The 60948-nt window shown below is 44.4% G+C and overlaps 1 protein-coding gene across 2 annotated transcripts; it reads left to right on the forward strand.

Moving 5' to 3' along the window:
* Positions 1 to 25049: 25049 nt before the first annotated feature.
* On the forward strand, positions 25050 to 54339 carry SLC25A30 (solute carrier family 25 member 30). 2 transcript variants are annotated; one of them, XM_088442813.1, is made up of 11 exons: positions 25050 to 25131; positions 32395 to 32483; positions 33120 to 33209; positions 37427 to 37574; positions 41720 to 41814; positions 42723 to 42808; positions 46738 to 46833; positions 46917 to 47041; positions 48996 to 49128; positions 49478 to 49558; positions 51768 to 54339. In XM_088442813.1, the coding sequence occupies exons 3-11, from the start codon at positions 33146 to 33148 to the stop codon at positions 51807 to 51809; spliced, it is 870 nt and encodes a 289-aa protein (XP_088298939.1). In that variant the 5' UTR covers positions 25050 to 25131; positions 32395 to 32483; positions 33120 to 33145; the 3' UTR covers positions 51810 to 54339. The 2 variants fall into 2 exon arrangements, with proteins under 2 accessions (XP_088298939.1, XP_088298930.1); XM_088442804.1 differs by lacking the exon at positions 32395 to 32483 and having other exon boundaries at positions 25053 to 25131.
* Positions 54340 to 60948: the final 6609 nt, after the last annotated feature.

Genomic DNA, 60948 nt, shown 5'->3' on the forward strand with positions numbered 1-60948 from the left:
GTTTGAGGAGCTCCACTCTCCCAACAAAGCTCCTCTCCCATCAGAGCTCCCCTCTCCCATCACAACTCCCCTCTCCGAACACAGCAGCCTTTTCCCATCACAGCTCCTCTCTTCCAACACATTAGCCTTTCCCCGAACACAGCTTCTCTTATCACAGCTCATCTCCTCTCCCTTAACAGCTCCTCACTCCCATCACAGCTCCCCTCTCCTAACACAGCAGCCTTTTCCCATCACAGCTCCCATCTCCCATCACAGCTCCTCACTCCCATCACAGACGCCTTTTCCATCACAGCTCCCCTCTCCCATCACAGCTCCCCTCTCCCATCACGACTTTCCTCTCCCAACACAGCTCCCTCCCCATCACAGTTCCTCTCTCCCAACACAGTAGCCTTTTCCCATCAGAGCTCCCCTCTCCCATCACAGTTCCCCTCTCCCATCACAGCTCCCCTTTCCCATCACAGCTCCTCTCTCCCAACACAGACGCCTTTTCCATCACAGCTCCTTTCTCCCATCACAGCTCCCCTCTCCCATCACAACTCTCCTCTCCCAACACAGCTCCCTCCACATCACAGTTCCTCTCTCCCAACACAGTAGCCTTTTCCCATCAGAGCTCCCCTCTCCCATCACAGTTCCCCTCTCCCATCACAGCTCCCCTTTCCCATCACAGCTCCTCTCTCCCAACACAGTAGCCTTTTTCCCATCAGAGCTCCCCTCTCCCATCAGAGCTCCCCTCTCCCATCACAGCTCCTCTTTCCCAATACAGCTCCCCTCTCCCATCACAGCAGCCTTTTTCCATCACAGCTCCTTTCATCCTTCACAGCTTCTCTGTCACATCACAGCTCCCCTCTCCCATCACAGCTCCTCTCACCAAACACAACAGCCTTTTCGCATCACAGCTCCTTTCTACCATCACAGCTCCTCACTCCCATCACAGCTCCTCTCCCAATACAGCAGCCTTTTCCCATCACAGCTTATTTCGATCATCACAGCTCCCCTCTCCCATCACAGCTCCCCTCTCCCAACACAGCTCCCCTCCCCCATCACAGTTCCTCTCTCCCAACACAGATCCCCTCTCCCATCATAGCTCACCTCTCCCATAACAGCTCCCCTCTCCCATCACAGCTCCTCTCTCCCAACACAGTAGCCTTTTCCCATCAGAGCTCCCCTCCCCATCACAGCTCCCCTCTCTCCCAATACAGCTCCTCTCCCAATACAGCTCCTCTCTCTGATCACAGCTCCCTTTTCCCATCACAGCTTATTTCTCTCATAACAGCTCTCTGCCATCACAGCTTTTCTCTCCCATCACAGCTCCCCTCTCCCAACACAGCTCCCCTCCCCATCACAGTTCCTCCCAACACAGATCCCCTCTCCCATCATAGCTCCCCTCTCCCATCACATCTCCCCTTTCCCATCACAGCTCCTCTCTCCCAACACAGTTCCCCTCTCCCATCATAGCTCCCCTCTCCCATCACAGCTCCCCTCTCCCAACACAGCTCCTCTCCCCATCACAATTCCTCTTTCCCAACACAGCTCCTCTCCCCATTACAATTCCCCTCTCCCATCATAGCTCCCCTCTCCCATCACAGCTCCCCTCTCCCATCACAGCTCCTCTCTCCCAACACAGCTTCTCTCTCCTATCACATCTTCTCTCTCCCATCACAGCTCCCCTCTTCCATCACAGCTCCTCTCTCCCAACACAGCAGTCTTTTCCCATCACAGCTCCCCTCTCCCATCACAGCTCCTCTCTCCCATCACAGCTCCTCTCACCAAACACAACAGCCTTTTCTATCACAGCTCCTTTCTCCCATCACAGCAGTCTTTTCCCATTACAGCAGCCTTTTCCCATCACAGCTCCCCTCTCCCATCACAGCTCCTCTATCCAAACACAGCAACTTTTTCCCATCACAGCTCCTCTCCTCTCCCAACAGAGCTCCACTCCTCCCCATCACAGCTCCTCTCCTCTCCCAACAGAGCTCCTCTCTCCCATCACAGTTCCTCTCTCCCAACATAGCAGCCTTTTCCCATCACAGCTTCTTTCTCCCATCACAGCTACCCTCTCCCAACACATCCCCTCCCCATCACAGTTCCTCTCTCCCAACACAGCTCCCCTCTCCCAACACAACTTCTCTCCTATCACAGCTCCCCTCTCCCATCACAACTCCCCTCTCCAAACACAGCAGCCTTTTCCCATCAGAGCTCCCCTCTCCCATCACAGCTCCTCTCTTCCAACACAGCAGCCTTTCTCTCATCACAGCTCCTCTCCTCTCCAATCACAGCTTCTGACTCCCATCACAGCTCCCCTCTCCTAACACAGCAGCCATTTCCCGTCACAGCTTTCCTTTCCCATCACAGCTCCTTACTACCATTACAGCTCCTCTCTTCCAATACAGCAGCCTTTTCCATCATAGCTCCCCTCTCCCATCACAGCTCCCCTCTCCCATCACAGCTCCTCTCCCAACACAGCTTCTCTCTCCTATCACAGCTTCTCTCTCCCATCACAGCTCCCCTCTTCCATCACAGCTCTTCTCTCCAAACACAGCAGTCTTTCCCCATCAGAGCTCACCTCTCCCATCACAGCTCCCCTCTCCCATCACAGCTCCTTTCTCCCATCACAGCAGTCTTTTCCCAACACAGCTCACCTCTCCCATCACAACTCCTCTCACCCAACACAGCTCCTCTATCCAAACACAGCAACTTTTTCCCATCACAGCTCCCCTCTCCCATCACAGCTCCTCTCCTCTCCCAACAGAGCTCCACTCCTCCCCATCACAGCTCCTCTCCTCTCCCAACAGAGCTCCACTCCTCCCCATCACAGCTCCTCTCCCAACAGAGCTCCACTCCTCCCTATCACAGCTCCTCCTCTCTCCCAACACAGCAGCCTTTTCCTATCAGAGCTCCCCTCTCCCGTCACAGCAGTCTTTTCCCAACACAGCTCACCTCTCCCATCACAACTCCTCTCACCCAACACAGCTCCTCTATCCAAACACAGCAACTTTTTCCCATCACAGCTCCCCTCTCCCATCACAGCTCCTCTCCCAACAGAGCTCCACTCCTCCCCATCACAGCTCCTCTCCTCTCCCATCACAGCTCCTCTCTCCCAACACAGCAGCCTTTTCCCATCACAGCTTCTTTCTCCCATCACAGCTCCCCTCTCCCAACACAGATCCCCTCCCCATCACAGTTCCTCTCTCCCAACACAGCTCCCCTCTCCCAACACAACTCTCCCATCACAGCTCCCCTCTCCCATCACAACTCCCCTCTCCGAACACAGCAGCCTTTTCCCATCAGAGCTCCCCTCTCCCATCACAGCTCCTCTCTTCCAACACAGCAGCCTTTCTCTCATCACAGCTCCTCTCATCTCCAGCTTCTGACTCCCATCACAGCTCCCCTCTCCTAACACAGCAGCCTTTTCCCATCACAGCTTTCCTCTCCCATCACAGCTCCTCTCTTCCAATACAGCAGCCTTTTCCATCACAGCTCCTTTCTCCCATCACAGCTCCCCTCTCCCATCACAGCTCCCCTCTCCCATCTTAGCACTGGTCCCCTCGCCCCACCTCACAAGCACTTACTTTACTATGAGAGATTGGGAGCCTGGCCTCCCGAAGTTGGCCGCCCGCCGCAGCTAGCAGATGCATGCAGGTGCAGCAATCTCCTTCGAGGACTCCTCACAAATTGCCTGCCGCAGTGTACTGCCAGTGCGACGTAAGCAAAGAAGCTGCAGCCAACCCCTAACATAATGGTGTGGTGCAGGCAGCTGTGTCACAGTGACACAGTCTGCCACCCACCGGCCCAAGCTAATTGTATGTCATTGGCCACAGCCAGGGCGGGCTCCTCTATGTGGCGGCCTACTCGGCCGCGTAACTAGTGTATCTATTGAGTCAACCTGAGACATTGCAGCTGTCTACAACTGCGTACACATACACAGCATCAGGCAAACATCGACTCCTTGAGCATATCTATGGTCACACAGAATGGCGACTGTAACTGAGACGCCGGAGCCATGTTTACTGAGTATGGGATCACAGATGAAGGATGTGACATGCCCTCGAAAAGGTCGACGCTCCTGCTTTTATTGCTGACACTCCCCGTTGCCACTCCCAAACGCTCCCTGCCTGTCAATCACACTGCGATTAAAGATTTGCAGTGTACGACTGCGGTAAAGTACCTTGATGCATGCGCAGTGTGACTCAGACACATATACGCAATGGCAAAAAAAATGCTCTATTTGCAAAAACATCGGTATAGCGTACAATGAATCAAGCCCAATATTATTTTAATCCCCTCTGTATTGTATTATTCTGCTAATGAGATTTTGGTATTAATCATAATAATTCATAACCTAATCTGTTTTTGTAATTCGCTAAAGTGTATTGAAAATATTTTGTGTGCAGTAGGGTGGGTTGAAAAGTGGGTCAAAAAGGAAAAAAATTCTACATCGATTGCGAGGGTCAAAAAAAGTTGTGGGACCACTCGAGAAGTTTATTGCCGTTTAGTTTTTCAAAATCGGATAAAATTTTAGTCGGCCAACCGGCACCTAAAGATTTCGTATTTACACCCTATAGGCATGCCCGCAGAACACCACCGCAAAGCGCTCTGGCAGCGCTTTTTTTCATACTGTTTGTTGCTAAGTAGCAGAATACCACAGTTTTGACTCGTAATACACGCCCTGTTCACCGTATAGTGTCATATAGTAAGTGCGCTCAACATAGCCGTACCATCTAAATTGCAGTAGTAGGGTAACTGCTGCCCTCTGCCTGCAGCTCTCAGCTTGTTGCGTACAAATACATGCAACAACTCAGGACTCACCACTATGGAAAGTAGGGCCTCTCTTATTTTTAGGAGTATCGAGCAATGTGCTCCATTCAGACCCGCTCGCTAGATGCATTCGCACGCACCCAGCGTATGCAAATTCAGCAAAGGCAGGCGATTGCACGGCATGACATTAGCATGCCCCACTATGTCTATGTGTATGCAGACGCCCACTAGCCTGCCTTAAGACGCTCACTAATACACGTCATCTCCAGAAAGTGTATGCAGCCATCGGTAACATCGAGTACCATCGGATGCGATCGCAAAGCTTGTGGTTGACCATACCCTGCCGTAAGCGCTACGAGTGCTTCAGTGTGAAATACAACCAAGTGATGTGTACTATGACCCTCTGTAACGGCGTTAAGATACTCAGACATGCCTGCGTTCGTACCACCACTCCCCCATTTCAATCGACCAACCCCTGTTACCACCCACAAACGGCTTTTCCTGTCGCTCAGTCTAGCGAGCATTCTATGAGCAGCGAGCGAACACTTCCCGATTGCTTGGACTAGTTCGCGCACGCGCATTGCGATGCGTATGCATGTTCAGATTGCAAACCATTGGCAGCTACAAGCGAACGCAGCCTAGCGAGCGGGTCTGAATCGGGCCCAAATCTCGATATTTCTTGTACTACGTCTGAACACTTTCGTCTATGGTTTGCAGGGTGACAGTAGGTAATGATGCTTTAGTCCATACAGCTATAATTGTTAGCAATAGCCCTAGTAACCTCTGCAGTTGACGGGTTACGACGTGTATCTCACAGAATGTCATGTCGAATGACATGGAATTGAAGTACTACTTTTTCGTAAGTCGGTAGAACAGTACCATCAAACTCCTGAGGGGTCCCGGATATAGGACAGTTAGAAGCTGCACTGGCCCTGGCTCCTTCCTGGCTGCTGTGAGTTTGCATCAGGGGCATCTTGTACTCGTTGGAGGCTGTCTCTGGAAATCAGTCAGAGAAAATGTCACAGTAGAGCAGTGGTTCTCAAACTCGGTCCTCAGAACCACACATAGGGGGTCATTCAGACCCGCTCGCGAGCAAAGGACGCTCGCAAGCGGGTCGGTGTGAATGCGCACGACGGAGGGAGCTCGCACCAAAGGGGGCGTGCTGTTGATGGTGAGTGACAGCATGCCCCCTTTGGTGGGCGTGCCGGGGGCGTGGCTGCCAGACGGAGGCGTTCCCATGGGAACGCCTACCGTCTCAAACCGGCCCAACTGACATCAGTAATGATGTCAGTGGGAGTGATTTTGGCTCTGATAGAGCCAAAATCACTCCTGGGCTTGCGGCAGAGAGACCCTACCGCAGGGTCTCGTCGCAAGCCCGATGGTCGTGATGGTCTTCACCATCGCGACCATCTTTTTGGCCGCTCGCATATGCTGTGGGTGGTCACCGACAGCTATGCGAGCGGCCAGGAGGCCGCTCCATTTTCAGGTAGGAGGGCACTGATTGGCTCTGAATCAGGCCCATAGTTCATGTTTTCCAGGTCACCTAGCAGGTGCACAGGCGTAGTCATTATTCACTGACACATTTTGAAAGATCCACAGGTGCAGCTAATTATTTCACTTGCGATTCTGGGAGGAGACCTGGAAAATATGCACTGTTGGGGGTTCTGAGGACCGAGTTTGAGAACCTGTGCTGTAAAGAGATCTCATATTTCTCCAGCGGTGCTCCTGATTACACAAGTATAGGGAAAGCGATTCAGATGAGAGCTACATAATTTACATCTTTGGATGGCGTAATGCAACTTTGGAGAAGAGCAGTGGAAGACTGGTGTCTTCCTGCCTCCTCTCCATCCCCTTCAGTGACTGCGGGCAGAGGCGGATTATAGGCAAGGCGATATCTAAGCCCCACCCACCAGGTGGGAATGGCACAACATTAGGCCCTGCCCCCTATCCATACACCCACGAATCGCGGGATTATCAGCACGGGGTGCGGGGCTTAGATATCGTCAATCATTGCCCAGCCACCCAGTGTAGTGTGTGTGCTCACGGTCTCCATCCCTCCCTCTGTCTCTCTCCTCTCTTTGTCTCCCTCCTTTGTCTTCCTCCTCTCTCTGTCCCCCTCTCTCTCTCCCTCTCTTTCAATCTCTTCACCTTCCTGTCTCTATCTTCCTTTCACCTTTCTCCCTACCTATCACTTTTGACATCTGTCGCTCTCTCTCCCGCTGTCTCTCTCCCTTTCTTTGTCTCCCTCTCTCCCCCACACTCCATCTCCCTCCCCCTCTTTCTTTTCCCTCCCCCCCCCTCTCTCTCTCTCTATTCCTCTCTCTCCTTAGGTAAAGGGCATAGTAGTGGCTGTGGGGGCTGCAGAAATTTTATTGGTAAGGGCTCCCACAACTTAATTGCCATGGGGCCCCCGCAAGCTTTATTCCGGCTCTGTCTACGGGCCAAACAGAGGTGCCGCATAGGATGATATCGTCCACTGACCTCCTGTGTCAGGCCGGCCGGATTCCCATGTTGACAGCCCGCAGTAGACACATCCTGCAGTCTCTTCCCTCTACCCCTGTCAACCTCATAGTGGTAAGTGAAATTTGAGCACCGAGCTGGAGCATTTTAGTTCTATTCCCAAATTCCATTTACCTCTATGGGGCTGAATGAAGAGAGGGCAGAGGCGGCAGGATGTGTCTGTTGTGGTCTGTCAGCATATGATGGGCAGCCAACGGGCTAGTCCAGGAGGTCAGTAGATGGCGTGGACAATCACTGTGTCGGGGCTTTGTCTCTGACCTCTAGGAATTCTACTGCTCTGCACAATTGCGATTATGGATCGCAAATGATTCATTCGCAGGGATCGGCAGATTGCTGGGAACAGCTTGACCACTCTGGATTGCTGGAGGCATTATGGGCCTGATTCAGACTCGGACGCAAGTGGCCGTTCGCTCGTCCGCCGTACGAGCGAAAAAATTTACATTTAAGTGCTCGCTTGTATGTTCGCTCGTAGCTAACCTTCCGACCCATATTCTCCCAACCCCTCCTCTAGCTTGCGACCATTCAAAATAGCGACCATTCGTCTCCTCTTTGGTTGCTTTGGACGCTCGCACAAGTCAATTCCGGAAGTGGGCCTGTCAGATTTCGATTACCTGCTCTTTCTTTCTGCAAACATAGCTGAATCGTTTCATGCCAATCAATATATTAATTAGCTTAATTGCTCTTCACGTTTTCAATCTTTTTGTTTTTTTCAATTTCAATAAACTTTATTCTTGTCAGTGTGTGTCATTTTTCCCGCAGAATATGTACGGTTTCACCAATGGTTTACTTTATCAAAATGACTTATTTTTACGATGGATACTATTGTTTTCCTGTGTTTGTGATAGGCATATTTTATTGTTTTAATTTGTTTATTTAAATTAGCTTACGCATGTCACTGCATGAAGCCTATCATAACTCACATTATATTTTTGAGCCTGTAGGACACATGACTCATACAATAACCAATAGAATGGTTCCTGTTAATTTACAAAGTACATTAGCCAATCAAATTTTTTCTATGGCCTTTATTAAAACTGTTTTGTGTAAAAAAAATCATTGCCATCATGAGAGCCTCCGCATTTACTAGGCGGGAGCTATTGGTCCTCACCGAGGTGATGGACCGGCGGGTTACAAGCCAGCCTCCCCCCATCAACAACCGCCTGAAGCGTATGGCCTACGCAGAGGTTCGCCACTGCCTGCGCTCCTTCGGCTGTTGCCGAAATATCTGGCAGTTAGAGCGGTGGTCGGATCTGCACTGCCGCACGCCACACCTGCTGGCATGTTTGCGGATGCAGATAGAAGCAAGTGTGTTTTTTTTTAATTTTGTGGTCTTTTTTTGCGTCCCTACCTGCGTGTGCATGTTTCCAGTTCTACTGTTTTTACATTTTTGGTGTGGTACATTTGTTCCCAAACCCCCCCCCCAAAAAAACTAAACATTTTTCATCCATCATTTAGGGGCTGAGCGCAGACTCCGGCATAGACTTCGAAGGAGACGACGGGCTCGTCCCCTATCACCCTCTCCCAGCCAAAACACCTCTCCCCAACCTTCCTCCAACTCCCCCTCCACCCCAGACCGGCCAGTACCTGAAGCCCCTCCCTCTCCCAAATTTCCAAATCCGCAAAATTCAACCTCCCCCCCTCTCTTTTCTTCACCCTCCCCTCCCCCCCCCTCTCTTTTTTCACCCTCCTCCATGAGCCAAAGCTCCCCTCCTTCTTTGGACCAGCACTGGCCCACTTCAGAGGAGGAGGATGTGGGGGCTCCAAGAGCCGGAATACAGATGACCGGTATGTTTCCCTTTTAAACTATGGTTGTTTTGGCTTTTTTGGGTGATGTTGTCCTTTTGCCTGTGCATTTCTAAATGTTTCATTATTTCAAATTTTGGGACAAAATTTTTTTTCTAGACAATGTCTTGGATGTTTACCACTGACACATATCAAAACACTCATACTTGTGTATTTCTTGTTTACCATACCAACAAATGTATTTCTACTTCAGGGTCCATAGGGGGTCCACAGGGTTGACCTTGGGGTATAGCTGGATCTGGATCCACGGGCACCACGCAGTTAAAGCTTTGCTGCTCCCAGGATGCACTTGGGTCCGTCCTCCTCTATACCCCGCCCCCGGTCACAGGCACCTCAGTTTTAGTTGGTGCCCGGCCGGAGTCGGGTCACCCTGCGCAGTGGGGCTGCATAAGCAGCTCCTAAGCTTTATTTTTTATTTTTAAAAAGAAGATTTTATTATTTTATTTTTACTGTCTTCAGAGCGGCAGCATCAGACTGTCCATCTGGACGACTACGCTGCCGCTCCAACAGCCCCACTGGCGCTGCGACGCCGGTACTGATCCGAGTCGCAGCGGGACCCCGGAGTCAGTACTAGCGTGGCTCCGGGACCTCCCAAGGACTGCTGCCGGACTGAAGGGGCCAGGTAAGCCGCGTGCAGCGCTGCACGCGGGATAATGCAGTCTTCATGCCGCCGGTCTCTGGGGACAGACCGGCGGCGCTAGTAGCGGCGGTGGGCTCCCCCACGATGTGGAATACCCCGCGTGTCTGCTGACCTCCAGGGTGTAAGACCGGCGGGGAACCGGCTTCCCTGGGGGTTTCATGCTAGCAGGGGAGGCAGCCTTCCCTGCTTCAGTGCTCCTCCTCAGCCCAGTGCGCCTTCTCCCAAGCGTGCTGGCGTCGCTGGGCTGTTATCTCCTGGCCACTCCTCCTCTGTGCTCTCCGGTGGCCATCTTCAGGCAGCATCGCAGAGCTCCCAGGCAGGCTTACAGTGGACCAGTCCCCCTGCGTACCTCTCCCCTGATCAGGACGGTGTTCGCAGTGCTATAGCCCTCCCAGACACTGAATCTGGGAGGTTGATTGTAGCGGAAGGTGCAGTGAGTAATACTTCTCTGCATGGTATGTGACTTTTGCTAGTGCTGCTGTCTGTGCTTATTTTCTACTTACTGTCAGCTATTTACCTATCCCTTTGCTTCTCCTACGGCCCGCAGGTGCGTGGGGGACGGGTGTTCTTTCCGTGTACCTCACTTATATAAATCTACGTATTTGCGAGGTCCATCACATACTGCGGTGTGCTCCTCAGTACCATATTGTGGGCTGTTTGGGTTGCATACTTGGGAGTGCGTGGGTGTTATACGCCTTACCTCGTTTCGGTGAGACACTTTTATTGCAAAAAAGTTTGTGTCATGTCCGATGAGGGGAATGAGCGCTCCGAGGCTCCTGTGGTGTTTTCCTGCCGACGCTGTTTGGCAGGGGTTGACGGGGCAGATTTGTCTCAGGACGGTCTGTGCGGGTGGTGCCAGTTGGTACCTGGACCCTCTAAACCCCCGGTGGCGCAGGATCCTCCATGGGCGATGTTTACGCAAGTGCTGGCGTCAATCGCGGACCGACTTGCGGTCCCGACTGCGGCCCCTTCTAGGGCATTGCCCCAGCCTACCATCCCCCGTTCCCCGGGTGTGACTCATCTGGTACAGTCTCCTCCCGGGTCTCAGACTGTGGGTCCTTATGCGAGTTTGCCGGTATACGTGCAATCCCCCATGGTGCCGCAGCAGTCGATGGTACCTTTTCAGGGGTATCCTCAGGCAGTACCCCCGCCTTGGGTGGACGTCCTCTCCAGCTCTGTTCAGAGTCTGGCGGCTTTGTCATCGGCTTTTCAAAATATGTTGCACAGTGATTTGCCCCCACGGGCGTCCGGCTTCACTGGCAGCTCAGTTCACGGACACGGACGTGTCTTCGGATGACGGGGAGATCCATGAAGACTCTGGCTCGGATGCCGGGGCCCAGGAGATGGAGGCTAAGTCTTCCATTAATGTGCCGGCATTGGTTAGGGTGGTGCGGGCCATCCTTCACATTGAGGAGGATGTGCCTGCCCCCAGGTCAAAATACCCAAATTTTAAAAAGGCCAAGGTAGCTTCGATGGTTTTTCCCCTGTCCGATCAATTGACGGATCATATGGCAGGGGCCTGGCAGTTGCCCAGCAAGAGGTTCCAACCGCAGAAGCGGTTGGCTTCGAACTATCCGTTTCCGGAGGCTCATTGCAGGAAGTGGGAAACTCCTCCAGCGGTGGATTCCCACGTTACCCGCTTAATTAAAAGCGCTACGCTGCCTTTGCCGTCGATCTCCCTGAAAGATCCCACGGACAGGAAGGTGGAGACTTGTTTGAAGTCTATCTACTCTCTCTCGGGGGCGGTGGCCCGTCCGTCCATGGCCATCTCTTGGGTGGCTAAGGCCATCGAGAGCTGGGCCAATGCTTTGGAGGATACCTTTCCGGAAGATGCTCCGGAGATCCAGAGAGCGTTGATCGGTCAAATGAGGGATGCGGCTTCCTACATTGGGGAAGCATCGTTAGATGCAAGCCTGCTAACCTCTCGGGAGTCGGCTGCAGCTGTGTCGGCGCGTCAGTCCTTCTGGCTGAGGTCTTGGAGAGCTGACGCTGACTCCAAAAAGGGGCTGGAGGCCTTACCTTTTAATGGGGAGTTGCTTTTTGGTCCAGACTTGGACAAAATTGTGGACACTCTGGCTAAGTCTAAATCAGCCTTCCTCCCATCGGCTTCTGCTCCTACCAAGGTACGGAGCTCTGCTTTTCGGTCCTTTCGGGTTCAGGGCAAGGCCAAATGTCAGTCCTTCCCGAGGCAGTCGACGACCAAGGCCGCTTCTAAGCCCAAGAAGCAGGCCTAGAGGGCCAGGCGCCCTTCTTCCAAGCAGGAAGATAAACCTGCCTGAAGGGACGGGCCTCCCTCTGGGGAACCCCAGAGTGGGAGGCCGACTTCTTCTATTTGCCCAGTGCTGGCACAATACCACCACGGATGCCTGGGTTCGAGAAGTGGTCTCCCAGGGGTACGCCCTATCTTTTCGGCACAGACCGCCCCACCAGTTTTTCTGCACGAGTCCTTCTCAGGATACGACCAAGTCTTTACAGATTCAGGAAGCTATAGAGTCCTTGCTGACAGCAGGGGTCATTGTTCCCGTTCCTCAATTACAACGAGGGACGGGGTACTATTCTTCTCTGTTTCTGGTGCGGAAACCCAATGGTTCTCATCGCCCTATCCTCAACTTGAAGTCTCTGAACAAATTCCTCAGAGTTCCCAAGTTCAGGATGGAAACGTTACGTTCCATCATTCTGGCGATGGAACCCGGGGATTACATGGTGTCCCTGGATATCCAGGACGCCTACCTCCATGTTCCGATAGCACTTTCGCACCAGCGGTATCTGAGGTTTCGCTATCCTTCAACACCATTACCAGTTCCGGGCGCTACCCTTTGGTCTCTCCACGGCACCGAGGGTGTTCACGAAGATTATGGCAGTCATGGCCGCACATCTTCGGAACCAGAATGTGCGGCTACTACCGTATCTGGACGACCTCCTGTTGCTGGCGAGTTCCCCGGAGGTACTGCTTCAACATCTCCACTTGACGGTCGCTTGCCTGCAAGCGCACGGGTGGCTGATAAATTGGAAAAAGTCCTCCCTGATTCCATCTCAGCGGATGGTTCATTTGGGAGCCCTGCTGGATTCTCATCAGCAAAGGATCTTCCTGACCCCGGAGAAGGTCTCCTCCCTGCAGCTGAGGATACACAGTTGCCTGAGCAGTTGCCGCCTGTCGGTCCATTCGGCTATGAGGGTTTTGGGCTCCATGGTGTCAACATTCCACATGGTGGAATTTGCCCAGTTCCATTCCCGGCCCCTGCAGGGGCTGATTCTATCGGAATGGAACGGGTTACCTCACCAGATCCGCTCTCACTTGCTGGTGTTGTCCCCGGAGGTTCGGCAGGCTTGGTGGCTTCAGACAGCTTATCTGGTCGAGGGGCGCCCCTTTTGGATCCCGGACTGGGTCCTGCTCACAACGGATTCCAGTCTTCGGGGTTGGGGGGCAGTGACCGGCTCGTTGTCACTTCAGGGTCGTTGGTCTGCGGAAGAAGCTCTTCTTCCCATCAACATTCTGGAACTGCGGGCAGTTTATCGGGCCCTGCAGTCGTCCGGTCCCGCTCTTCACGGAAGGGCGGTTCAAGTGCAGTCCGACAACGCCACCACGGTGGCATATATCAACCACCAAGGAGGAACTCGCAGTCGGGCAGCGATGTCGGAGGTGTCTCGCATCCTTGCTTGGGCGGAGTGTCACATTCCAGCGATCTCGGCAGTCTTCATTCCCAGAGTCCTCAACTGGGAGGCGGACTTCCTCAGCCGTCACGACGTGCATCCAGGGGAATGGTCGCTTCACCCAGAGGTGTTTCAGCTACTCGTGGACAGGTGGGGGCTGCCGGAGCTGGACTTGATGGCCTCCCGTCACAATCACAAGTTGCCCGTTTACGGGTTAAGGACAAGAGACGCAGGCGCCAGTCTGGTAGACGCGCTGTCGGTGAAATGGACATTTCACCTGGCGTATCTGTTTCCTCCGATATCCTTACTTCCTCGGGTTCTGCGGAAATTCAAGCAGGACGGCGGCACGCTCATGCTGGTTGCTCCAGTGTGGCCCAGACGTCCTTGGTACTCCGATCTGAGGTGTCTCTCCATCGATGCTCCGTACCTTCTTCCTCAGCATCGGGACCTGTTGTCTCAAGGGCCCTGCCTTTACCCGGATCTGGGTCGGCTGTCTTTGACGGCGTGGCTCTTGAGACAGCCATCTTGAGGTCTAGGGGTTTCTCCAGTTCGGTCATTGGTACCATGCTTAGGGCACGCAAGCCTGCCTCCACACGGATTTACCACAGGGTGTGGTGCACTTACTTTCAGTGGTGTGAATCCAGAAACTATGATCCTCAGGTGTTCCGGGTTTCCAGAATCTTGGAGTTCCTTCAATCAGGTTTGGACCTCGGCTTACGCCTGGCCTCTCTGAAGGTTCATGTGTCTGCTTTGTCCGTGTGGTTTCAGCGACGGATTGCTACACTACCGGATGTTCACACCTTTTTCCAGGGTGTTCTCAGGATACAGCCTCCCTTCGTGCCTCCTGTGGCTCCTTGGGACTTGGCGGTGGTGCTACGGGTCTTGCAGGTTCCTCCTTTTGAGCCTCTTGAGATGGTGGACCTCAAGTGGCTGACGTTCAAGACCGTTTTTCTCCTAGCAATTGCTTCTGCCAGGAGGGTGTCAGAGTTGGGGGCGCTTTCCTGTCGCCCCCCTTTTCTGATTATTCATCAGGACAGAGCGGTGCTCCGCACTCGTCCTGAGTTTTTGCCCAAAGTGGTCTCAAAGTTCCACATTAATCAGGAACTTGTTGTGCCAGCTTTTCAGTCACCTGATCTTTCAGCTGGTGAGGCTTCCTTAGATGTAGTCCGGGCACTTAGAATCTATGTGGACCGGACTGCTTCGGTTAGGAAGTCGGATTCTTTGTTTGTCCTCTTCGGTTTTCACAAGAGGGGTTGGCCTGCCAACAAGCAAACGTTAGCCCGTTGGCTTTGTTCCGTTATTTGTGAGGCTTATGCACAGGAGGGTTTACCTGTGCCAGCCTCTGTTAAGGCTCATTCCACTTGTTCTGTGGGTCCCTCTTGGGCTGCTAGACGTGGCGCCTCCGCTGTTCAGCTGTGTAAGGCGGCCACTTGGTCTTCAATTCAAACGTTTTTGAGGTTCTATGCGTTTGACACCTTCGCCTCTCAGGATGCATCCTTTGGGCGCCGGGTACTCCTTTCAGCACAGGAGCGTCCCCGCCCTTAGTTGAACTGCTTTGGGACATCCCCAAGGTCAACCCTGTGGACCCCCTATGGACCCTGAAGTAGAAAACAAGAGATATGGTAAGAACTTACCTTTGTTATCTCTGTTTCTACGAAGTCCATAGGGTCCACAGGGCGCCCGCCCTGACGCACCTGGCTTCAAATGGGCTGTGTGGCTGGTCACCGGTTTTCTGTCTCCCATTTCTGTGAGTATGGTTTCTTGAGTGTTCCAGTCTTCCTTCTCTCTGTTTAGTCTCCTCCTCCGGCCTTGGCTGCTTACCAACTGAGGTGCCTGTGGCCGAGGGCGGGGTATAGAGGAGGACGGACCCAAGTGCATCCTGGGAGCAGCAAAGCTTTAACTGCGTGGTGCCCGTGGATCCAGATCCAGCTATACCCCAAGGTCAACCCTGTGGACCCTATGGACTTCATAGAAACAGAGATAACAAAGGTAAGTTCTTACCATATCTCTTGTTTTTTTTGGCGTACTTCGCCCTTTTTTGGGTTGGCTTTTTCTGTGTAAATTTTTAAGTTTGTATTTCTCCCATCTTTGCATTTGCCAGTACTTTGTTTTTGTCAAATAAACTGTATCTTTGTTTAAACTATAGTCTTATTTTTTTTTTTTTTTTTTTTAAACATCTAATATAAGGTGTCATTTTATTAATCCACACATTTTTTATTTCCCACAGAGGACCAGAGGCAGCTGCAATCAATGCAGGCAGGATTGCAAGCCTTGCGGGCTCATCTAATTGCTATGCTTGTGGTCCTTGACCACATGTCGGCGGACCTTCGTCGTTAATTGTTTTTTTTGTTTTCACCCACAAATAATGTGTGTTCAATTAAAATTGCGTTGTATTTTAACGTCTCATTCCTTGTCTGTAAATATTACATTGTTTAACCTTCCCTAAGTCGACTATTTGAGCATGTTTTTTAAAGTAAGGTAAATTAGATTTGACAAAGCGCTAGTAAGTATGAAAGCTGGCACATTAAACACCTAACAATACCAATAGGTTTGTAGAAATACCAGCATTTTTTTTGCTACCTTTGGGTGGGTAATGTAAATATAAATTCAAACCTGCTTAGGCCTAGTTTAGAAGACATACTGTTTCACCATAATACCTTTGGTGTTTGTTTTTAGCCACAAAGCCTGTTAAAATACTTAACAATTTAAACCATTACAGGATTAGCCATTACGAAAAATTTGTTTGTTTTGGCCCAAGTTACACGTGCTTGTAATTTACCAAGGAAAAGTCTTTTTAACGTCAAGCAAAAATTTATTACACACAAATAATACACCAAAAGTGAATTGTGACAACCAATTCACACAGTGAAAACACACTACCAAAAAAACCTACACCCAAAAAAAAAAACAACAATCAAGAACTGGTGGAAGAAGTAGCAGGCCAACATGAATCCACAAATGAGGCGAGGAATTAATTGTTCCCGAAGTTATATCCAATGTGGCCACATGAAGACAATTTTGTGGATCAGGTAGTAGGCATCGTTTTTCCGTGGAATTTAAGGGAATACAAGAAAAAACAATGAAAAAAAAATTACAATTGCACATTACAATCTTACATGTCTACATTGTGTCAATTAACTAAATTTTGAACAATAATTACCTAAAATATCTGACCACCACATCATCGCATATGGCCCCCCCACATACTGACCTCCGACCAACCTCGGGGGGGCCCTCCTCAGGCAAGGCCTCCTCTGGCTGCATTGGGACACCACTCCTTATGGCGATGTTGTGAAATATCCCACACAGGACCACAATTTTAGAAACCATAGCCGGCAAATACATGAGTTCGCCACCAGAGCGGTGGAGGCATCTGAATCGGCCTTTTAAAAGGCCGATACAGCGCTCCACTACCTGCCTGGTGCCTGTAAGTGCAGAATTAAACTCACTTTGTGGCCCTGGTGTGGGAGCCAAATAAGGAGTGAGCAGCCAGGGCGTGCAAGGGTAACCACTATCTCCTGTGAAAAGACAAATACAACAATCAGGACCATTGTGTAACAAGCTTTGCATTGGTTTCAACTGAAGGTGTCAACTTACCCAGAAGCCACGCTTCACCAGCTTGTAGGTTGTCTAATTTGGGCCAAATCCCTGATTGCCGGATGACAAAGGAATCATGTGCACTCCCGGGGAATTTGGCATTCAGGGACAGGATCTGGAGGGAGGCATCACATACCACCATTACATTCAGGGAATGAAAGTGTTTTCGGTTCCTATAAATAGCCTCCAGCCTTGCTGGAGGCTGAAGTGGTATGTGAGTGCCATCCACAACCCCTATGATGTGTGGGAAGCCAGCTATTTGGTAAAAATTGGCCTTCGCCACACTAAGGGAACCCATATCCAATGGCATATTAATAAAATGATGGAGGTGTTTGAAAATGGCCTCCATCACTGCCCTCAGGATCCTTGAAAAGGAGGATTGGGAGATTCCGGAAACTATTCCCACTGTGGTTTGAAAGGATCCTGAGGCACAGAAATGTAACACCGACATTAATTGCGTAAGTGGTGGTATTGCTGTAGGACTGTTAATTTGCCGTTCAAGATCACTCTCTATTAATGAGAGAGTGTCTAGGATAATTTGTGGAGGAAGACGGTATCGTCGTAAAACCTCATCATCAGGCATTCCAAAAAGGGTGACACGTGTTCTATATATCTGGGGCCTTGCACGCCTACGAGGCCTACGCCCGGGACGAAGTTGAGGTTGGTCAGGTTCTGGAACCATGGCCAAGATAATATGACCAACATCAACCTGAAATGGTAAGCCAGGTAGTTATTTTCCAAAAATTTGAAAAGAAAAATATACTTATCTTTTTTAAGAAATCCAAAGATGCTTACAGGCCGGGGTCTTGTCATGAGTAGAACAACCTACATTTCAAAAGTTGAAAATATATTTAGTTATTATTGGGCAAACTTGGATTGTGATCACATTTTTTAGGCCTAAAAAAAAGAGAAGGGAGCACACATTAGTTTGGGAAAACACACGCTACATTTAGTGGTCAAACATGATTTTACACTCAAATAATAAAAACACATTAGTGCGCAAAATAGTACGCATTTTTTACAGTTAAAACAAGACACATGAGTTCGTTAAATATTACGCTACTTTTACAGTTCAATAAGGAGACATTAGTGCGCTAAATAGTATGCATTTTTTACAGTTAAAACAAGACACAAGAGTTCGTTAAATATTACGCTACTTTTACAGTTCAATAAGGAGACATTAGTGCGCTAAATAGTATGCATTTTTTACAGTTAAAACAAGACAAGAGTTCGTTAAATATTACGCTACTTTTACAGTTCAATAAGGAGACATTAGTGCGCTAAATAGTACGCATTTTTTACAGTTAAAACAAGACACATGAGTTCGTTAAATATTACGCTACTTTTACAGTTCAATAAGGAGACATTAGTGCGCTAAATAGTACGTTCAGTTAAAAATAAAAACAACTCAAACAATATTTCGCAAAAGAGTACGCTATATTTAGTGGGAAGACATGATTGGTCCTCCAACCCAAAAAAAAAAACTTAGTGAAACATAGGCGATGACCAACACATTGAAATTGTAACTTCATGAAACTAAAAACACTTACCAAAAACAGACAAATAACCCAAAGTCCAAAAACGTCAAGGGGGCAAGGCCAAACTAACTGTAAAAAAAAACATAAGGACTAACATTTTTTAAATATTTACTATTATTGTTTACGGTGGTTTTGAAAAAGACTTATTCAAAAACTCCAAAATAAAAAGGTAAACAATAAAAAAAAAGCGACCGTAAAAAAAATAAGTAAGAAAAATAAAAAAAAAATCACAATCGAAAACTCCAAACTCCGCACTACAAAAACCACACACAAACACCTCCTCCGTCAAACCTCCAACATTCCTCACCCGCCACCTCGACTCGAGTCACACCAAGCCATAGTCTATTTTCCCGCTCAAATTACGGATGGACAATAGGAGCGCACAATCAATGATGCGTCACTGAAAATCCCAATCGGTCTGCTGTAGTGAGACCTGAAACTCCAAAATGGCTACAGAGCAGCAAAGCACTGGCCAACAGGTAAGTATTTGTATTTTTGGCCCTAAAGGATTTTGTAGAACCAACATTTTAGGCACATTTTACAGTAAAAATTTTATTTCCAAAAACCAAAAAGGTTTTGAGGATGTAATGGAAGAGGCTGCTGGCCCTAGCAGGCCAAGAAAAGCCACAAAAAAAAAACCGCCAGCCACAATTCACAAGAACGGAGATGGAGGTTTTGGTCCAAATGTGCGTTGACACTCTGCCCCAGGCAGCAAGGAATATGGGTGCAAGCCAGAAATGGAAAATGTGGGATGACATAGCCAGTGCTGTCAATAGGGTTGGTGAGTTTGAAAGAGCAACCCAGTTAGTCAAACGCCGGTACGTACAAACTACATTTTAATAAAAAGTGTTTACAGGTCCAAATACTGCAGGAATAATGCCAACTTTTTAACCCACAGATGGAGCGATTTCAAATATCGGCTGAAGCAAAAACTGGCTGATAGGGCTAGGCATGCAGGAGGGACAGGTGGGGGTCCCACCTCTGTGGCACTGGAACTCACTGGTTTGGAGGAGATGGCACAGGGGTGTGTGCAGGATGAGGAGGTGTTTGGCGTGTCGAACATGGATACCGACATGCCCGACTTTGCGGCTCCTCATGTTGCCTCAGGTAAATGTAGTAATGTTAATAACTCCAAAATGTGTTTTGGACAATATCTAGATTATAATGTTATTGTTTTCTCTTTTTTTTCACAGAGACACAGGTGGATGAGTCTGCTCCAGAGGGGAGCTTTGGCCGCAGAACTTCTGCTGGCTCTGCAGGGGAGGAACCAGTAGATCTGGCTGGGGACCCTGTGGAAGACAGTCCAGGGCAATCCCCCTCGCAGACAGTGGCCCTCCTATTAAAACGGATCTGCACACTGAGATTCTGGTGAAGCTGGATGCCAGTCTGCTACGGGTGGCGCAGGCCCTGGAGCAAAGTGCTGCGGCCAACGTGACCATTGCTCAGGCCCTGGAGGCAAATACTGGGGCCAGCATCCGGATTGCAAATGCCCTGGAGCAGGTCGTTCGCCAGCAGATGTTGGAGCCGGCCTCCCTTCCTGCCGGAACATCAGGATCCTCCACCTCTGGCACAACAACAGCCATCCCTCCAAATGTGCCTATCCCTATGCCTAGTCCAGAGGCCCCAACATCTGCCTCTGGCAGGCCAGCCGAAGGACCTCCCGGACCCGTTCAGGCTCCCTCCCTACCCCGGCCAAACGGGCCAAAAGGCCATGACAGCACTGGCTAAATTTCCCACATTCCTTCTGTGTTTGCCCCATATTCCTTAATGGCCAAAACCTCCCTCTCCCATCTTGTGAATTGTTTTTAAATTTTGTTTGTTTGTGGTTTGAAAATGCCTCTTTTTTTGTTTGTGCATTTCTCTAATTTTTTTTTTTTTTAGAGTTATCCATATTTTATTTTTGAAATAAAACACTTAAAAAAAATTGTGTATCAAAATAAAAATAATTTGAAAAACTGAAATTCATTCAAAAACTGGTTAAAAGGTAATCCCACTAACAAAATTACAAACAATACAACGGAAATGTAAACATTATTTAAAAAAAAAAAAAAAAAACGGGTTAAAAACCATGTAGGAGTTTTAATTAACACTTATCTAAAAAAAAAAGGAAGATTGTTTTCTTGGCCCCTAAAAAAAGAAGAAAAACAACAAACCTGCATACAATATTGTTGCCCAAAAAAAAAAAAAAAAAAGTTGGCAAAAACACGCAAAGGTAAACTAAATTTGTAAGCTAATTGACTGTCTAACCCAGAAATTAGTTTCACCTGCGTATGGTTTTTTGCTAGTAACAAAAGGCTATTTGCTAAACACCTTACAAGCATTTTTGCAATTCTAAACTGATTGTTTTTGAGGCCTCAATTGATCAATCGGGAAACCATCGATGAGCCGCGGGAGGAACGAAGAGACTATCGTCATTGTGGTAGAGAATACCAGACCACAAGCTAAGCGAGCAGTTTGAATGAAAAGTTGATCAGACAGTGACGTAACACTTTTTCCATTCACATTGGCCGTTCGCATCAGATAATGTATGCACGCCCAAAAAACGCCTCACCACGCCTGCGAGTTCCCATCTCCACCTCCGTCACCGCCCCAAAACGGACAGTTCTGTCAATCACATTTGACATGTCACTTCCTGTTCGCTATTCGACGAACGACTGAAAAAATTATCGCAATCAGCCGTACGCACATGCGCACTGTTACACCGACGCATGCGTGGTTTGACAACATCGGACCGCTACGAGCGTACGAATGAGGTCCTATATACCTAGAGCATCACGAACAGTGGCGAGCTCTGTGAAAAGATTTCACGTCATTATGTGAAATCTTTATAAATAGAGCTCTTACTATAACAGGGCTAATAGTATAGTGTTTAACAACATATTATTATTTTATGACAATTTCATGTCTTTGATTGTACTCAGGGCCTGATTCAGAGTTGGGAATAGAGTGGGTCATTCAGACGCGCTCGCGAGCGCAGGACGCTCGCAAGCAGGTCGATGTTCCCCCACTGCGCATGCACACGACGGAGGGAGCTCCGTCGTGCGCATGCGCGAGAGCCGGTGAGCGACAGGCTCTCCATCGCTCCGGGTCTCGCACCAAAGGGGGCGTGCTGTCAATGTTGATTGACAGCACGCCCCCTTTGGTGGGCGTGCCTGCGAGACCGAGGCGTTCCCAGGGGAACGCCTACCATCTGAAGCCGGCCCCACTGACATCACTAGTGATGTCAGTGGGAGTGATTTTGGCTCCGATAGAGCCAAAATCACTCCAGGGCTTGCGGCAGCTAGACCCTACCGCAGGGTCTCCGTTGCAAGCCCGATGGTCGCGATGGTCAAGACCATCATCATGGACGCTCGCATATGCTGTGGGTGGTCACCCACAGCTATGCGAGCGGCCAGGAGGCCGCTCCATTTTCATGGAGGAGGGCACTGATTCAGAGCGAGCGCTCTGGTCAGAGCGTTCGGCTCTGAATCAGGCCCAGAGAGCGATATCTCTCTCAACTGATCATCTTGGTAACACCATGCTGCACTGCAGGTGGGGCAGATTTAAAATGTGCAGAGAGATTTAGATTTTGGAGGGCCGTGTCCAAACTGACATCTAAAGTGCAGTGTAATAATAAAGCTGTGCAGTATTTGTGAGCTACATGCAAAAGCAGCCAGTATTTACACTACATGCAAAAATAATTATGTATTTACACCGCTTGCATTGCAACATGGTTTGTCCAGGTATACAGTTACTTGCTATCTCTCTCTCTGGGCCTGATTCAGAGCCGGACGATCTGACAGAGCGCTCGCTCTGAATCAAGGTGTTTTTTTTTAATGGAGCGGCCTCCTGGTCTCTCGCATTGCTGTGGATTGCCACCCATAGCTAATGCGAGCGGCCAGGATGATGGTCGCGATGGTAATCAGACTTGCGACGAGACCCTTGTGGTAGGGTCTCGTGACCGCAAGCCCCAGAGAGCTTTCGGCTAAAACAGAGCCGAAAGCTCTCCCACTGACATCACAAGTGATGTCAGTGGGGCCGCCCCAAACGGTAGGCGTTCTCATGGGAACGCCTCCGTCTGGGCAGCCACCCCCCCTGGCCCACCCACCAAAGGGGGCGTGCTATCACTCAACATCGACAGCACGCCCCCTTTGGTGTGAGACCCAGAGCGACGGATTGCCCGTCGCTATCCGGGTCTCACGCATGCGCACGATGGAGCCGGCTCCATCGTGCGCATGCGCTCTGAGCCACCATCGACCCGGTTGCGAGTGCTCATCGCTTGCAACCGGGTCTGAATCAGGCCCTCTATTCCCAACTCTGAAACAGGCCCTCAGTGTTTAACTACAGAATGACTCTTTATTGAAATTGAACTATTTTTGTGTTCATTAATTAGTTATTTTAATTTACATATTTTTACACTACTTATGCTAGGTTACATAGTTTCATTTATGTAACCAATTATTAACCTGTAATCACCCATCACAGAGCACTGGCCTCGAACACTATGGGCCTGATTCACTACCGATCGCAACTGCGAATGCAATAGCGATTACGCATGCAGTTTCACTGCGATAGTATGCTAATCCATTGTGATCGCTATGCCATCGCAGCACTTCAAAAGGATGTCCACTTTACCTTACACACATCCGTAATGTTTAGCAAGACTGCAAAACCATCGGTACAATCGAGTACCATCGCAGCCTCTTGCACAAGGTCTGACTTTACTCAGAAATTGCTAACTTCAGCGCATGCTATGAGTCCTCAAGCTACGTATGGCATCGCAGTGTCTAATTTATGCACGCCCCTGCAATGGCATTCAAACGTACTGGGACGACTGCGTTTCTCCAACCACCCCCCCGCCGCCACCGTCAAAAAAATGGCACTTCTTATCAATCACTCTGTGATGGGTCTGCATAGTCACTGCAATTGCAGTCCCGATTGCAGTGGCCGACTCGCGCACTGCGATACATAAGCATGCGCTGAACGCAACAATCAGCCGATTACGTGCGTAATCGCAGTTGCGATCGGTAGTGAAGCAGGCCCTTTGTTTTAAATCTTATTTCTTATTGATCATAATGTGCGTCCTACTTATTTATTCAAAAAATATGCAAATGTCACCGGGATTTGTATTGAGACGCTCACAGGCAGCTTGTTAAATCCAAGTGATAACGTACAAAGACGCAGCATCAGTTACAGATCAGTCATTTGACAAACTTTTGAGTAACCCTATAGTTTCACAGAGTTGTTGCAGGAACTGAGATGACGGAGGCATTTTTACCACATACAGGATTGCAGTTGCAGGCTGATACAAGCCTCGAAAACGGTTGCGACACGTCTGTGTTGAGTCGCCTTCCCCCGCTGCTGCCCATATCCGGTCCGACCATCAGTTTGCGAATAAATCCACACTGTGAGCGACAACAGTAACCACCGATAATCGCTCAACAGCCTAAACATTGCCATTACATCCATCTCTGAATCAGGCTGTGCGTTGGGGATAACATGCTGCTGTCTTCCAGCTTTTCTCCCTAAATACAGGCCTGATATAAGAATTTTTCTCCCACGTTATATGTAAAATCATTTCACTTTGTAAGTGTAGTTCTTCATCTGTAGGACAATCATTTGCTCTCCATGGTAAGGTTGGCATTCTGGGATTTGTAGCTTCCCAAAAGAGACACACCGGTTACTTATCCTTGTATTGGGGCAAAGTTGGAAAACAGCACAGGCTCAGCACTGCAGGACAGCCTGTTGCTAGGTTTGGCAGCTCTGTCCTCCAGGCCCAGGGTATGAACAAGCATGGAATGGACACATGAGAAATGTGACCAAATGTGTCAAACAATAGGTACAAACTGATTAGTTGCTTCTCCAATGTTTAAGATTTGATACATCTACCCCACAATTACTGAGACCTGGAATGCCTTATGCCAGGAGTAGCCAACCCTGGTCCTCGAGAGCTACCAACAGTGCATGTTTTCCAGGTTTCCTTACAGAATCACAAGTGAAATAATTTGCTCCACCTGTGGATCTTTTCAAATGTTTCAGTGAGTAATAACTACACCTGTGCACCTGCGCTCGAGAACTGAGGTTGGCTACCCCTGCCTTATGCTGTGTATAATAAGACGAGGGAGCTGGTACGTAGGCCTGCAGTATACATTCCTGTTAGTGGTAGTTACAGCGCGGTCTCTCTGCTGCTCTGTCATTGACACGATAATGACAGCCAGTGACTGGGAATTTGGCTCCTGAGTGTATAGAGAGATAGCACACACACGACACGAGTCACAGATGAAATACTGCTGTGTGTCTATGTGCCAGAGACAGACAGCGTGACAGTGATTGTTCTGCCCCATAATCTCCGCCCACAAATATACATGGCTCCACCTCTAACATTGATCACTCTGCCTTCACGTGCGCTTCCCAGCCGTTCCCCGGTTTCTCATCCAATCAGATCACATTGTGTGGGCGGGGCGAGACAATGAGCCTAGTATCTGGTTCCCGTTAGGGGTAGGCGTGGCGATGAAGACAGTGGGCGGAGGCATGTTCTCAGTCTCCTCCACTACAGTACAGACCAAGAAAGAAACGTCTTTTTTTTATCCCAGCAGCAGTCGGGCAGCGGCTCGATCAGGCCCTGGGTCAGGATTGCCAACGTTAGAGGTATGTGCCATGTACCAGAGGGCGGCGCCGGGTCACTCCGAGAGCCAGACAGCTTATTACGCAGATCTTTTGCTTGTGGGTCGGGTATTCTGGCGGGCGGGCACGAGGCTGGACCCTGGCGTCCCTGTGCGTCACGTGGCGGTGCCGGGGACCTGCTCTGAGGGGCATGGCAGCAGCAGCCGCCGGGTGACTGTCTGTGATCAGCAGATGGGCAGCTCCGTAGTGGCATCCTGTCCCCCGTCCGTGCCTGGTATGATGGTCATGGTGCAGTTAGGTCTAGGTGGAATTCTCTCTAAAGACCGATTTACACCTTACCCACTATTTAGCCTTGTATGTATTGATGCGGTTATATAAATGCATTTGTTTATAAAGCACTTTATGGAGTGATAGTGGCTGCGGGTAACTATGCTCGGTCCCGGTAAGCATGGCCCCTTGCTAGGTCCTGGCAAACTGACGTCTTATTATGTATCTGTCACCATCTGCCAGACACTGCTGTGCGTGTAGTAAATGAGGCGAACCTGTAAATATAATTAATGCATTGGATTTACGAACGAGTACATCATGTTCCAAGTTCCTATATAAAAGTGATGCATTAACATGCCTTATTATTGTGATACTGACGACTTATAGTAAGGGAGTAGTAGCATCATCTACTTTTTAAACCTCCAACCTATTCTTTAGTGTTGTACAGTAACTTCACATGTTCTGTACAAATACAGACTCACATGAACAACAGAGGTCTGTACTTATACATTTGCTGCCCTTATTACATGTACAATAATAAATAAGTAGAATGCTGGTACTTCATGGAATGTATATGTCAGAGCTAGATGTGTACTGTAGGTGAAGGTCAGTCTCCAATGGAGTTCAGCACTACCTCAGAAAGTTAAGGAAGGTGGAAGAGGAGATTAAAAGCAGAGTGGGTTCATCATGCTAGATTTAAGCTGGTCACACACTAGACCAACTTACATCCAACCAGCCAACTTGTTGATTGGTTGGAATGAAAATCTGGTAAGGAATGAAAGCAAATGACAATCAGCAATTTGCTCCCAAATGCCGGAAAATGAACAAAAACTGTTTGAACAAATTGTTTAGATCAAACATTTAACAAACTTGTCTGACGACCATTTTCATCTGTTTTCTGGCATTTAGGAGCAAATTGCTGATCATCATTTACTCCCATTCCTTACCAGATTTTCATTCCAACCAATCAACAAGTTGGCTGGTTGGATGTAAGTTGGTCTAGTGTGTGGCCAGCTTTACTCTACTGCCAGGATTATCCTAGATCTAAACCCATATAGATTTATAATAAATTACATTCATGTTCTTCATTCTAGAAAACCACTTTCATTTGTTTAATTCTAATATCAACTTTTGTAAAGGGATCAATCCGTGTAACATGGTTGGCTTCTAGAGGCATTATTCTGTCAGTTTCCAGTATAGTATTGAAGTGTGAAATATACATTTTGTTTGGGGAATGTAAGTCTATATAGCCACAAGTCATCCCTTACAGCTGTAGCTGGAAATCTACTTTTTCAGTTTGAGAATCTGCTATTAAGGACTTTGCAGGCAATATGTTATCTTACATACTGTATAGGGGAACATTGGGGATTATTAGGTTTCCTTGATCTTCAGGAATATCCCCTCTCCCATCATTATAACTGGTTAGACTACAATGGCCAGATCATGAGAACAAATAAGACATTAAGCAGAATCCTGGCTGCATTACTGACCTTGCTGAAGGACAGTGACATTCCACTCTAGTGCCTGTGTCAGCTCATGCCCAGCAGGTTATACTATCTTGGAATAATATCAACCAAATCTCCCTCAAACTGCTGTTTTTTAATAAGTAAAGTCACATTTTTCTAAACACAACTTTTTGTGTTTTAAAAAAAAAAAAAAAAAACAGTTGTAAATGTTTCCTCTTTTATGGGTTAGATCAGTGGTTGCCGATCTTAATTGAGGTGTGAGCTACTTTAGTAAAATTAAACCTCCTGAAGAGCTACTATAATTGTAGAAAAAAATCTGGCTAATAACCGAACAATTGAAGATCATTTAAGGAAAAATAAAAAAAATGCTTCATAGAAAACAACAATGCGTTTAATTATTACAGTGATATTTTTGTAGTTTGTAAGTAAAATGTAAGCACAGTCACCTTTCATTGTTAATTACCGGCTCCAGGCATGTACATGCAGTAGAAGAGCAAAAGATGGTGTACCGGTAGGGCTGCTGTGTGATTTTCCGGCAGGGCTGGGCAGGAGTCACTCGCTTTGCCGTAGCATAGACGCCGTTAGCAGAAGCACAGCTGCGGCAATCTCCTGACATGCTTCCCTGTGGCTCCACCCAAGGCGTAGAAATCATGGGGGAACACGTCAGAGGTCACTTCCTCCTGGTTTACTTGGCAGTAGTGCATCTAGGCGAGCTACCAAAATCAAGACAGCGAGCTATCAGTAGCCCCCGAGCTACAGGTTGGAGACCACTGGGTTAGATGAAAAGGATTTATGTTCCTATTATAGCTGAGCAAATAATAAATATATATCTATATCTATATCTATCTATCTATCTATCTCACTTATAGTTGTGGAGCAGTCGTACTGCAATAATTATTTAACAAATGTATTCTTTGTGGGTTGATTGACCTGTACATATGGTTAATGTTTTGGTGACTTCTATTATCCCTATATTTTGTAGTAAAGGGTACATTATTCCCATGTACCCATAGGCTTGTACCTATCCTACCTAAGTTGTTGCATTTGTCTTCTGTTCTGAATTGTCAATTTAACTTTGTTCCACTCAAGGTGAGATTTATCAAATATTGGAGACTCTTTTCTAGCACAGCCTATAAAATGTCAGTTGGCAGCTGATTGGTTGATGCTTTAACTCTCTCTAATGGTGCATACACACGGGCAGACTTGCTAGATCAACGATGAATGATTTTACCAAAGATCTCATTAATGATGAACGATTTCTGACAGTATTCAAATGAATGAAATCGTCCAAATCTGACTGCATACAGTTGATTTCAGATATTGTTATCTGACATGCGGGCACGCGCATCGTTCGTCTATGCATGTCAAACATGTCAACGATATGAACGATGTAACGATTTTTACAATAGTTATCGTTCATATCTTCCAGAAAATCTGACCGTGCGTACCCTCCATAAGATTAAATAAATCTCCCTTAGGGGACTTTGTATTAAAAATCGCAAGTGCCGCGACTTCTTTCATTGTGCATTGCAGTGGGGATAATCCTTCTTTTTTTTTTTCACATGGCTATCCCTGCTATGTACTAAATGTAGTTTGCAGTACCGCTAACCGCTGTTCCTGCGAGTTACATCCCCGAGTATCGGAGGAGTCTTTCACATGTGCACACAGTCTCAGATGTGGGTGCCAGACTGAGGAAGATCCCTCTCCTGCGATTATGCCTCCATAGGCATAAAGCGGTTTACGTCATCTGGGGATGGCATAAACCAGAGGGATCAAACTCTTTGCTTTTCAGATTTTGGTACGTAGGGGTCAGACTGCAGTCCTCATTGACATTAATATTAACTGCGGTGTGCTGTGACAATTAGCCTTTTGCAGGAAATTTCTCTGAAATCTCCTGCATTAGGCTGTTACATAGCCAGGATACATAACATAATGCAGAAACTGCAGTTCCGGCATGATTTTATTAAAAATAGGCTTGACAAATAGGCCCCTTAGTCTGGTGTGTGGAGGAATCATTGATACTGGCTTACTGTTCAAATAAATTGCCAGCATGAGAGTTAAATGTTTTGATTGCATTATACTGTAATTTTCTCTGGGAACACACCTAGCAGGGGGTAACTGTAGATGATGGTCATTCATACACATTGAACGACCATCATCTTCCAGGCAGCTGCGGGTCTCGCTGGCGGGGGGCGAGTCTGCCCCCCTCCCCACGGCTGCCGCTGCATGTGTACGGGCTATCGGCTGATCGCCTGTACTCACTTGTTGATTGACAGATATGTCTGTAGATATATTTGTCCATCGGCTATGCAGCACAGCTAATGCGATATGTTTGTGAACGATGTCGTTCAGACATATCGTTTGTACACACTGGCGAACGGGTGCCAGATATATTGGCTGATCAATTGATCGGCCAATATATCTGTCAGAGTGTACCTATCTTAACTCAGAATTCCTATTCTGGGTGTTTTCTCTGCCTTAATCCAGTTAATTCTGTTCTCAAGAACAGAATGTGCCTGCAGGGTGTTGGTTAGACTACACATAGTAGTGAATATTAGCTAGCTATTATAGTTGTTACTTTTTAGTTTGGGGTTATGCACTTAGGAAGGGAATCAAACTTTGTATCGATTTACAGTCTTTTCTTGTGCGATCAGTTATTAATGACATAAGTCTCAGTAAAGATATATGCACATGTCTACATGGCACCAATGATATATAATTTTTTATGTGTATACACACATTTGTTGCATGGCTCCTGGCGTCATTATACCGTATCGGCCTCAAGAACAAAACACTGTTCATATCTGACAGAAAATCTGACACGTGAGCCTGCAATGATGAACGATGCGAGTTCCCGCTTGTCGGATAACGATCTCTGACCTCTGATGTGCTTGCAGTCAGATTTGGACGATTCCATTCATTTTAATAGTCTCAAATCGTTCAAATTGTTCATCTGACATATCTGATCGTGTGTATGCGGTATATGTTTTTTTTTCTTTTTTCAAGGCACCTCTAGGCCAAAAAATTATACCTAAACTTTATATCCTAACAACTAAAGCTAGGTACACACTTTTCCAAACCTTCAGGGATCCAACTACAGATCAGACTGTTTATACAATCCTACTGCAATCCTGGTAGCAGATTCTACATCCAATCTATACGTACGCACTTGTACAAATTTGCAGCAGATCTCCAATCTGCATCTGCTGTAACAATCTGCTGAAAGGGTTGTATCGCCGTACACACTCTTCCAGTCTTTGGCAGACCGGCTACCACTCACTGGGATGAATTGGACAAACCAATCTCAGGAGCGTACTCACTTCTAAATTGGTCTGATTGGTGATTTGGTCTCCTTGTTTTTCAGCAGGTTTAAATATCTTTTGACAAGACCATTCAATCAAGATTGGATGAAACCAGAGGCCTTGTGAGTGTACACATTCTACCAATGTCTAACCAACTGGTTGGTCTGAGGTTGGATTGGATGACAATTGTGTACCCAGCTTAAGTAGGATTTAGAAAGAATAACATAAATAAATAAATTGGAAAACAAACCGTACTCTGTGCACAGATGCTAGTGGTATTGGAAGGTATAGGGCCTGATTCAGGGTTGTAAGCTAATGCTGGCACAGTTGCAATTTGCACAGCAGTGACGTGCAAAAACATGCTAATGCAACAGTGCCCGGGACTTATACTGAGATGCCCACCTGAGCCATCGCAGCTGTCTGCAACTGTACATCGGACGCAGATCATGCAAACATCGACTTCCTGAGTCAGTTTATCGTAACTCAGAATAGCCGCTGTAACTGAGCGACGGAGCCATGTTTGGATTGCAGTCAGAGGTTGGTAGACTCCCCGAAAACGGTTGTGACACCCCCATGATTTTCTCCCCACTCCCTGTTACTTCCCACAAAATGGCCCCTGTCAATCATTTGTGAAAAAATCTTCTGGGCTAGCGTATTCGCAATTCTATTGCTGTGCATGCGCATTGCAGCTGTGACACATGCGCTGTCTGACTAATCGCTCAACTGCGCGAACATCGCCATACCATACAACTCTGAATCTTCACAACTAGACTAATCCTAATGTTGGGGGTGAAAGTAAGGTGAATCCTGGTGGTAATAAATGTATGAGAAAGTCAAGGTAACAGTCTTACATATACTATTTGCTGCAGTAGCAGTTGGGGAAATTTCAGTAGGGGTATTGGAGTAACTGTCAATTGTATTACTTATTCTAAAGGGGTTAACCATGTAAACTTTGTCTTACAGTACAGGGAGTTGGCACACAGTCACTGCGGAGGGACTTTCCTAAGCGTGTGACATATAGTGTTGGGCTGCAGTGTAGTCCAAAATTCAAATAGGGGAGCCACACCAACTGCCGCCCCAAACGTTGCCGTTCGGGACACACTGGCAGTTGGTGTGGCTACCCTATTTGGATTGTCGCACACAGTCACTGCGGAGCGACTTTCCGAAATCCCTGTATATTTAAACTTTGCAAACATTTTGGAGTACTACCTCTAAATATGCGGAACAGTTATAGAGGTTCAATCAGGCGTCCAGGACTCGCACACTGTGAGGTGTAGCTCAGGGAGAAAAGATGGGAAGTGGAGGAGGGGGCATGGCTGCACTTCCGCCAATCAGTGAGTTGTCCATAGCATAGCATGGTGTCTGGCACCGTGCTGTGTAAATAGAAGCAGGCTGCATAGAGATGCAGCGCGCAGCCCCTGCAGCTGACTTGTAGTTGGACCATCCACCCACAGCACCCCTGCATAAGTGCCAGGACCATGGCACACACTTTGGGACTCTATGCCATATACTGGCCATACACGCTACAATTATTGGGACGATCCGCCCGATATCGGCGGATCGCCGCGATAATTGTAGCGTGTGGGGGGGCGACCAAGGGTTAAATATTGCTCGGGCATGCTGGATTGTCCAGCATGCCCGTCCGATGCGATATTACCCGGTAAACTGTCGGCTGCATCTGGCAGTGTATGCCCAGCGCAGCCGACAGAAGGAACAGGGAAATGTCTCCGCCCCTGGGGGCGGAGCGCGGATGTCGGGCTATACACTGTGAGATTTCTCTCACAGTGTATGCCGGCGACATCTGCGGCTGGCAGCCGGCCAGATAAAATGTCTGTCAGACCGACAGACATTTTATCTGGCTGTGTATGCCCAGCAATAAACTGCTGAAATGCATAAATGTTTTGTTTTGCAATAAAATAACAATAAACAAAGAAACAATATTTGCAGAGCAGTGAAATGGTTTCCTAGAGACCAAAATAATTTGACATTTGAGAACAGTTGCCATACATCAATCAGTTATATAATATACTAGGTGCAGACACAGGAGGTGTTTACAGTACAGGCAAGTATGCTGCAGTACAATAGGAAGCTGTCTGTGCCTGGCATTCTCTGCACGCTAGTTTTGGATGGTCTCTACAAGTTTTCAACATACAGATAAACTGTGCAGTGTTGCAGTACATTAATAATGCAGCATTTTCTTTTAAACAAAATTGTATTTTGAAGCCGAGATAGTATCTTCTTCTGTATTTTAGGACACACCTGGTTCCTTGCTGAAAAGTTGTTTTATGCAGGCTTGTCATGCAGAAATGTCTGTTCATCAATGAACTGGCTAATTAGTCAGGTAAATAACTTCAATATCTACTCTTCTCTTTCATTAGTCATTGCTTTGTCACAGTACAAGAACCTAACAGAAGATTAACTTTTCAGGGAAACATTGAGAGAGATTTTGAAAAGGGGAGACAGGAGAAATGGAGGATAGAATAGGGAAAAACCAGGCGTAGGAGGGAGATGGGAGGAATAGGTTTCAGGAATAATTTGGAGAATGAATAGGGGTTATGGGGGGAGGGGAGCGAAGAAATGTATGGAGAGATGGGAAAAAATCCTGCACAATTGTTAGCAACCCAGCGAATGACGGGTCCAAAATACCAGTAATAGTAATAATTATGAAACTATGTATATTGTTATCCTTACAACAAAGTATAAAGGGCTATGTTTACTAAAGTGCTGGTTTTTGGTAGAGATGTTGCCCATAGCAACCAATCATTCTTGCTATTATCTTCTATGAGGTGCTAGATAAATGTTAAGTAGAATCTAATTGGTTCGCTATGGGCAACATCTCAACTTCTAAAAACCCGCACTTTAGTAAATATACCCCATAATCTTTTTATAAATTTAAAAAAAAAAAAAAAAATAGCAAAGCAACCAAATCATTTTGGCTTATTATTGTCAGTAATTTTACTGTAAATGTGTCTTGCAGGAAAAATAGAGACTTCTGAAATCAACATGTCTGCCCTTAACTGGAAACCATTTATATATGGAGGTCTGGCCTCCATTACTGCTGAGTGTGGTAAGTTGTGTTTGTTTACATATTTGTAGTCATTTTCTAAACCCTGTACCCATGGGCGTAACTACCATCAGTTATCATGCTGATCAAATAAAAATGTGGGTCCCAAGGACCCCTCACTTTCCATAATTGGGGTACTACTCCACAGTTTCTGGGTCCTATTGCAATATATTTCTCCCTGTTTGTTGCACTGAGAATGACATGGGGAGAAGGGAACGGGGGGAGGGGAGAATACACAGGAGAGCAGAAGAGGTACAGACGTGTAGAGGGGAACGGGGTACAGACATGGGGAGAGGGGGAAAGGGGAGGGGAGGGCAGAGTACACTGGAGAGGGGAACAGGGGGCTGTAGCAGCTGTATTTCCTCCTGTACTATAATAAATAAAATAAATACCATTTACCTGCTGCCAGTAAAAGTGATACTGCCTACACAGCAGTCACACTGGCGAAGGATGACATCAGGGTCCTTCTACTGAAGTTGATCTATCCACTACCCGTGATAAGTAAGGAGGAACCATGATCCGGCATCCGTACACCAGGAGCAGTGCGAACGTCAGGTGGAATGCACAGCCGACGGCGATTTGATCATGAGACTCCTCCGGCGGTGAATGATTGGTGAATGCTGCCGGCAGTGATTGGACCAGGCGCCGCCGGAGGTGATTGGCTGCTATGCTCGCTGTGTGTGTGCTTCAGCAGCCAGTCACTGCCAGCAGCATCTCTCCAACTCTGCGGCGAGTACTCAAGTGAGGGACTTGCGACCGGGTCCTATGGTACCCAGTCATTTTTAAAACCGAATCCCTCACTTCCTATATCGCATAAAAACACTATAGAGCGTATTTCACGATCACTGCCCAGAGGTGCAAGGGATGCAGCTGCTATGGGGCCCATCTTCCTTCTCAAAGTTACATGTGTTATATAGATTTTTTAGCATTGGGTGGTACCAACTTCTGTTATGGGGCCTTCAAATACCTAGTTATGCCCCTGCCTGTACCTCTCGCCAACATGGCTAATCAGTGGGCAGCCATGGCTGCGCATTCTATTATATGGGACTGAAAAAACGCACCCGAGTGGAGAGGATAGATGTTAAGGGGTAGATTTACTAGAAGCTTCTAAAACTGACAAGTGGTGGTGCTGCCCATAGCAGTAGATTCCAGCTATCATTTCTCTATTGCATTCTAGAAAGTGATAGGCAGAATCTGATTGGCTGCTATGGGCAGCATCACTACTTGTCTGCTTTAGTAAATTTACCCCTAACTCTCCATAGAGCTTTTAAAGTTTGATCCATTTATCTGTGTAGTGTCTTACACTGGGCAATACATCGGCCGTTCAATGGAATGGACAATATATCGCGAGTCGGCAGATGTGTACCCCTGATATGTCCGCGAACTATGTCATTCAGACATATGGCGTCAGCTGTGTAGCACAGACTATGGGCAATATATCTGCACATCCAGATGCGCAGATCGCCTGTACATTGTTGCGGGGGGGGGGGGGGTGGTGTGTGTGCGCGCGCGCGCGGTCTGCAGACATATCTGTCCGTCGGCTGTGCAGCACAGCCAATGCGATATGTCGTGAACGACGTTCACCGACATGTTGCGGGTACATACTGCCCGACGGACAGCAGATATATTGGCCGATCAATTGATCGGATAATATACAGTATCTGCCAGTGTGTACCCAGCATAACAGTTGCTAAACTTGCATCTTGGACTTACGGTAGGCTAATTGTGGAGAAACAACATAACATTCAAGGCTTCAAGCCCACGTATTCGGACATATGATTTGTAATCCAGACACCCAAATATTTAAACCAAGCAACCCAACGGTGAGGAATAGCTGGATGGGGAGTTAGTGCACTCACCCGTGGGAGATTGTGACTTAGCCCAGATAATGCACATAAACAAACAGGGATGGGTACTAAATACCGGCAGTCGGGATAGCAGTTGTCAATATACCAACAGCAGCTTCCCGATGCTCAGTATCCCAACAGGTGCCTAAACCTAACCCTCCCCCTTTGGTGCCTAAACCTAATCCTCCTCCCCACACTGGAGCCTTACCCTAACTCCCCTGTCATGCCTGAACCTAGGTCTCCCCTCCCCCCCACCCCCGGCATCGGTATCTATTCCGGTGTTAGGCTTTAGGCGCCTCTGTTTAGTCCCGAGTCGGGATTCCGACGCCGGGATTTCAACAGCCGGCATCCCCGTCCATCGGCAAGGTAACTGCATCCCAAACAAACCTTGTTCTAATTGGTGTAATGCCTACAGAGCTATAGAAGCAGCTGCAAATAAGGGTGGCTGCCAAACCTAAGCACTTCTAGTTTTAGGGTGTTTGGTTTCTTAGTCACTCCATTCTGATGGGGATTTCATCATTTGATTTACATAAATCAGTTTTATTAATGCATTCTCAAACAGCTTATCATTTTCAATGCCCATATTCACTTTTGTTGTGTTTTAACATGAATATATTCTTTATGTTGTGGTATTGCTCATGTCACTGAAAGCATATTGTTCCTGTAATGTTTTGCAAGAAAATCTAGTTAGAGCTGTATTTGAAGCCAATTCTGTGGACATAAAAGTAAGACAGGCAAAAGGTGTCCCATTCTGCCCAATGTCCATGCAGATCTACTTGCTGAGGCTCCATATGAGCAGTAGATCGTAGTACAGACTTTAACTGCTTTCTCTCCTAGAAAACTGGCATGTAACTGGTTTGACAACTGCACTTCCTTCCAGCACCATCCCATTGACAGACTGGATTTAAAAGTCTTGGCACTAGTAGTTTACCTGGCTGGGACTTTTAAGTCTGGTGACATCAGATGGATGATGCAGATGAGGGCGAGATTGCACAATTATACTCTGGTTGTCAGCAGTTATTTGTCGATCAGTGGACATGCACAGTGTGATCTTCCTGTATGCCAAACTGGGCAGGATCTGTCTGGCCAGACTGAGCAACCAGATTTCTTTCAATATCGATGGATTATTTGTGTGCTTTAGAGATGACTCCACACACTTATTATGTCCCATTATGATTTATTATTAGGCATGGGGATTAGTGCAACTATACATGTGTACATAAAAGGTAGAGAATGAACAGGTTTGATTCCCCATGAAAATGCCACATGTGCCTATAAAAGGCTGGCTTTTGCATGGCCTTAACTGTACGTATAGGGTGGACATGGATCACAATCTGTATATTCAGCATCTGTCACATGTTTGTGTCATGTTAGTTGCCCTTGGAGCCTCCTGTTAGTTTGATAAGGTGCTGTACCATAGTTACCCGATTCATTTGTACTTTCAGCTCTGAAGTTTGTTTGATTTGTTCAGTATAAGTAATGTGAAAATACTTGTGGAAAAACTTAGTTGATTTTAGAATTTTGCCACTTTTGCTTACAAACACTGCTTAAAGGCACAAATGTGCACTAACCTGTCTTAATGGCTTCTGTACTCCTCTAGCTATTTGTTGCACAAATGCATTTTATCTTTTCGGTTTGGTTTGGATTCGTCTGCAGATGCTGAAGAGCAGTTAGGTCCAGAGGAGCCAGCACCTTCTTAATATAGACCATTTTTTATAAAGAGAAAAGCTTTGTCCCTTGAGGATATAGTGATATGCTTGTACAATTCTGTTGCTGTCTGGTGAATTTTGCTGTGGTGGGAAGGTTGTTTAGATGAAGAAAGGAAAGTGTATAACGCCATATGTAAATCTCACTTTCTGAAAGTTTGAGTCACAGAATAATGGAAAAGGAATGTCCTGCTTTCTGGGTAATTTAATATGTTGTATGCATATGATTTGAAGATCAAATGACTGCTTTGCTTAGAGCCAAACCACATATAGACTAGTAACTACTTTAATACCTCAATATCTTAACTTCAGTTTTTCACAGTATGGAATACACCTGATAAAACAAGATTATGTAGTATGAGTATTCCAGTCCTTTAGCCCAGCTTCAATGATAATCTCTGAAAAATGTGGCTAGAAGAGATTGTGTAGAAGACTTAACTGCATAGATGCTAAGACTCACTATGACCAAATCCCAATGCAAATATTGTTTTGTGTTGCTTGGTGACCATGCAGTCATGCTGATAGTGGTCATTGTCAAACTTGTTTCACTAGTGAGACACTTGGGTTGACCAAAATTAGCATTTGTGCAGCTAGCGTTGGCTAGATTTGCATGCAGTCTATAAATCGGAACAAAATTGTAATTTTCTTTTTTCTCCCCCACTGAAAGGCACGTTTCCTATAGACTTGACTAAGACACGTCTCCAAGTGCAGGGTCAGGCTAATGATGCAAAGTACAAAGAAATCCGCTACAGAGGAATGCTCCATGCACTTGTTAGAATATGCAAAGAAGAAGGTTTGAAAGCACTGTATTCTGGGTAAGTAGTGTAGTTTGACCCACTCTTATCTATGTTTTACAATTCACTAAAGACACACTGGCATTTGCAATGCTTTTATTGCATGTAGAAAGCTATATAATGCTAGGTACACACTGGCCGATCAATTGATCATCCAATATATCTGCTGGCCGTCGGCCAGTGTGTACAGACGATATGTCTGTAAGCCACGTCGTTCAGACCTATTGCATTGGCTGTGCCGCACAACCCATGGACAGATATATCTGCAGACCTCCCACACACACACACACACACACACACACAGCGGCAGCCGCAGGGAGGGGGGCGGCTCTGCCTCTCCTCCCTGTCAGCGGGACCCGCTGCTGCCGGATAGATGACGACCGTTCAGTGTGTATGAACGTCCATCTAAAGCTATATCTGCAGATCACTCATCTGCAGATATCTTTCAGGTGTGTACCCAACTTAAGTTGGGGGGTTTCTGTATTAATATACAATTACAAATGTGTTCAATCTGGATTTTTAAATGTGTCTGACATGGAACAGAAAGTTTTTGTTTGTAAAGAAGTAGGCAGAAAATATCACAGTGCACGTAGGGCTCAGATGGGCATCCTTAAGCCTGTCTATTGGCTAAATCATCTACCCTATGACTATTATTGCTATGGTCGGTCATGGCACTATAGAAAATCAGAAGAAAAGGCCATCATTATAGCAGTTTGAAGAGACAAACCAAGGGAGAAAGGGATTTACCAATAAGCTTCTTCGTGTGTTTGCTGCTTTATTTGCACGTTATGTAGTTGTTTTATATGTTACGATTGTTACAATGATTTTTAGGTTTACATGTGCTTAATTTGAATTAGAAATTCATTGTGAATGCAGAATTTTAATATGTAGTCACATGTGAGATTATATACTAGTGCCAAACCGAAATGCTTAAACTACTAAAATCTTACATTTCATACCCAAGTCATTTTCCTTGATGACCTATGTTCTGTTTATTTTAGTGCAATATTGAGTTAAAGTACTTTTTTTGGTTGGTTGTGGTTTTTCCTCTTTCAGTTTCCTAAAACTACTACAGTAGTTGCTAAATTTAGGATTCAGATAGATAGTTGATGGGGATGTTTGGCTCCACGATAAGTAGTTTTATAGGTATAGTTTTTATAGCTATTTTAAAGGTTATTACTAATCGTAAACTCTATTAGTCAGACCTGTTTTCCATTCATGTAAATTTTGATTTCATTGTGTACATAGTATTACCACTAAAATATTGCAGTTTATCCCGGATGGCAGACAGCCTGGACTTTATGATTTCCACTAGGACAGGGAGGTCACAAGCTTGGGGATCCTGTGCCAGCCTCTTCCTTGTCTGTCGTGGGTTTTGTCTTGTAAACAGTGCTTGTGAGATATTTATTTCTATTTATAATACTTGTTGTAAATGGGGAGACAGCAGGTGGATTGTCAGGAGATACCATCTCATTTATATTGTATCTTGTGTTTGTACTTATTACAAAATACTCTGGATTACATCCAGACCTCAAACAGACTTTTCACCTAAATCCAGCCCAGTTAGTGAATCAATTTATTGAATCAGTCTTCTTAATTTTTGATCTTTTTTTTTTTTTATTTTTTTTTTTTAGAAAGTTTATTAGATTTTCTGACACCGTCCAGATTGCACAAAATATAATGGTTGCATTTATTACAAACTGAGCAATAAAATAGACAACCACCCCCCATCCTCATGCAATTTGTGTGGCATTTTTAAATTCATAAATCAACACCCCACCACCTTCAATCATTTCAAATGTATTTTGTCTCTTTTATTGTTTGAACTTGTATTACTACATTTTCATAAATGATTGCATGTAGCAATGTTAAAGAGCCCAGATTCAATCCCTACAGAGTTGACCAGACTTTTCCCAGGTCTGTTTTTCTGATAAGGGCCTTTGCCTTTCCAGTAATATCTGTTTCTCTTGGGGGTAAATTTACTAAGATAGGAGTTCTATTAAGAAGTGATGTTGCCCATAGTAACCAATCAGATTCTATTTCTCATTTATCTAGCACCTTCTAGAAGACACCTGAAATCTGATTGGTTGCTATGGGCAATGTCACTTCTTAATAGAACTCCCATCTTAGTAAATGTACCCCTTATACTAATCTGGAGGGTGGTCAGTCTTGTGAAATATATTGGGATGGATGGATGGGGCAGCGAACATTGGGCCTGATTCACTACTGTACGCAACTGCGAATATGCACGCAATATGACAATTGTTTTGCACTGTGCATGCATATGTGCTCGTGCGCGAACCGGCCGCTGCGATCGGGGCTGCGATCGCAACGGCTACGCAGATTCTTTGCAGTGACAGGAAGTGCCATTTGTGGGTGGTGACGGGGGGGGTCGGGGAAATGCAGGTGTGCCAGTGCGTTTGCACGCCATAACAGGGCCGCGCACAAATTAGACACTGCAATGCCATAACCAGTCTGAGGTCTCATAGCGTGGGAGTTAGCAATTTCTGAGTAAGGTCTGGGCTTGTTCAGTTGTGCATATGGGTCCGATGTTACCGATTATTTCACTATGTTGCTAAAGTATACGGATGTGAGTAAGGGAAAGCGGGCGTCCTTCTGTTAGGCTGCGATCGCAATGCAAATGCAATAATTTACATATCACCGCTGATATTAGCAACTGCGTTGCATGAGTATTTGCAGAAAAACAATCCATGCTGAATCGGGCTCATTGTACATGATAAATGAACTTTGAAGAGTATATCAGCTGGGCTGATTGTGGAAGAGTTATTGAGCAGCAAAAGATATGATTCCACACCACTGCGAAAAGACTGAATCAGGATTGTGGCACTGCTCATATGAGAGATTAGACATTTATTATTATTTGTTGTCCTGTGTATCTTGTTTTTATTTGTGTGGAAAAGAGATTTTGAGGCTCTGGGTTTTTATTTCATGTGATTGCACTATTTGTAACACTTTGCTTTTTCCATGCTCCTCGCTCAGTGTATACATGCAGCAAAGTGGATCTGTGCAATATCTATACTGGCTACAGATGGGCCAAATTATTATACTGTAATATAAAGTTGTGCATATGTGTGTGTGTGTATATGTGTGTATATATATATATATATATATATATATATATATTTATTAGTGTGTGTTATCTGAGACAACCTAATGTCAACACACTATCAGGGCAATTCAATTTGGAGAGAAAAGTCAGTTTTTGCGATAATTTCGCACCGATGACGTCATTTTAGCTGGTTTTGGTTTTACACCGTATTCAATTTCAAAGACTTTTCGCAGGTTCGAAAAGTCTTTGAAAAAAATGGGGATAACTTTTCACCACTGAATAGGTGACGAAAAAAAGTGCAGAATTGGGGTTTAGGGGTGCAGGCTTAAAAAAAAAATAGCCTGCACCCATGGGAATGTCATTTTAAAATGTCAAAAAAAAGTTGAAAAAAAAAATAGGGACATCCCAAAAAATTATTGAAAATTTGGGGTGGGAAAAAAAAAAAATGGGGGAAAAAAGTGTTTAAAAATACGGAAATAGGTTCAGGGCTATTCTGCAAGTATGCGGCTGGTGTTTTCTAGAATAGGTTATTAGCGGCAGGTGCATATTTGCAGAATTTTGAAATAAAGACTTTAGGGACTTAAAAATATGCTAGTACCCATTTTCATGTACCCCAAATTTGATGGGACCACTTAAAAAAATGAAAAAAAAAAAACCTAAGTGCTCTTCTGCATCACTTCTTCAATGTCGGGAAGAAAGCAACTGCCGCGGCTACAATTTATTCCAGGAAAATTTCATTTTTTTTCGCCGATCCTACTTCACCGGGTCCTGTTTTCGTAGCTTTTAAATTGAATACGGGGATAAAGTGGGCGCTCGCCCGATACTTTATCCCAGGAAAATCTCCAATGTGGAGCGAAAAGACCAGCACTTACTTTTCGCTCCCATATTGAATACCCCTATATATAGATGCCTCTTATTTTTCTATGTGTGTAAAATATGACCGTGAGGAACCAAGTGTATGTTGTTGGCATCAGGAGGCCACTTGAGTAAGTTGTCTGTATTCATGTTCTATGTCTGATGGAAACGTCTACAGAAATAGCTTGAGCTGAAAATCTTACTTCTAGTTTGATGGTTTTCCTTGTGCTTACGTTTGTAGGATCGCACCAGCAATGCTTCGCCAGGCATCATATGGCACTATTAAAATCGGCACTTACCAAAGCTTGAAGAGGTTATTTGTTGATCGCCCAGAAGGTGTGTATGTTGCGGATACCTAAAGTTAGCTAACCCTGCACCTCTTGGTGTCATACTTATCAGTGAGCCAATGTACAATGTGGTTCTAGGAGTCTTCTTACAAATTCATCTTCGCATATATGTAACCGTGACAATATTAAACAGTATTTCAAAACCACAGAAACTTGAAATAAAAGCACACCATTTAATTTATACCAAGAGCATGTATATATTCTATACAAGTTAGTGTTAATTCTAGGTCCGGCGCTGGGCAAGGCACCGGACCGTATAAAAGGTACTGTTGTGTGCGCATTCGAAAAGGGGGGTGTATCTTAAGACACGCCCCATTTTGTTTATCACACTTAAGGACCTGCTTGGCTGCCCCCAAGCTCTTCCATTGCTTTGAATGGGTACCTTGCACATGCACACGGCATCTATTCAGTCGGTGAGTGCTGCACCGCAATTACCCCCCCCCCCCTCCCGCAGGACACTGTGACCCGCGGGTTGAGACTGTACCGGCAATAGTAGATCATGCAACGCTAGAACCTGGCCAACATAATCATGATGGGGGAAGAGACTCTCAGGCATTGCCAGGCTGCATTGTAAGGAGCACTCATACCAAACATAACTATTATATAGGCAATTCCAGGTAACTGCTGGACACTTCTCCCCTACACCAATCACTGCAGAGCTCTATGGTCCTATTCTCCACCATATCTAATATGCATTCGATAATGTAGTGTACTGTTTACATTTGTTTTTATGCTGGTAGACATGCATGTGGGAAGATAAAGAAACCTCTTCTCTTCTATAATGTATGCCACAATTCCTGTTAGGTAATAGAAATGTCTTCAGTGTGTTGGTTTCATACTTATCTAGCAATGTCTTACACTATTCAGATATGAATGTATTTGCTTTCTCTCCCATAGATGAGACATTGGTCCTTAATGTATTTTGCGGTGTCCTATCTGGAGTAGTTTCTTCATGTATCGCCAACCCCACAGACGTCCTAAAGGTAATGTTATGTTTCTGTATGTATGAAATATAAGCTTTCTCCTTGGGGCCATAATCAAATGTGGTGGTCTGCAATGTTTTTGTGTGACCGGTGAGTATTTCATTATGTTCTGTATCATAACCACAATACTGCTGTGGGACACTGCCCCTAGGTCATATAATTTTCTGCACGTTCTCAATATTGTTAGTGATTGTGTAGCCCAATTGTACTTAATTCTTTTGTTTTAAATTATATAACACTGTAGTTTTAATATTTGTTTCGTTTTTTTGTATGGGTTGAGGAAAATGTACACAATCCCGGTTAAACTGGCAAAAAACAGGTCTGATATGAGTGACCCCCATCATGCATCATTATGGTTAATCTGCAAACTAATGAAAGAGAGAATAAATCAAAGACTGCGCTGGCACACACAAGTACAATTAATCTCTATTTAAAAGATCAAAAAAGATAGCATGGGATAAAGCAGAGAATCTCAAACCATGTAAGGATACAGAGTACTATAATTTTAATAGGAAACTAATAAAAAAAACGTATAAAACTAAAAAGAGCTTAGAAATATACACACCAGGATATCACAAACATTATGAAAGAGTACATGTTGATATACTATGATTTGAATAAATATATTGTATAGCTAATAATTTCAAAAGCTGGTAAACATAATGTTCATCTATGGCCTTGACGAATACAGTTTCCCAAATTATTGTAAAAGCCAATTTACTTAAAGTAACAATGTGGCAAGAGACTGTTCCATTCAGATATGAATAGTGCCGGTCTTACTTGGTTACAGAAGTGTCCAAAAGGCCACCTCTATGGATATAATCTGTGCTGTTTAAATGTATGTCTCAGTGGAACAGTGGGAGAGCTGCTTGCCCATTGTAGTTACCGTGCTATACCTCGATAGAGTTGCAGATAGCAGGAGTTGGGAGATACGCTGGCCGCCAGGTCCAGTAGTGGCTGTGTAGATCACCGCAAGACTTCCCAGGATTTTACTATGACTCGTCTTTCTCGAGATGATCAGCCGTTCCAGGAGATGTATTCACCATAGAAGTGGTGCCACGACTTGTAAAGATGGATTGTAATAGGTATATACAGGACGTACAGGATGATCCCAATCTTGCTTAGGGACACACCATACTCCAGGCAGCAACGCGTTTTGTGCCTATCCTGGGAGAAGCTGAGAACTAAATTGCCAAATTGAAGAAAAAGTATGCTGCACGGGAATCGTGCCAGGTATTCATGCACAGTATGATGCAAAAGGAATAGGTGTATGAACACACATCTGTACAGGCCTGGCTATAACTTTTATTTTTACACTTTTTATTTTATTTTTTTTTGCTGTGAAATGCACTTAATCTTGTTACATCCACTAACAATGTAACTAAATAATGCTCTACTTCATGTTAGATAATCAAATACCTGATTGCAGTCAGGTGCAAAATATGCATTAAACCAAAAGAACTAATGATCAAAAGGAGCCATAGGGAGAGCGGCTGAACACAGCGGGTGACACTCTAACTTTTATTTGTTTTGAGTGAAGGAAATGCACAGACATATTTTTGCGCTGTCTGTTGAGACAATAAACAACCTGAGTTTTCTATATCTAATCCCTCTGTGCCCTAAGCTACCTCTAGTATTCCACACTCGTTCCTCAGGGAGCACTAACAGTGCATGTGAAATAATTAGTTCCACCTGTAGCTCTCTTAAAATGTCAGCCAGTAATGAATACATCTGTACACCAACTAGGAAAAATGGAAACCCTGCATTGATAAGGGCCCCATGCATTTGCCGATCCCCTGATCTGCCAGTGGGAAATGCTGACCAGCGGTCAAAAATGGTTGCTGATCTATCGGGAAATCAGTGACAATCTACATGTTAGTGATCAGCAACTTGGGGTTTTCTATCTCATTTTGATCTTGATCGGCAAATTTGTGAAATCCAACACATTTAATTTCACTGATACTCCAACGTCTGTGGATCATGGAATTGCGGCAATCTGTCACTTTTGTATGGGGGCCTTTAGTGTGAGGAATGTTTTTGGAAACTGATCTGTCTGATCTTGGTTGTGTTTCTTTATTGATGTAGATTTTTTTTTTTTTCGTTCAATGATCACACCGGTGTGACACAGAATTGCTGCTCAGGCCCATTCCCTACGAATCTTTGTTTGTTTGGGTGCCAGATGATTCCAGTAGCTTCATAATAACCTCCGTCTATGGAGAAGACTTGTACATATTTGTCTCCATATTTGCCTTGGGAGAAATACATAAAACACCTATATAATGAGTTTCCCTGACATTTTAGATTTGTTTTCTCGATCTTATTAAAGTTTTGCTGCTCCGCTTCAGTATATTCCAATCACCCGAGAGCAGAGCGTAATATGATGCAATGGCTAGATAACCCAATCTTCTCTAGTACACAGTCATACAGAATTCAGGGAATGACCTACAGCTGCCATCTATTGTATACCCGTATGAGCCCCATGGGCTGCTTATTTTAATGCAGATTTTAAAAACTCTAAAATAATTATTTAGAAAGAAAGAGACTGGTAAATTCCTGCTCAAAAATTGGGTGAGCTGGATTAAGTAAAGCCCTAACATTGATATGTAAGAGAAGCTGTGTATTACAGAGCTGCATAATATACATAAAATAACTGGAGTGTTTATGCCTCAATAGACTGTGACAATTGTGCTATCATGCATCGGCATTAGTAGTAGATTATTAGAGAATCGCTTTACCAATAAGGAGCCAGAACTGGAGTGATAACTGTGCGGAGAATCATTATGTGGGCTTGCTGATGGAACAGTAACTCCAATGTCTGCAGAATCTGCTTTTTGGCCTATATCAGACCCTGTCTGCACATTAGCCTAAAGCTCTGTGAGGCGCCCTTGGCCGTCACCATTTAGTGGCGAGAGAAGATATCATTTTACAGTTTCCACAGAACAGTAGAATATTTAGCACTGAATATTGTGTTTACCTCTTAGCCTCCAAAAAACGAAATTTTCACATGTGAGTCAAATTGGGCTTTTCAATTGTATGTTCTAAGACCAGGCAAGCAGCTGGAGTAATACAATCGTTCCATTTTTCTTTTTAAAATGTTTACTTTAAAAAAAAATATATTGTTGCATCATAGCAAGTGCATATAAAGGAGTGTGTGTGCGACAAGTGAAAAGGGAAGGTGCAAGGCAAGAGCACAGCCACTGTTGTCCACCTTATTTAGAATCCAGAGAGTCTGCTTTACTTTCTAGTACTGGATTGGAAAGGACTTTGCTATGTTTGAGTTCAGCATGTGACCAACGTGTGGAATGGAGCAATCAATGTTCTCTTTATAATTCTGGCACGGAAAATACATGGTGTGACGTGATCTAACTCTTTTGCAGTTGTTGCTTAGATACAAAAGGACATGGAGTTCAGGAAGCCCCGAGCAGGAACACTATGCACAATCCTTGTGCATATGTTAATACAAAATGCTTGTTGCTTAACGCCTGTTGCCTATATTCCTGAAATAGCTGTGAGGAGGCTCGGCAGTCTGGCTGCAATCTGAGTACATGGTCTTCCTTACTCCTGAAATAACCACTCTGACTTATTGGCTCTTTTGCTAAACCTCCAGAATGTCCTGTTACTAACTAACTAAATTATTCATGTAAATGGGGGAAAAGTAAAAAGAAATGTATAACTTTTTTTTTTTTTGTGTAGATTATCTACCAATAACTGCCTTGCTTGACAATATAAAATGGCAAAGTAAAAAAATATATGGCTTTTCTATTCTCTAATCTGAAGGGTTATTCATTTAATTATGTAATAAAATATTAGATGTATGTGCCTTTTTTTATGATCATCATGTAAAGCCCCATCCTGCAGAACACCATTCCGGTATTATAGTGGAAGGATGAGCTGCTTTCCTTACATTGGCCCCATTGTCTTTTAACCAGATAAGAATGCAGGCTCAAGGCAGCGTGATCCAAGGAGGAATGATTGGAAACTTCATCAGTATTTACCAGCAGGAGGGGACAAAAGGGCTGTGGAAGGTAACAATCATTTTTTTGGTTGTGTTAAGATGTTAAAGAACCCATTCTCCTTTTCTAGAAAGTAACGTAATATTTATTTTTAGGGGGTATCGCTCACTGCACAGAGAGCAGCTATTGTTGTTGGGGTGGAGTTACCGGTATATGACATCACCAAGAAGCACCTGATCCTGTCTGGTCTAATGGGTGACACCGTCTACACACACTTTCTGTAGGTCTACAATTGCTCTTTTGGGGGGTATATTTACTAAACATCTGGTTTTCAAAGCCTTTTAAATCCAGCAGTCACAACTGCTTATTATCAAACGACAATAGCAATAAAATGCAAAACAAGCCTCACTTTGCATTTATTAATACTACTAGCTGAAGTACCCGGCGTTGCCCGGGTTTAAATCTTCAAGTTATTAAGTTAACAATGAGTTGGATGTAACTCAACATTTTAGAATCAGTTAGCAGCTCTTCCAACACAGTCATGAGGAAAGTTCTGCCCAGCTCACTCCGCAGTGAGGTCCAACCGGGACCCCAACCACTACATTAGGCATCCCAGACAAATTGCTACCCCTCTGTGAATTTTGAATCCAAATCCATCCAGTGGAAGGGCCAGAACAGGCTGCCCGGGTCAAAGTTCTGCCCAGCGTACACCAACGGAAGGTTTGGCTCCTATCCCCCCTAAAACCTGGACCACCCGCGCTGGTTTCATCCCAATCGGTGCAGGGGTGTTCAAGGTTTCCGAATGTATAACCAGACAGACCAATGAATTTTATATACAAGATTGCCCTTATTCTTCTTTTTATCACTTAGTAAGGGGGAAGGACTGTGATTAATTTAAAAGGTTTTTGTCTAGTTTGGGACATTCTTATCCCCTTTTCATTATCTGCCTTTCTGTGTGGCAGTTTGTTATAGTCAAAATGTTTGTCCGCCATGGGGCAGCAGATCATACTAGTCACCCAGCTAGTCATTTATCTGCACTATTCGTTAATCACTACCTACTCTGAAACCTTAGTATAGGTCCAGTAAGATAGTTCTCAGGTAATTGTAAGCATGGCGTGTGAGGAACACCCATCTAATTGTCACGTTCTACCGGTTTTAAAGAAACCTGTTTTAAAGAAAGTTGTTTCTTCTAGCACTTGTTTTATCGTGTGATCTATCTATATCTCTCTATGGGGGAAACATACTAAGCCTTGGGGAGAAAGTACAAACCAATCAGCTCCTGTAATTTTACAGGCTGTGTTTGAAAAATGACGAACTGATTGGTTGGTACTTTTATCTCTCCAAGGTTTAGTACATCTACCTCTATATCAATACATTCATAGTACAGATTTTATTATTTTTAAAGATTGTCTTTTTGCCCATTTATTCTCCCCGTTTCCATGTCTTGCTTTCTAATTGAATACTGAACACTCAGCTTGTTAGATTATTCTGTAGCAGGTCAATAAGGGAAACATTGGGGGCGATTCAATTGTATTTTTAGATCTGATAATATATGAGCGCCCAGTGTTGCAATTCAATTGTTCTGGGCGCTCTCTAATTATCGCCCTTTTTTCCCTGGGTTTAGCCATGTAAAACGGCTAAACCCGTCTAAACTTCTGGTTAGGGTGCACTAACTTCGGTGTGAAAAACTATCCCGGTTCTAACCTAGTAGAGTTGAGAACAGTGATTGCAATATCAAAGGGATACATGTCTAAAGCTGGCCATACACAGTGCGATATGCACGGCGCGATGGGGGATCCGACGTCCGACATATCGGGTGGTCCCCACACACGGTGCGATTGGGTGGCCGACCGCCTGATATGCCAGCTCCCCCACCCGCATAGCACTGCATGGGATCAAACATCACATCCCCAGATCGACTGAAACTGCAGTAAGATCTGGGGGTGCAATGTACGACCCCACGGATGTGCGCTCTGTCCGATATGCCCATAAACTGTACGATATAGCAGCCAAATCTCACCAATCCGTCAGATCGGCTGATTTATCGCACAGTGTATGGGCACCTTAACAGAGATAAAATATCAACTAATTGGCTTCTAATTGTCATTTTATAGGCTCGAAGATTTGACAAATCACCCACCACAGTGTTAAAAGCATAAGAACAGAGCTATGTTTTTTTTGTTTGTCATTATTTTCCCCGCAGTGTTTGACTCGTGACATTGCTTTAAAATTAGATCGAGTTTTACTTGTGGCTTGGCTGGAGCACTAGCTTCAAATCCAGTTGATGTTGTGAGAACGCGGATGATGAACCAAAGGTCCGTTTGTGAAGGGTCCAGCTACAAAGGCACGCTAGACTGCTTACTGCAGGTACATCTCATTACATATAATTTATAGTCCCACAAAGCTTCTCTGTACATTCTGAAGGACAATGCATGTTTTCCCCCAAAAAATGATGATTTGAATTGTATGCATCCTATTTGTACTCTGCAAAATATAAAGTAGTATAACAGGTACTGTGTTGTCATATCTGAAAAAAGTTGGTGACTTCATCAAGTATCCAAACTTTTTTACTCTTCTATATTTTAAGCGGAGTACTTACTAATAAGCAATCTTCATAATCACATTGTTTTGCTTATTGTGATATGTTGGTAAAACCTACTGTGTTTTTTGCTGCATTCTCACATCCGGTTTGTAGTAACGTAGATTTTACTTTCAGACCTGGAAGAATGAAGGCTTTTCTGCTTTGTACAAAGGTTTCTGGCCAAACTGGTTGAGACTGGGACCCTGGAATATTATTGTATCCTTTCACAATATTTAAAGTGAAAACCTTTGTCATTGTGCTTTTATGTCTGAGGAAAACTATGAATCCTATAGTTCAGCTGCATTCATAAAAAGTAATGCAAGTGAAACAATACTGTATAGTCATCACTCGATGATGCCAAACAGTATGCAAGTAAAATTGGCCTATCCAACTTACCATACACCTACATTTATACAGTATTCAGTGCTCATCTGTGTAAATAACCTATGGAGAACGATGTCCTAAATATAAAAATGAAAGTAGCCAAAAGTAAGTATAAGGATAGAAGCACTAAAAAGGTGTAATAGAAGAATTGTGCATATGTCACAATCCGTATATAAAGTAATCTGCCAATATCAGTTGCAGGTATTTTACGGAGTGATCGTGACCTGAATATTACCATAAAGAAGGCCATTAAAACCTGCCGGGCAGACTTGCTTAGCTAATTTATAGCCGTAACCAAATCTGCAGATTTGTGACCATGGTTGTTTAAGTAAACATTTTTAAGAAGACAAAGGGGCATATCCAATTGTGGGTGGGCTTTTTAAAAAAAATCTGCGGCACTGGGTTTTTCTATTCAATTAGGTGACTGAAAATGGGAAGTGGTGATTTCTATAGAAATCATTGCATCTTTTTTTTTTTTCTCACAGCTCCAGAGCAAGTCTGATTTTATTTTTTTATTTGTTTTCCCCTAAAATCGTTAATTTTAGGAAAAATCACCGGGACTTGCTCTGGGACCCCGGGGCACCCCACCCCCTCAGAAATTATTATTAAGCAATTGGAAGTTTCCAATTGGCTTAATTAGTCCTTAATTTCTCACCTTCCGAAGCGTTGTCTTCTGCATCCAGCGTTGGGAGCCGAGTCTTCTGCAGCAGAGTAAGTGTGTGTGTGTATGTGTGTGACCCCCTCCTCCTCCCATGTGTATAGCTGGTGCTGGGAGAACTACATCTCCCAGCAGCCCCCTCCCTAGTAACAAGATGGAGGGGAGGCCACCAGACTTTTTTTTTTTTAATCAATGTGCCTGGAGTTGAAAACCCCTACCACTTTTTTTTTTTGTTTAAATCTGATAGCGCGGGTATCGGGAGTGCGCATAACCGCGGTAATCCAAAATTGGGTGCAAGGTTTTTTGCCACGAACCCAATTGAATATGCCCTAATGTGAGAGCTAGGTGAAACCTGTGACCATGGGTTGCCGACGGTCTAAATGCCGACTGTCTAATCCCAGCAAGTGTCTAATGGCAGGTGTGGAAATCCCGACGCCTGTCATTAGACCTACGCCGGGAGCCCGACACCCGGCTTACCGATCGAAGGTAAGCCGGGCACGGACAGTCGTGGGGGTGGGGGGGCGATGGGTAGGTTAGCGGCTCCCGGGGGGTGGGGGGGGGGGGAGATAGTGTACGTGGAGTGGGTTCGGGTTAGGCACCCCTAAGGGAGGGTTAGGGGAAGGGAGGCTAGTAAATAGAAAATATACTTACCTGTCGGGATCTTCACTGCCGGGCTTCTGCAGTTGGGAATGTCGTAGACATGCGGCCGGTGGTAAGTCATACTGATTCCATGACCACACAGTGTTTAACAGTGAGACCAGACTGGCAACAGGCAGAGTATGGTTCAAATTATTGTCTGCTTTTAATATAGGGACAATGATATGAGGAAAGAATGTAAATAAAATGACAATATTTTTATATAGTGTTTTTAGTAGGTATACAGCAGCAGTCAGAAAACAATTACACAGGTGTCATGTTGTAGTTGGTCTGTTTTAGACTGTAATACCTATTTTGCAATCCTAAGTAGCTTTTTAAGTTTTAGCTATACATAAAGTATAATTTTACATGTGTACAGACATTTTCCCAGCTCATTTGAGCACACACTGTAAAAGTGGTCATACAAAATTGCAATATTAACTTTTATGTAGGCAAGTAGTCTAATCTGTTAGTGTGTAGTCCTAAAATAATAGACATTCCCAAGCACAGAACAGGTTCTCTTTGGTAACTTTAGTGAGTTACAAAATAGGACCATGGCCCTGGTCTTTGGGACATGCGGCAACATCTGTGTATGGTCACTTATTTTTCTTTTTGCACCTTGATAATAAAATAACTTATACATGATTATAAGGAGGAGGAACTGAGATTTGCAAAAAGCCTGTTATTGGTACATTGCTATTGTTTTAATCACTGGTCTAATGGTCATGAATCCTTAACACACTACAGTTCTTTATAACTTATGAACAGCTCAAGAAACTGAACCTATAGTGGTATGGGATTCCGTGCAGCTAGCAAAGTCTTTTTTTTTTTTTTTTTTTATACCAGGAGCCATATAGAATTTCAGACCTCTGTGCTCCAACTATCCAACATGTCACTTGGAGGAATTGATGAAGAGCTCCGACACTCTTGGAAGCCAGGTGGTCCTATCTTAAAAAAAGCACCCTGACCACATTAAAACATTTGTTCTTTAGAAAAACATGTATATCATTATATATTTTCTGTTTTAATTATTATTTTTCGAAAGACCATAACTGTTGCTTGTTGTGGTTGCTAAACACAGCATGGATGATGCACACTATGGATTCCTTTCTTATTTAAGAGGTATAAAAGGTTGTCCATTGATGGAAGGGGTTCAACAAATTCTATATTTTTATACATGTAAACTGCCCTTTTTTATGTTTCACAGCTCTGTTTTTGTAGAATGCTATTTATTGCTAAGTATAAAACCAAAATGCTCCCCTCGCCTCCACCCTTTATAATATTTTTAGACCATTTTCTAATCTGGCAAAGTTACTTATCAATATCCAGAAGTATTTTTATTTCAAGTTGTTACATTGTCAAACAATTCATGTACTCTATTATCACGATCTGTAAAAGTCTACATTTTTTTTGTCACTTGTTCTATGTATCTGTTTTTATATGTTCAAGAATGTAGTACAGGTTGAGTCTCCCATATCCAAATATTCCGAAATATGGAATATTTTTAGCATGACTGTGTACATTGAACCATCAAAAATGTCACTATCTCAAACTGTTTTAAGGCACACAATTATTAAAAATAAAGTATAAAATGACTTATAGGCTGTGTGTATATGAAACATAAATGAATTTCATGTATGTACATAAACTGTGTTTGAGCCACAAAATTATTGAAAATATTGTATAAAATTACCTGTCAGGCTGTGTATATAAGGTGTATATGAATCATAAATGCATTCTGTGTTTAGATTTGGGCCCTATTCCTAAGACATTTCAATGTGGTATGTAATTATTCCAAAATCCGGAATATTCCGATGTCCAAAATACCCTTGGTCCCAAGCATTTTGGATATGGGAGACTCAACCTGTATATACATCTGATTATTTTGTTAGGAAGGTTACTTTGCTAGTGTATTGCAACATTTCAGTGAATGTAAAAGCTACTTTTTCAGTACACTTCTAAAACCAGGATGATTGTAGTGCATCTAAAGCACAGGTTCTCAAACTCTGTCCTCAGGACCCCAAACAGTGCCTGTTTTGCAGGTCTCTTCACAAAATCACAAGTGAAATAATTGGCTTCACCTGTGGATGTCAGTCAGTACCTGTGCTCCTGCTGGGTGACATGGAAAATGTGACTTGTGTGGGGTCCTACATACCGAGTATGAGAACCACTGATCTAAAGGAATACACAAGCTTAGTATCTTGGGCCAGCAAGAATGTAAGAGGACTTTTTGTGGTGGAACCTGGACTGTTCCAGTAGATTTGGAGCTGTACATTCCACTTACACTGCTGACATTCAATTATTGGAAGGTGACATTTCAGGTGAAAGGCTTCAAATGTGTATTTTATATTTTATTTGTGCACAAGACACTTTGCCTATTCCTGCCAATGTAGTTAGAATGACTGCTAAATAGCTGCATTTCTATAGCTATATGGACAAGTTTGTAAATTTGCTTCAGTCGTGGCGACCATGATTTATAGGTGCTAGTGACAAAGTTGTGTTGCCTTTTTTTTTTTTTTTTTCCTTTCTCCTCCATTTTGGATTAAAAATGAACACTGTAAATATGTACAAACTTTTTTTTTTCTTCAAAGGAATTGTTCTTGTTAAAATTTACTGCTTCACATACTTTAAGCCGAAGCAAATGTTACTAGGTAACACTGGTTTATATTCTAATTAAAACACTTAAGTATTTCATTTGGTGCAGTGGAGAATCCTGTACAGCAGCTAGTTGACTATTGAAACAAGAAAACAGGTCCTATTTAAAATCTAATAGACACTTTGTATTACACTATGTTGAATATTATTTTGAGTTGTATTATGAAAAATATGCTCTATACTAAACCATAACCACTCCTAATATCTGACTGGAGCACAAAGTGACTGGACAAGAACTAATGAAAACTAGACGCCCATAATTTCTACAGGAGGTGGGGAATCCGTCCATGGCTGTAGTTCCAGTTTCTCCTAGGCATCATTTTCAGTCCATGACCTGTTCAGTTTATGTTGTATGAAAAGTGGTATGTTGTCATTAAGCAGAGTGGTTGTATAGATGGTCCTCCTTTTTAACTTTTATATGTTTTGCATAATTTATCAACACAGCTTGTGCTGATCTTATGGTAATTAAACAAATTGTAGGTGTACAAAAGACCATTCATGTATGATGGGACATTTATCCATATTACTCTATTTATAGTGACATTTAACTGTGAAGCAATTTTGATTTGTAAACATTGTTTTGTATAACATGCTTGGCTGTATTTTTTGAGTTGCAAGTTATCTGTACCAACATGTTTGCTATTAAATTATGCTTTTTGTGTTACACTGGAACTCTTCCCTTCAGAATATTGAATGGCTGAGGTTGGAGCAATCGGATGTGCATGGTCAGCAGTTTTGTAGCATGGTGGGCTTGTCAGACACTCAACCAAAATTCAGACCTTTCCATACAGTACAGTTATTTTATACCATAGCTAATTGGCTGCTGTGTGCAGCTCAGGAGCAACTGCAATTATTTATAAGCATCTGATCCACCAAGCTATATATAAGTGGAAGGAAGGGTTTTGAAATAAATGGGAGAGTGAAAGGACAGGCGAGTGTGATTTCCTGCAGTGTCACTAGTTGGTTTGAGAACACACTTGCCAGGTATCTGCCTTATTTGGAATGCCAGGATTGAGGCATGCATTTTTTTTTTTTTTTTTTGAAGATACTTGGCAAGAAAGGGTCGAGCAGGGATGAGAAAATATTAGGGTAAATCTCCTCAGTGATATGCTTGGTCATGGTAACCTGAGAGGGAGAGTTAAAGGAAAAAAGCCGGTCAGTGAGGGAAATGATGAAGTCAGAGATATCACAATGGGGAGTGCAGATCAAATCAGTGGAGTTGCCCACTCAAGTGGGAGTGTGAGGAGGTCCATAGAGAGAGAGGTCAATGGGGACATCTTCAGGAATATTGAAGTCGCCCAAGATGAGGATACACTATGGCACATACATCAACCTACCTAGTTATGGATCATTAAGTTACTTCCATCTTTTTACCAATCTCATTGGATGCTATTTCTGTCATAACTGAGCCCCAGGTGTACTCATTTTAGGTATGCTATAAGAATTCTCCTAGGGTACTCTAATTTGTATACAGGCTAATCCTGTTGGTAACCACAAAGCCTGCTTGCTATCTGTGAAGGGGTTAACACCTTGTAAAACACATTGTAATTATGAAATTGATAGCATGTGAAGTTAAGTTAAAGCAGGTGCTTATCACATGATAATGAATTTAAAGCCAAGAATAAACTAAATTCTCTGCCAAATCCACTTGTGACAGCATTTCTTAATCTACATTTTGCAATGATGCCATTTTACAGTTGTTACTGAATAGTAATAGTGAACCACTCCCTGCCTGGCGTAAATATTACGTTGTCTCTGACGCTGATTTATTCAGATTTACTAACGGTACTTCTTGAAGGGTGACACCACCCAAAGCAATATCAGTCTCCAGTATACAGTGAACATTACAAGATTGGGGCACTTATGCTAGGTACACACTATGTGATTGTGTACCCAGCTGACGGGACTTGATGGGATGGTACATCATGCCATCTGTATACGGTGTACGATGGCACAATGTGTCGTTCCATGCTGCATTTAGCAACATAATGTCTATGGCATAGTCCCATCTGCTGTGCAGCAGACCTGTGGGCACGTGCGATCAGGTGTACACACTATGCGATTCATCGCACGATATATGGTGCGAGGGATCTCATAGTGCGTATCCGCTTTAGGGAGCAATTTAATTCCAGGCAATGTGCTGCAGGACATCACTGCAATATTTGTATGTGCACATTTCCGCCTATTGCAGTATCTTGACTTTTGCTAGTTTTCCTGCACACATCTATGGGGAGTGTGCAAGAGCTAGCTAGGTTACTAGTCACAAACTGCCAGTACAGAAGGCCGATCACACCCATCACTGCTAATTGAATCGCCCCATAGAGAAGTACTCCCAACCAAACCTTCATTTGGTTCTGTTTGCAATCCAAAAGTTAAGCTAAACTGCAGAGCGTTTCTTGCCTTCATCCTGTTTATTTGGTACACACAGCTTTTCTAAAGTTATAACTCTACTGTCCTTATTGGCTACAACTTCCTATGTCCAATATACCGTGATGATGTTCTGAAAATCCCTTTTCTGTGTCTAATAATAATTCTAACCATGAATAATATCAGAATCAGATAATCACATTCTTGCGGTTGCTGAGGGTGTTTTGGAATCCCCTAATTTAGTGGCAGGAGAGCTACACTCGGTGAATGGAAATGGTTAATTTCATTGCCGGAGAGTAGTAGACACACACAATTGTCAGACAGTACTCTAACCTTTATTAGTTGTGTCAAGCATTTATATAGTCTTTGCATATCATATATATTCAGAGCATGCATCAACAATTTGATTAATAGTCACGCATACATTGGGAACTATTACTTTTGTTAGCAGCAGGGGCCAGCATTGTATTATTAATAAGCAAACATGAATACTAAATAATTCTTGAAACATAATTAAGAGGCTCTCATTTCTGAGAATAAACAAATGTTGGAATGCATCACCACTTCCCACAATAGGTGCATAGAACTCTTTATCAACAGGTACACATTCCTGTCTTCAGCATGTCAGCATAAATTTGAAAAAAACAATATACAGAGTTTAACTCCATCATATACAGTTTTGACCCATCGATACTTGGACTCCACAGGTGGTCTTGTGGTATCTGGCATCACACAGATGCTTAATGAGACCTGGGGAATTTGGAAATCAAGTCAACACCTTGATCTGTCATGTTCCTCAAACCATTACTGAACATTTTTTTGCATTGTGTCAGGATGCATTATCCTGCTGAAAGAGGCTACTGCCATCAGGGAATAACATTGCCAGGAATGTTATTCCCAATGGTAGGTGTTATGTGTCAAAGTAACAGCCACATGAATGCCAGGACCCAAGTTTTCCCAGAATATTGCTCAGAGCATCACACTGCCTCCTACTGCTTGCCTTCCTTTAGTGTATCCCGACTCGACTTTGGTGCCCACTCTTACACAAGTAAATGATGCACATGCACCCGGCCATCCACATCATGTAAAAGAAAACCTGATTTATTAGACCAGGCCACCTTCCATTGTGTCATGGGTCCAGGTCTGACACTCACTCGTGCTTTATAGGTGCTTTTGGCAGCGGACAGACACTGACAGTTTACAGCTACGCAGCAAGCACTTTCTAGCAGTTTGTGCTATAGTAGTGCTTCTTTGTGCATCAATGAGCCTTGGCAACTCATGGTTCACCGGTTGTCCTTTCTTGGATCACTTTTGGTAGGTATTAACCACTGCATACCAGGAACACCCCACATGACCTGCTATTTTGGAAATGCTCTGATGCAGTCATCTGGCCATCACAAGTTGTCAAATTTGCTTAGATGCTTACACTTTCCTGCTTCCAAGAGAACAACGTCAAGAACTGACTTCACTTGCTGCCTAATATATCCCACCATTTGACAGGTGCCATTGTAAGAAGATAATCAATGTTATTCACTTCACCTGTCAGTGGCTTTAATGTTATGGCTGAAAAGTGTATGACTTTAGAGAGGGAAAACCCTTTAGGCCCTATGGAATTGTTATATTGCAAAATAAGATATAGGTTAGTAACTTAAGCACAGCTGATCAATGTGGAAAATAAAATTGCTAAAACCACTAAACAGGCAGCAACAAATAATAGAAAAAAAAAAAAAAAAACAGAAGGGGGTGTCCTACAGCACACTAAATTGTACTTCCAACAATACTTGAAAACTATATGGTAATAGTAATTCAGAGATATTTGTTGCAAATACATGGTAAGCCACCAGGCCAACTTCACGGCTTCTCTGATACTGGTGGTCCCTATACTGCATGCAGGGACGGTTCTAGGGGCGGGCTAACAGGGCCGTCGCCCGGAGCGCCACTCCCTAGAGGGCGCTGCCGAGTCCCCATTAAAAAAAAAAAATCTTTATAAAAGTATTGGCGGCGACCAGGGGCGGATTGGGAGACGCTGGGCCAGTCCCTTTAATTCTTTTTAATGGCCAGCAGCTGCCCTTTGCACACTCCTCCGTTCCACTGGCTGCCACGATCGGAGTGCTCCGATCAGGCAGCGTTTACAGCCTCTGGCCCTCTGCACATGAGCAGCCAGCAGCTCACTGAGGTCTGAGGCTATAGAAGAAAATGGCCGACGGGGGAGCTGCGGAGACAGTCAGTCACCACTGACTGCTCTGCCTCCAGATCACCCACCCCTGCCTCCAGGGCCTCCAACCATCTCCGTTTGCTCTGGGGCACAAATTACATATGCTGCGGCTAATAGTAAATAATAACTTCACTGCTCCGCTGGCCACCCGGCTGGCTTGTGTGAAGTTATGGTAAGATAAATTATTATCCAGTGATCCCCAGCATGACTCGGAGAAAAGGATTCAAGAGTAAGCAACCACATATTCCTTTAACTGCAAAAAAATGAATACGGATTTCTATGGCAGAATAATCAGAAAATCAAAATATAAATGCATTCCATAAATGGTCATTAATCATCAATATAACAATTATATATATCAATAAAACACATTTAGAAATTGCGTGAAACATTAAAAAAAAACCTGATATAAGGCATTTGAAGGGTAATTCCATCATATTACATATAGTCATCTTGACCATGAAATGCCTTATTGCAGTCATTTTTAAACTTTTTATTTTTTTTATGTATTTTTATAAATGTGTGTTTTATGAATTATCTATAATATGAAGGGCCTAAATATTTGTCCAGCAGTCGTGTGTTAGAGCACAACTCTTGGTGGTTGCTAGGGTTGAGATGACGAGTCCCAGCCCCCTGCTCCTATTTACTGAATGATAGAGTTCCCCCTTCCTTCAAAGCTCTCACTGACTGTCTGAGACCCTGATGCAGCCTCTTTTTCTTATCCTGTCTGACACTTAGGGGTATATTTACTAAAGTGATAGTTTTTAGAAGTGTAGTTGTTGCACATAGCCACCAATCAGATTCTAGCTATTATCTTCTAGAAGGTGCTAGATAAATGTGAAGTAGAATGTGATTGGTTGCTATGGGCAACATCTTCACTTCTAAAAACCTGCACTTTAGTAAATAAAGCCCCTTAGAGTATTTTAACCAAATTTTAAAATTTGGTTTTGTCTGTAATGCAGTATGTTAAGCTAAACTATAGAGTAAAATACCTTCATCTTGCTTATTTGGGAGACAGTGCAGTTGCATGAAGACCAATCTGATTAAGGTTATGATCCATATGTCATGCCACTGAGATAATCAATTGTGTAAGTATTCTATTTCTGGATTTCTTTTTATTTGAAAATAAGATTTTTCATAACATCTTTATATGTAATTTGTATAGCAAATCTTCTTAGTTGGTTTTGAGAAAAAACAAGCAAAATGCATAGATCAGTGGTTCCCAAACCTTTTTGAATCACGGTGCCCTAGAGTATCAGCATTGTTATCACAGCACCCCTAAGTTTTAAACTTTTGTTATTGAGAGATTCAGAAAAAATGAAGTGAAGTAAATTGTGCTTACCTGTCATCCTTAGGTTCAGTTATGTGATGGTGGACCGGTTTGAGCTTCTGTTTGTCCAAATATTTACATTACATTGAGCCTGATTCAGTACGGATGTTGGTGCTCTCCATAGAGAGCTGATCTTCTTCCAACGGCTGAAAGTACAATTATTTTGGGTCTTCATGCTCCCATGCTAGATTGGAGTAAATGCAAAATCCTGTCTTGGGGATCTTGTCAGCAACAATTCCTCCACACTAGGTCATTCAAAGCGCTACCATCTCTCTACCCCTTCCTTATCAATCCTTCAGTGATGCGTTCAGCAAAAAAGCTGTGGAGACACCTCCTGATCACCAAGAATGGGATTTCCCAATTGATCGGTCACCTGGGAAACTGCCTCCTTGAGGAAAGTCTTACCAATGTTGCTCCCTGAGACTCAAGCAGTAGCTGAGTATATTCAGGAGAAACTCAAATGAGGGTTCATCAGGCAGTAAAAGTAACCTGCAGGAGATGGGCTATTTTTTTTAATTAAGGAGGCCCTGTGCCGATTACTGGGGGTTAAATGCCATCACAATCGAGGATCACACTTATAGAGGGTACACACGGTCAGATTTTCTGAAAATTATGAATAACGATTGTAAAAATCGTTACATCGTTCATATCGTTGACATGCATCGACTAACGATGCGCGTTCCCGCATGTCAGATAACGATATCTGAAATTGACTGTGTTTGCAGTCAGATTTGGACGATTTCATTCATTTAAATACAGTCAGAAATCATTCATCATTCATGAAATCGTTGGTCAAATCGTTCATCGTTGATCTAGCAAGTTTGACCGTGTGTATGCACCATTAGGGGGGGCTAGAGGTTTTTTTCTTTTCTAAATTAGATCTTTGCGGGGCCTACAATTTACGAAGAATTAGATCCGGAGATGAATGGAAGACGGCCTTTAACACTCGCGATGGGCACTACAAATACTTGGTAATGCGCCAGCTGTTTTTCAAAAATATATGAGCATTTTCTGACATCTTCTGTATAAATATGTCATCTACCTGGATGACATTCTGATCTTTTCTATTGATTGAATGCCCCACAAAAAACCTGGATGGAGTCCTGACCTGTTTTCGGGCAAACCAGTTATATTGTAAGCTGGAAAATGCATTTTTGAGCAAAGGGAGATTACATTCTTGGATTACATTATTTTTGTTTGAGTGCACGAATGGACCCTGAGAAGCTCACAGCTATTACCAGTTGGCCTCATTCTTCTAGGTTGAAAGCAAATCAGCGATTACTGTGATTCTGCAATTTTTATAGGCAGTTTATCAAAAATGATTCATCCTTAGTGGTTCCCATCACAGCACTCACCAGCAA

This window comes from Taudactylus pleione, unplaced genomic scaffold, assembly GCF_031769625.1.
Source record: "Taudactylus pleione unplaced genomic scaffold, aTauple2 ptg000005l, whole genome shotgun sequence".
NCBI lineage: Eukaryota > Metazoa > Chordata > Amphibia > Anura > Myobatrachidae > Taudactylus > Taudactylus pleione.

Bases quoted from the DNA above. Each gene is read 5' to 3' on its own strand.
- SLC25A30 (XM_088442813.1), top strand. From the start codon at position 33,146: ATGTCTGCCCTTAACTGGAAACCATTTATATATGGAGGTCTGGCCTCC. The intron at 37,575-41,719 runs GTAAGTAGTGTA...TTACGTTTGTAG, and splicing joins TTGAAAGCACTGTATTCTGG to GATCGCACCAGCAATGCTTC. The intron at 46,834-46,916 runs GTAACAATCATT...ATTTATTTTTAG, and splicing joins GGACAAAAGGGCTGTGGAAG to GGGGTATCGCTCACTGCACA.